Genomic DNA, 72,089 nt, shown 5'->3' on the forward strand with positions numbered 1-72,089 from the left:
ACTGCTAAAATAAGGTAGAACCAGGAAAGAAGGCTCAGGCGACTGTACAGTAACCCACACAGCCATACACGTACATGCACACACATGTGTACAAGAGTCATAAATTCACACACACACAAACTTGCACATCCCTACCCTAGCGTGGGTACCTCTATTCCTCCCTCCCCCTCTCCTCCTTCTCCTACGCCTCCCCCTCCTCCTATACATCCTCCTCCATCTCCTCCTCCTCTAATCTTCCCCTCCTCTTCCTTCCCCTGCTCTCCCACCTTCTCCTCTTCCTTGTCCTCCTCACTCTCCTTCTCCGATGCAGAGCCTACTAGGCCTACAAACATTGTAAAGGCTGATCCTATCCATCTCACACTCTCACACACCCTCACGCACTCTCACACTCACACTCTCTCACACACTCACACTCTCTCACACACACTCACACTCTCACACTTTCTCTCATACTCTCTCTCTCTCTCACACACACACACACACACTCACTCATACTCCCTCTTTCACACTCTTACACTTACACTTTCTCACTCACACCCACACTCTCTCACTCACACTCTCTCACTCACTCCCACTCACACTCTCCCACACCCTCTCATCCACACTGTCTCACTCACGCTCACACACTCTCACTCACACACTCTCCTCTCTCTCTTTCTATCTCTTCTACTCCACTCTCTCTCCTCTTCATCTTCCTTCTCCTCTTCCCTACTACTCCTACTCCCTACTGCAGGGTACGTAATAAGGCAAATAAATTATTGGGATTTATATCAAGAAGTGTAAGCAACAGAAGTCCAGAGATTATATTGCAGCTTTATACATCATTAGTAACACCTCACCTAGATTATGCAGCTCCGTTCTGGTCTCCATATTACAGAATGGACATAAATTCGTTAGAAAACATTCAGCGTAGAATGACTAAATTCATACATAGCATTAGAAATCTTCCTTATGAAGAAAGATTGAAAACTCTTTTATTTATTTATTTATTTATTTATTTAGAAATTTAGCATACATACAGAGGTACAAAAAAATACAGGTAAGAGCAGCATGCCAAAGCCACTTATATGCATAGCATTACGGGCTGGCTTACAATTAACTTAAGATTAACTAAGCAATGATGAAATCAGTGATAAGACATTATTGTAAACAGATAACTATAAAATACAAATGAGTATTACAAAGACAGGTCATATGGTTGCATGCATTGCTGTTCATTCAGTAGAATGGAGTATTCTGTTAGGTAGTGTATTTAAAAAAATAACAAAGTTAGGTTTAACATTTGTGTGATATAATTGTGAGTAACATTTAGGATATACAATTTATATGGTTCAGTTATTCAGTATTTATTTGGTTTTGAGTGAGTAAGTGAACTTTGAGAAGAGACTTGAATTTATAAACAGGTAGTGTTTCTTTTATATTTACAGGTAATGAATTCCAGATTTTAGGGCCTTTTATGTGCATTGAGTTTTTGCATAGCGTGAGATGGACACGAGGAACATCAAAGAGTGATCTGTGCCCTGTATTATGGTCATGTGTTCTGTTGAGGTTGGCAAGGAGATGTTTGAGGGGAGGGTTAATATCAGAGTTAAGTGTTCTATGTATGTAATAAGTCCAATAATAAGTATGGATGTTTTGTATGGTGAGTAGGTTGAGTGTTTTGAATATTGGTGGAGTGTGCTGCCTGTATTGAGAATTTGTTATCATTCTAACTGCATTCACTTGTTAGACGAAGAATGAGGGGAGACATGATCGAAGTGTATAAGTGGAAGATGGGTATTAATAAAGGGGACATTAATAAGGTCTTAAGGATATTTCTCCAAGAGAGAACCCGCAGTAATGGATTTAAGTTGGGCAAGTTTAGATTTAGAAAGGACATAGGAAAGTATTGGTTTGGAAATAGGGTAGTTGATGAGTGGAACAGTCTACCTAGTTGGGTTATTGAGGCTAAAACCTTGGGTAGTTTCAAATTTAGGTTGGATAAATGCATGAGTGAGGGGTTGGATTTGAGTGGGACTTGCATATGGGTGGATAGAGTTATCAGAGATTATTTCTTGGGTAGTTTTGAAAATTTGGTTGGGTAAATGTTTTGCTAATGGGATGGATTGTAAAGAACCTGCCTAGTATGGGCCAACAGGCCTGTTGCAGTGTTCCTTCTTTCTTATGTTAACTGCTAAGCACAAGGACACTAGATAGGGAAGAGGCAGTAGGAAGAAACGCATCAATGGCATGAACTAATTCGTCTTAGAGGATGCTCAGGGAAGTACAGTGGGAGGATGAATGGGAGAGGGCAATTTTTGTCTATGGGCTCCAAGAAGTAGAAGGGGAAACTTACGAAGCAAGAAAACAGAATGAAAAAAAAAAGATTGGAAGCATCATGAAAGCAATAGGAGAGGACGACATGACCCAGCTGACAAATTTTCAGAGAATTGGGTGGTTTGTTAGAGGAAAAAAGCATCCACTTCATGTGATTTTCAAGGCATAGTCAACTCAAAACTGGATCCTGCAGGAGAAAGTGTGTCTAAGGGACAAACCGTAGTACTGGAGCTTGTACCTCGACTGAGAACACAAGAAGAAAGGATGATACTGAAAGAGAGGGTGCAACATCGCAAGGAGGAATGGGAGGCAAGGAAGGAGGAAAGCAAGAGAAACCAGACCCAGATGGAAGAACAAACACAACCTCCTCCAGTATCACCCACAGAAGGAACCCAACCATGGCAACCCCAATGCAATCAAACAACTTAATTCAAAACCCCACACACTGTATCCTCTTCCCCATCCCCCTCACCACAAACCCCACCCCCACAGTAAACCACAGTAACCCACACACACTGTACCCTCTGCCCCCATCCCCCTCACCACAAACCCACACACTGTACCCTCTGCCCCCATCCCCCTCACCACAAACCCCGCCCCCACAGTAACCCACACACTGTACCCTCTACCCCATCCCCTTAACCACAGCCCCCAATGTAACCTCCACTGTAACCTCTCATAGGCCCTCTGCCCCCATCCCACTCAGCATAACCCCCACCCCCACGGTAACCTCCCCATAGGCCCTCTGCCCCATCCCAAAACCAAACACCCCACCACCACAGAAACCCCCTATAGGCCCCTGCCAGGGCACCTGACATCATAGCAGTCATAGAAAGAAAACTCACTAGGACAGTAACAGAAGCAATCTTCTCACTCGGATATCAGATCTTGAGGAAGGATAGAACGAGTAGAGGGGGAGGAGGGGTTGCACTGCTCATTAAAACTGATGGGGATATTAGGAAATGGAAGGAATGGACGAGATTGGAGAAAGGGATTACATAGGTGCAGTTCAGTCAGGGGAACATAAGGTTGTCGTTGCAGTGAAGTATAACCCACCACAGAACTGCAGGAGGCCAAGAGAGGAATATGATGAGTGCAACAGAGCAATGGTGGACACTACCTGAGGTGGCAAGAAGAACTCACTCGAGTAGAGCAAAGTTACTGGATATGGGGAACTTTAACCACAGGGAGATTGACTGGGAAAACCTGGAGCCACATGGGGGTCCCAATATGTGGAGAGCCAAGATGATGGGTGTGGTACTGGAAAACCTCATGCACCAACATGTTAGGGGCACTGCCAGAGATAGAGCGGCGAGTATGAACCAGCAAGACTGGACCTTGTGTTCACCCTGAGTAGCTTAGACATCGAGGACATCACATTTGAAAGGCCCCTTGGAGCTAGTAACCACGTGGTTCTGGACTTTGAATACATAGTAGAGCTACAAGTAGAGAGGGTAACAGGAGTAGAAAGGCAAAAGTCAAACTATAAAAGAGGGGACTATACAGGTATGAGGACTTTCCTGTAGGAGGTTCAGTGGGAAAGATAGTTGGCAGGAAAGTCAGTAAACGAAATGATGGACTACGTAACAAGAAAATGCAAGGAGGCAGAGGAAAGGTTTGTTCCCAATGGTAATAGAAATAATGGGAAGACCAGAATGAGGCCTTGTGTGAGGGAAAAGTTTAATATAGGAGCATGGAAATTATGAATGTATGGTGATTGTTGAAAATAAATGGTATAAAATACCGACACAATGGAAATATAAACACATATGCAGTTTAATGTGATCCTTTATTGACAATGTTTCGCTTGATAAAGCCCACTATGTGGGCGAAAAGTTGTCAATAAAGGATCACATTATACTGCATATGTGTTTATATTTCCATGGTGATGGTTGTTTGTTGGTAGCCTGCTTGTTAAGGCACATGGATTGTCTAGCTCCCCTTATCCTCCCCTCTTTTCATCTGCTGGGAGGTGTGGTGTAAATCTCCAACCAGTAGAGAAATCACTTGATTAGCTGCTTCCATCAAATCTAAGTATGTGTTCCACTCCTGTACAATATATCTTTTTCTTTGTTTGTCTTAAGAGCTTCACTCTTATTTAGGGTTGTAAACTTGTGTTCATTCCTGCCTTTTATGAATTTAACGTCACTTTTTAATCCTCACCATTTCTTTTAGATGCTGTATGCCTATCGTGTGAGTGATTAAAAGAGCAGGTTGTAACTGTATTCATTTCTTAATTGAAACCTTGATTTGTCGGCGTGGGTCATCTGACACGGGCGAAGTGAAGATAAGGACAGCAGGGATCTGGCAAAGATCTAGTGAGCTAGGTGCACATACCTATGATCCAACAGCCCCCTTCCACACTTATTCGATCGCCCTAGTCAGCTACACACCCAGCCTAACTACATGTCTTGTGATAAGAGTGGCTATCCAACATTTTCAGCACTGTGGTGATCAGAGGATAAGTTCACCTCGGCAGAATTGTATTGTGGAAACCGTCTTCTGTCACGAACAGCAGTGACGACATCCCCCCGGTGGCCCGGTGGCCCGGTGGCCTGGTGGCTAAAGCTCCCGCTTCACACACGGAGGGCCCGGGTTCGATTCCCGGCGGGTGGAAACATTCGACACGTTTCCTTACACCTGTTGTCCTGTTCACCTAGCAGCAAATAGGTACCTGGGTGTTAGTCGACTGGGGGACAAGTCCTGGGGGACAAGATTAAGGACCCCAATGGAAATAAGTTAGACAGTCCTCGATGACGCACTGACTTTCTTGGGTTATCCTGGGTGGCTAACCCTCCGGGATTAAAAATCCGAACGAAATCTTATCTTATCTTATCTTATCCCTCCGTTTCTCTACAACAACGGCTTCAGTGTTTCATTGTTTCGAATTCAAGTATAATTTTTTATATTTCATTTTTCATTTTTCTTTCAAATAGGATTAATTTTTATGTTTAAATGTTTTACCTTTATGCTTGAAATCATGTAATAAAATGTTCATCTTCTCATGTTATTATTATGTTTTCTATTATTTATTTACATAAGAAGGAGCCAGCATTTTCAATTCCTTACTTAGGAGCTGACAGAACTGAGTAAGCCTTCACGCCTTGGTTTACCCGAAGGTGTAGGGAGGCAAAACCTGATTGTGCTGTAGAATGGAAAAAGTACAGAAGGCAAAGAGATTAGTCGACGAACCAGAAACGAGTATGCACAGATAAGGAGGGAGGCCCAGCGGCAGTACGAAAACGACATAGCATCGAAAGTCAAGTCTGACCCGAAACTGCTTTACAGCTACATCAGGAAGAAGACAATAATCAAGGACCAGGTAATCAGGCTGAAGAAAGAAGGTGGGGAGCTCACAAGAAACGACCAAGAAGTATGTGAGGAGCTCAACACGAGATTTCAGGAAGTATTTACAGTGGAGGCAGAAGAGACACTGTGAAGGCAAATCAGAGGGGTACACCAACAAAGCATGTACCAACAAATATTGGATGAAATACACACAACCGAGAAAAGGTGAAGAAGCTCCTAATTGACCTTGATACCTCAAAGGCAGTGTGACCGGACATCTCTTAGAGAGGGAGCAGAGACACTGTGTGCCACTAACCACAGTCTTCAACACATCCCTTGAAACTGGGCAACTACATGAGGTATGGAAGACGGCAAATGTAGTCCCCATCTTTAAGAAAGGAGACAGAAACGAAGCACTAAACTATAGATCAGTGTCACTGACTTGTCTAATATGCAGAGTTATGGAGAAGGTTATCAGGAGGAGAGTGGTGGAGCACCTGGAATGGAACAAGGTTATAAACAACAGCCAGCACGGATTCATGGAAGGCAAATCCTGTGTCACAAACCTACTGGAGTTTTATGACAAGGTAACTGAAGACATAAGAGGGAGAGGTGGGTTGATTACATTTTCTTCGACACAGTTCCTCACAAGAGATTAGTGCAGAAGCTAGAGGATCAGGCACGTATAACAGGAAGGGCACTGCAATGGATCAGAGAATACCTGACAGAGAGGCATCAGCGAGTCATGGTACATGATGAGGTATCACAGTGGGCGCCTGTGATAAGCGGGGTCCCACAGGGGTCTTCTTGAGACCAGTGCTATTCTTGGTATATGTGAATGACAGACAGAAGTGTCCCTGTTTGCAGATTATGTGAACTTAATGAGGAGAATTAAATAAGATGCAGATCAGACAGGTCTGCAAAGAGACCTGGACAGGCTGAATGCGTGGTCCAGTAACTGGCTCCTAGAATTTAACCCTGCCAAATGCAAAGTCATGATGATTGGAGAAGGGCAAAGAAGACTGCAGAGTATAGGCTAGGCAGACAGACTGCAAACCTCACTCAAGGAGAAAGATCTAGGGGTGAGTATAATACCAAGCATGTTGCCGGAATCACACATTAACCAGATAACTGCTGTAGCATATGGGTGCCTGTCAAACCTGAGAATAGCATGCCGATACCTCAGTAAGGAATCGTTCAAGACTTTATACACTGTGTGTGTCAGGCCCATACTGGAATATGCAGCACCAGTTTGGAACCCACACCTTGTCAACCACATCAAGAAATTAGAGAAAGTGCAATGGTTTGCAACAAGTCTGGTTCCAGAGCTAAGGGGAATATCCTACGAAGAAAGGTTAAGGGAAATCGGTCTGACGACACTGGAGGACAGGAAGGTCAGGGGTGACATAACAACATACAAAATACTGCGTGGAATAGATAAGCTGGACAGAGGCAAGATGTTCCAGAGATGGAACACAGAAACCATTGGCCAGAAATGGAAGTTGAAGATTCAAATGAGTCAAAAAGATGTTAGGAAGTATTTCTTCAGCCACAGAGTTGTTAAGCAGTGGAATAGTCTGGCATGTGATGTAGTGGAGGCAAGAACCATACATAGTTTTAAGACGAGGTATGATAAAGCTCATGGAGCAGGCAGAGGGAGGACCCAGTAGCAGTCAGTGAAGAGGCAGGGCCAGTAGCTAAGTATCGACCCCTGCAACCACAATTAGGTGAGCACACACACACACTGGGAGTTACAAGTCGAAACTGCAGTAGCCAGGATCAGGGTCCTAGAAGATGAGGTAAAAAGGTTGAATCGAGTTACAAGGGTATTGACCAGAGAAGACACAGCATATGAAGCTGGAAAGCCCAACAGGAAGGAAGGAGACATAAATTACGCTAGGGCCACATCAGCCTACCAAGCAGGGCCAAGAAGTGAGGGAGGAGAGCAGCTGGCTGCAGGTGGAGAGGGACAGATCAAATGCAGTGGCACGAACATGCCACAGGAAAAAACAAGGGAGAAACTGGCCATCTACAGACAGGAACCAGAGTTGCAGAAAGAAAGGCAATGGGAGGAGGAGAGAGCTAAGTCAGTGTTTATTCATGGGCTTCAGGAGAGTGAGGGAAGGACACACACTGATAGGTGGCAGGCAGATTATTATTATTATTATTATTATAATAAAAAGAAGCACCAAGCCACAAGGGCTATACAGCGCTGCAGGGTAGGGAAGGAAGCGAGGGTATTGGGCGGCAGAAGGGGGAAGGGATGATCAGTAGGTTACAGAAAACAGCGGGGCAGGGGATAGTGCTGGGGTAGAGGGTAGCAAGAAATTGAGGTAGAAAGGGCTGAAGGCATCAGAGTTTGTGAAGTCAGTTGTTGTCAGAAAGTCAATGAGAGAGTCCGGATGAAAGGTGGGTCCATCAGCGAGAAAGGAAGGTAAAGAGAGAGCAGCGGAGCGAAGACGACGATGGAGGTAAATTCTGCGTGCTCGTTGATAAAGTGGGCAGTCCAACAGAATGTGGCTGACTGATAATGGAGCCTGACAATTCTCACAGAGAGGAGCAGGGCGCCTCTCCATGAGATATCCATGATTAAGACGAGTATGGCCATTGCGTAGACGGGAGAGAGTAGTCTCCCAACCTTGACACTGGTGACAAGAAGACGGCCAGTAACCTATACTCGGTTTAATAGACTGAAGTTTGTTACCGAGCCTAGTAGACCGACGTTGTTGCCAACTGGTGTGAAGATGGGTAGCTATTGCAGCAAAATAGTCCGTAAATGGAATACCTCTATATGAAACTGGAAGGTTATGTACTGCTGACTGCGCAGCAGTGTCTGCCTGTTCATTGCCCTGTACGTCAACATGACCAGGGACCCAACAAAAAACATCTTTATGCTTGGTAAAGATGCGGCGTAGCCAAAGTTGGATACGAAGGACTAAGGGATGAGGTGTATTAAATTTCTGATACACCTCACCTAATTGCTGCAAGAATGGCATACAATTCAGCAGTAAAAATACTAGCCGAAGATAGTAAATGCCCTCGTACTATGCTGTCCAGAAACATTGCTGCGAATCCTACGCCGTCAAAAGACTTAGAGCCATCTGTGTACACTGCAATGGCATGAGAATGAGAGTGGAAGTGGTCAAGAAAAAGAGAGCAGGAAGCGACCGTAGGCAGTTGGGCTTCCGAGCAAGGGAGAGAGAAAGAACAGACACGAACAGCTGGAACTTCTCAGGGGGGTAGGGAAAAGTGAGATGCTACATGAACATAGAAAGGTGGTAATTGAAGAGAAGACAAGAGCGAATGTAGGCGAAGAGAGAAGGGATGGAGTAAACAGGGGCGGCGAACAATTAAAGAATGTCTACTAATATCAGTGACCATTCTATAAATGGAAGGATTGCGGAGATCATAAGAGCGTACATATAAATGACCTCATAGGGGACAGAAGCCGTAGTGGGGAAACAAGTGTAGTCAAAGATAAGATAAAACCAATATTGCAAACTAGAAATACCACAGGAAATAGCAAACAAGAGGACTCCACTAGCAATAATGAGGATTTTTTTTTTATCACACCGGCCGATTCCCACCAAGGCAGGGTGGCCCGAAAAAGAAAAACTTTCACCATCATTCACTCCATCACTGTCTTGCCAGAAGGGTGTTTTACATTACAGTTTTTAAACTGCAACATTAACACCCCTCCTTCAGAGTGCAGGCACTGTACTTCCCATCTCCAGGACTCAAGTCCGGCCTGCCGGTTTCCCTCAACCCCTTCATAAATGTTACTTTGCTCACACTCCAACAGCACGTCAAGTATTAAAAACCATTTGTCTCCATTCACTCCTATCAAACACGCTCACGCATGCCTGCTGGAAGTCCAAGCCCCTCGCACACAAAACCTCCTTTACCCCCTCCCTCCAACCTTTCCTAGGCCGCCCCCTACCCCGCCTTCCTTCCACTACAGACTGATACACTCTTGAAGTTATTCTGTTTCGCTCCATTCTCTTCACATGTCCGAACCACCTCAACAACCCTTCCTCAGCCCTCTGGACAACAGTTTTGGTAATCCCGCATCTCCTCCTAACTTCCAAACTACGAATTCTCTGCATTATATTCACACCACACATTGCTCTCAGACATGACATCTCCACTGCCTCCAGCCTTCTCCTCACTGCAACATTCATCACCCATGCTTCACACCCATATAAGAGCGTTGGTAAAACTATACTCTCATACATTCCTCTCTTTGCCTCCAAGGACAAAGTTCTTTGTCTCCACAGACTCCTAAGTGCACCACTCACCCTTTTCCCCTCATCAATTCTATGATTCACCTCATCTTTCATAGACCCATCCGCTGACACGTCCACTCCCAGATATCTGAATACATTCACCTCCTCCATACTCTCTCCCTCCAATCTGATATCCAATCTTTCATCACCTAATGAGGATATGTTACCAAAAACAACTGGTGGGAGCTCCATCGTTGGTGCTAGGGAGGATAGGAAAGACAGAGGTAAACATGCACCAACAGGGAATACAGTCACAGAAACCCAAGGCAAACGGAAACCAAGCCTGTGCACATACTATGCACTTGGTATCTGCAGACATGGGAAATCTGGAAAAACAGACGGGACGTGCAACTATGACCACCCTAGAAAATGCCGTGCCCATATGACAACAGGAAAATGCAAACTCCCTTCCTGTAAGCTTTTTCACCCTGAAATGTGTACCTCTTCAGTACAGGCACACCATCTAAAGGGGACAAAAAGATACAAAACATCCAGGCCATGGGAAAACCTGGGTAGCCACAGCCACTCAAGAGGGAGAGGTTTTTTAGTGCCAGGAAGGAAAAAAAACTGGCAGGAAATGGCAGAAATCGTACACCAAATCCAGTCATTCCTGGAGTGGAACCACAGTCGATGGCCTCCACTCCAAACCAACAGATACAGATACTAATGCCGGAAAAAAAATCCCCCCCCCAGTTCCAACAATACCACCAGTCCGATGACATTCTTCTTTGCAAATATACATGGTCTAAAGCCAGCAACAAACAACAAAATACCTTTCATCCGTGGACTGCTTGCAGAGGCAAAGGCAATGTTTGCAGCTTTCACTGAGACCCACATAAAGGATCACTTGGACAACGAAATATGGATCCCAGGTTACAACCTATACAGATGTGACAGAGTGAACAGGCAAAAGGGTGGGGGGGGGTTGGCTTGTACATTGCAGAGTCACTTGTTTGCACAGAACTGCTTAATGCCTCAAATGATGTAGTGGAAGTTTTAGCAGTAAAGGTCGAGAACCAAAACCTAGTCATTGTGGTAGTCTACAAGCCTCCGGATGCAACATCCCAGCAATTCCAGGAACAGCTGTTAAAAATTGACCACTGTCTGGAAAATCTTCCAGCTCCTGCACCCAACATCTTGCTCCTGGGGGATTTCAACTTACGGCACCTAAAATGGAGGAATATAGCAAATAATATTGTTGCAGTAATAACACCAGGAGGCAGCTCTGATGAAAACTCACACTCACACGAGCTTTTAAATCTCTGCACAAAATTCAATTTAAACCAGCAAATAATAAAGCCTACTAGATTGGAGAATACACTAGACCTCATCTTCACTAACAATGATGATCTGATAAGAAATGTCACCATATCAAAAACAATATACTCAGATCACAACATAATTGAGGTTCAGACATGTATGCGTGGAGGCCCAGACCGACATAATGAGATCAGTCACGAGGGAGCATTCACCAAATTCAACTTCAATAACAAAAACAAAGTGGGACCAAGTAAACCAAATCCTAACCGATATAAGCTGGGAAGATATACTAAGCAACACAGACCCCAACTTACGCTTAGAACAGATTAACTTGGTGGCACTCGATGTATGCACAAGGCTTATTCCTCTAAGAAAAAGGAGGAGTAGATGTAAAATAGAAAGAGACAGGCGCTCCCTTTACAGGCGACGGAAAAGAATAACAGAGCGGCTAAAAGAGGTCAATATATCTGAAATGCGTAGGGAGACACTGGTCAGAGAAATAGCAAGCATCGAACTTAAGCTAAAGGAATCTTATAGGAGTCAGGAATCGCGGGAAGAACTAAAAGCCATAAATGAAATCGAAAGAAACCCAAAGTATTTCTTCTCCTATGCCAAATCAAAGTCGAGAACAACGTCCAGTATTGGGCCCCTACTTAAACAAGATGGGTCCTACACAGATGACAGCAAGGAAATGAGTGAGCTACTCAAGCCCCAATATGACTCAGTTTTTAGCAAGCCGCTAACCAGACTGAGAGTCGAAGATCAAAATGAATTTTTTATTAGAGAGCCACAGAATTTGGTTAACACAAGCCTATCCGATGTTATCCTGACGCCAAATGACTTCGAACAGGAGATAAATGACATGCCCATGCACTCTGCCCCAGGGCCAGACTCATGGAACTTCGTGTTCATCAAGAACTGCAAGAAGCCCCTATCACGAGCCTTTTCCATCCTATGGAGAGGGAGCATGGACACGGGGGTCGTCCCACAGTTACTAAAAACAACAGACATTGCCCCACTCCACAAAGGGGGCAGTAAAGCAACAGCAAAGAACTACAGACCGATAGCACTAACATCCCATATCATAAAAATCTTTGAAAGGGTCCTAAGAAGCAAGATCACCACTCATCTAGAAACCCATCAGTTACACAACCCAGGGCAACATGGGTTTAGAACAGGTCGCTCCTGTCTGTCTCAACTATTGGATCACTACGACAAGGTCCTAAATGCACTAGAAGACAAAAAAAAAATGCAGATGTAATATATACAGACTTTGCAAAAGCCTTCGAGAAGTGTGACCATGGCGTAATAGCGCTCAAAATGCGTGCTAAAGGAATAACAGGAAAAGTCGGTCGATGGATCTATAATTTCCTCACTAACAGAACACAGAGAGTAGTCGTCAACAGAGTAAAGTCCGAGGCAGCTACGGTGAAAAGCTCTGTTCCACAAGGCACAGTACTCGCTCCCATCTTGTTCCTCATCATCATATCCGACATAGACAAGGATGTCAGCCACAGCACCGTGTCTTCCATTGCAGATGACACCCGAATCTGCATGACAGTGTCTTCCATTGCAGACACTGCAAGGCTCCAGGCAGACATCAACCAAATCTTTCAGTGGGCTGCAGAAAACAATATGAAGTTCAACGATGAGAAATTTCAATTACTCAGATATGGTAAACACGAGGAAATTAAATCTTCATCAGAGTACAAAACAAATTCTGGCCACAAAATAGAGCGAAACACCAACATCAAAGACCTGGGAGTGATCATGTCGGAGGATCTCACCTTCAAGGACCATAACACTGTATCAATCGCATCTGCTAGAAAAATGACAGAATGGATAATGAGAACCTTCAAAACTAGGGAGGCCAAGCCCATGATGACACTCTTCAGGTCACTTGTTCTATCTAGGCTGGAATATTGCTGCACACTAACAGCACCTTTCAAGGCAGGTGAAATTGCTGACCTAGAAAATGTACAGAGAGCCTTCACGGCGCGCATAACGGAGATAAAACACCTCAATTACTGGGAGCGCTTGAGGTTCCTAAACCTGTATTCCCTGGAACGCAGGCGGGAGAGATACATGATTATATACACCTGGAAAATCCTAGAGGGACTAGTACCGAACTTGCACACGAAAATCACTCACTACGAAAGCAAAAGACTTGGCAGACGATGCAACATCCCCCAAATGAAAAGCATGGGTGTCACTAGCACGTTAAGAGACCATACAATAAGTGTCAGGGGCTCGAGACTGTTCAACTGCCTCCCAGCATACATAAGGGAGGTTACCAACAGACCCCTGGCAGTCTTCAAGCTGGCACTGGACAAGCACCTAAAGTCGGTTCCTGATCAGCCGGGCTGTGGCTCGTACGTTGGATTGCGTGCAGCCAGCAGTAACAACCTGGTTGATCAGGCTCTGATCCACCAGGAGGCCGCGGGGGCGTTGACCCCCGGAACTCTCTCCAGGTAAACTCCAGGTACATAGCGTAGGCAATGGGCATCACGGCGATCGGATAAGGATGGAACGTTCGCGTCTGCATAGAGGCTCTCAAGAGGGGAAGAGCGAAAAGCACCAAGGCATAAACGTAATCTTTGGTGATGAATGGGGTTAAGGTTAAAGAGAGTAGCAGGAGAAGCCGCTGAATAGATCTGGTCACCATAATCAAGTTTCAATAAAATGAGGGTGGAATGTAGGCGAAGGAGAGTTCGACGATCAGCTCCCCATGAAAGATAAGCAAGAGTTTTGAGAAGGTTCAGCCGGCTGTGACAAGTTGCCTTCAGAGAGGTAATGTGAGGTTTCCAGGATAACCTACGGTCAAAGAGGAGGCCCAGAAACCTGACTGTATCACGTTCAGGGATACGGGAGCCATAGAGGTACAAAGGATGATCGGAGATGACAGAGCGTCTAGTGAAAGTAATTTGGTGAGTTTTGGTGCTGGAAAATTTAAACCCATGTGTGGTGGTCCAATTGGAAACACGGTTGACCGCATGCTGGAGAGAAACTGTAATGAGGTGACAGTCAGCGCCTGCACAGGCAATAGCGAAGTCATCAACATAGAGTGATGACCAAATATTTGATGGAAGACTAGAGGCCAAATCATTTATAGCAAGGAGAAAAAGTGTTGTGCTCAGAACACATTCCTGGGGGACACCTTCATCTTGGATAAAGTCCGGGGAGAACACATTATTAACCCGAACACGGAAATGCCTGTCAGTTAAAAAGTTCTTAAGGAAGGATGGTAGCTTGCCTCGAAGGCCTAAGGAGTGGGCTTGGGCTAAAATATTATACCTCCAAGTTGTGTCATATGCCTTCTCAAGGTCAAAAAATATGGCAATAACTGAGTGGTTATTTGCAAAGGCATTACGAACATACGTATCCAAGCGTAGTAAGGGGTCCATGGTAGAGGCGGCAGGCAGAAAGAAAGGAGACTGAGAACATCACAAAAATAGGTGACAAGAACATATCCGAGTTTGTAAATTTTCAGAGAATTGGGGGGTATTTGAAGGAGAGAAAACGACCGATCAAGCTCATTTTCAGGACAGAAATAGTTCAGAACAGAATCCTCCAAGAGAAACCACGGTTAAAGGACTCGACAGAATACAAGAGAGTAACAAATAACAAAAAAAAGGCACAATACCGTGACTGGAACGATACACAAATAACCCGCACATAGAAGAGAGGAGCTTACAACGACGTTTTCGGTCCAAGTCGGACCGAAACGTAAGCTCCTCTGTTCTATGTGCGGGTTGTGTACAAGAGGGTGTTCCTAGACTGAGACAGAACGACAGCAGCTGAGGGAGAGGACACAAAAGCGAAAGGAGCTAGGAGGAAAGACAAGGACAGAATCAGCAGAGGACAACTAGAGCAGGGCAGAGCAACAAGAGCAAGCACACAGAACCATCCCCAGAACCCCGCAACAGCCAATCATGCTATCCCAACACAATCCACACCCACGGTTCCCAAACAACACTCAGCTATAGAATCCCGCAATACACTGCCAGGTCCCCCACCTTCACAGACCCCCAAAACACAGTGTTGGAGAAGAAACTAAAGGTATGGTACACCAACGCTGATGGAATAACATATAAGTGGGAGAAGTGGCACGAAAGAGTCAAAGAGGCATCATCTCAGAGAAACCAAGCTCACAGATATCAGATGCTGTCTTTCCAATGGGATATCTGATACTGAGGAAAGACAGAGGGAACAGAGGGGGCGAAGGAGTGGCACTGCTGGTCAAAAATCGATGGGATTCTCATGGAGATGCAAGGAATTACACAGTAGGAACCCGTCAGTCTGGGAAGTGGCACAGTTACTTTTTGCTGATGATACTGTGCTTATGGGAGATTCTAAAAAAAAAATGCAAAGGTTAGTGGTCGAATTTGGGAGTATGTGTAAAGGTAGAAAGTTTAAAGTGAACAGAAAAGAGTAAGGTGATGAGAGTATCAAATGATTTAGATAAAGAAAAATTGGATATCAAATTGGGGAGGAGGAGTATGGAAGAAGTGAATGTTTTCAGATATTTGGGAGTTGAGATGTTAGTGGATGGATTTATGAAGGATGAGGTTAATCATAGAACTGATGAAGGAAAAAAGGCGAGTGGTGCATTGAGGTATATGTGGAGGCAAAAACTGTTATCAATGGAATCAAAGAAGGGAATGTATGAAAGTATAGTACTACCAACATTCTTATGTGGGTGTGAAGCATGGGTTGTAAATGCTGCAGCGAGGAGGCGGTTGGAGGCAGTGGAGATGTCCTGTCTAAGGGCAATGTGTGGTGTAAATATTATGCAGAAAATTCGGGGGGTGGAAATTAGGAGGTGTGGAGTTAATAAAAGTATTAGTCAGAGGGAAGAAGAGGGGTTGTTGAGGTGGTTTGGTCATTTAGAGAGAATGGATCAAAGTAGAATGACATGGAGAGCGTATAAATCTGTAGGGGAAGGAAGGCAGGGTAGGGGTCGTCCTCGAAAAGATTGGAGGGAGGGGGTAAAGGAGGTGTTGTGGGTGAGGGGTTTGGACTTCCAGCAAGCGTGCGTAAGCGTGTTAGATAGGAGTGAATGGAAACAAATGGTATTTGGGACCTGACGAGCTGTTGGAGTGTGAGCTGGGTAATATTTAGAGAAGGGATTCAGGGAAACCGGTTATTTCATATAACCGGACTTGAGTCCTGGAAATGGGAAGTACAATGCCTGCACTCTAAAGGAGGGGTTTGAGATATTGGCAGTTTGGAGGGATATATTGTGTATTTTTATACGTATATACTTCTAAACTGTTGTATTCTGAGCACCTCTGTCGGGTTTGCAGCAGTGTTGTGCGAGGTTATTTAATAAACTCGGCTAGTATTTTCATAGCTGATGTGTGAGTGAGGTGAAAGAGTTGAATGATGAAAGTATTTTTTGGGGGGGATTTTTTCTTTCTTTTTGGGCCACCCTGCCTCGGTGGTAGACGGCCTTGTTGAATATATATATATATATATATATATATATATATATATATATATATATATATATATATTGTGAGGGAAAAGTTCAACAGATATGAGTATCGAGCAAGTACATGGTAACAATAGTTTGATTGCCGGCTACTTGTTAAGGTAAGGGAAGTCTAGCTCCCGCTATCCCCCCCTTTTTTCCCCCACCCTGAAAGTGATAGTTTGGATGCCGGCTGCTTGTTAAGGTAGGGTAAGTCTAGCTCCGGCTACCTCCCCCCTCCTCCCCCCACCCCGAAAGGTGACGTGTGGGGCTCCGGCCAAACAGTAATCACTCCTCTCACAACTCCCAGCACTACTGTAAGTACATGCCTGCTCATATTCTAGTGGACTTATTAAGACATTTAACATAAAGCAAGACTGAAAGGACTAAGTTTATTATTGGTCAAAAGTGAAGCTTTCAACCAATAAATCCACTAGAATATGAGCAGGCTTGTACTTACAGTAGTGCTGGGAGTTGTGAGTCGAGTGATTACTGTTTGACCGGAGCCCCACACGTCACCTTTCGGGGGGGGAAGGAGGGGGAATAGCGGGAGCTAGACTTATCCTACCTTAACAAGCAGCCGGCAATCAAACTATCACTTTTCGGGTGGGGGAAAAAGGGGGGGATAGCCGGAGCTAGACTTCCCCTACCTTAACAAGTAGCCGGCAATCAAACTATTGTTACCATGTACTTGCTCGATACCCCTATCTGTTGAACTTTTCCCTCACACCCCCCATACCAAGACGTATAGTCAAGGAGTATAAGAAGAATAGGCGAGGAAAAAGTTCTAACATGTGGAAGTCGTGTAAGGCAATAAATCTTCTACTGACTGTCACGACTTAACCAGTCAGAGAAATAATTGGACGAACCATTGATATACTCAATATGGAACTTAAAAGCTTGGAGAGCCAATGTCCACCTCAAGAGGCAACTGTTGGTTCCCTTAAAAGTTTCTAGGTATATCAAAGGTTTGTGATCCGTTTCTAAAATGAATTCTTTTCCCAGTAAATAAAATTTAAGCTTGGAGATTCCCCACACAAGGGCCAAACATTCCTTTTCTATGGTGGAGTATCTTGTTTCTGCTGGAAGGAGTTTCCGGCTTAGGAAGCATACAGGGAAGGGAGTACCATCATGGTATTGTAGTAACATCGCACTTAAGCCAGTATTGGAGGCATCAGTTCTTAAACAAAAAGTTTTAGAAATATCTGGAATCTTAAGTATAGGGTCTTTCGAGAAGATATTTTTAAACTCATTGAACTTTTCCCGAGCTACGTCGGAAAGTTCAAGAGGTTCTTTCACAGACTTTTTAAGGAAGTCGGATAAGATGCCTGTAAGATCAGTAAGGTTCAGGATAAACCGTGCAAAAAATTTACAGAACCAAGAAAGCTGTGCATGAGCTTCTTGATTTTGGGGAATTTAAATTCTAATGAAGCTTTGATCTTACTGGGGAGAGGCTGCAAAGAGTTATTAGAAAGTATCAGTCAAAGATATCTAATCTTGTTATACCCAAGGAAGCATTTTTTCGGCATGGCAGTGAGGCCATGTGAGCGTAACCTACGCAAAACTGATGTTAATGTTTGGATATGTTCGCCCCACGTGGATGTCATTACGTAAATGTTATCAAAATAAACTGAAACATTTGGCATATTACCCAAGACCTTTCTTATCAGTCTCACGTAGGTAGCACAGACAGTTACCAAACCGAAGGGCATAGTTCTATACTGCATCAGTCCTTGGTGTGTAGGAAAAGTGGTGTACTGCTTAGAAGAAGGATCTAACATTACTTGATGATATGCTTGCGCAATATCAATCTCTAAAAAGAAGGAAGCGTCACAAAATTTGTGTAAATCGCTATCAAGGGCATAGGCTCAGTATCCCACCGAGTTATAGCATTAAGGCCTAGGAAGTCAATAGCAAGTCTATATGAATTATTCTGTATAGTCCTTGTGGCTTAGCGCTTCTTTTTTGATTATAATAATAATATATGAATTATCCTCCTTCTTAACCATGACTACTGGTGAGCAATATGCAGATACTGAAGGTTCAATGATCTTTAGTTTTAATAATTTGTCTACCTCTCGGTCAAATGCATCCCTAAGGTGAACTGGAACTGGGTATAATTTCCGTTTGATAGGATTGTCCGTCACTAAGTCAGTCTTATGGACTACTGTGGAGGTAACACCTGGAATATCAGTAAAGACGTCTGCGAAGTTTCTCACACATTGAAGTAGTTCATGTCTCTTATGGTCATCCAAAGATTCATTAATATTAATGTTGGTTGCGCCCGAGTGGTCAAGAGTCACCAAGTCATGTAGTTCTCTGTCATAGTCTAAGTTAGAGGAGTCAATTACGCACACCTTACATTCTTCAGTTGTCTTATCAAGTTCGTGTGGAAAAACTAAGTCAAAGTTATTAAGGCAGTTAACCGAATTTCTTCGGTAATATTTCTTAAGGATGTTGATATGATAAAGCTTAGGTTTCCCCTTGACTTCTATGAGGTAATCAACCTTCCCACAAATTTTTAATACTTTATATGGACCTTTCCATGCTACTGATAATTTATTTGACTTGATAGGCAAGAGTACCAGAACTTCATCCCCTACTTTAAAACTTCTCCTCTGACTTTTGGAATCAAAATAAGTTTTGTATTGGTCCATTGACAAGCTAAAGTTCTTCGAAACTATGTCAGAGGTCTCCTCAAGTTTGGATCTAAGGTCAAGGAGAAACTGATAAGAAGACTGAAACTCAGCTTTTACGTCCTCATTAGTCCATAAGTCATGAAGGATGGACAATGGACCTCTGGCCTGTCTACCATAGAGAAGTTCAAAAGGTGAAAACCCCAAGGAGTCACTGGGAACTTCCCTCATGGCAAACAAAGCACAGGGTAGGTAACGATGCCTCTCCTAGGTTTAAGGGAGCAAAGTTTCCTTAAAATGGACTTGAGAATCGAATGCTGGCGCTCAATCCTCCCATTACAGCTGGGATGATAGGGTGTGGTGAAGAGAGGCTTCACTCCCAGAAGTTGGTAGAGATGTTGCATTAAGTCAGATGTGAATTGTGTCCCACGGTCAGACAAAATTTCTCTAGGAATGCCCACTCTGGAGAAGATGGACAAAAGTGCTTCAGCCACCTCTGTAGTAGTTATGATCTTTAAGGGTACGGCTTCAGGGAAACTCGAAACATAATCAACTAATGTTAATATATATCTATGTCCCCCAGATGAAAGTGGAGATAAAGGACCAACGATGTCAATAGCTACTCTTTCAAATGGTACCGTAAAGATTGGCATTTTGACCAAAGGTACTCGCCTGGTACCTCGGGAGGATGAGAGTTGGCAAACTTTACATGATCTACAATAGGTAGTGACATCTGAGGACATTTTGGGCCAAAAATAGGTTTCCCTAATTTTATTTAAGATTTTCCGATGCGAGAAATGACCGGCCACTGGCAGGTCATGAGCCATTTTAAGAACAGTCTCTCTGCATTGACTTGGAACAACTAAGATGGAATAGTCTATCTCGTCTGAATTTAATTTGAATACTGACTTATACAATTCTGAAGAGATGGGCAATTACGTTGTAAATTGACAAAAGAGTCCTTTGATATATCTAAAGGCTTGAAGTCAGGGAAAATCAAAGGATGGACAGTAGGAGAAGCCTGGGCTTTGGTCTGAGCCCTAGTCAAGACATTTATAGTATCGGAGGTGATATCTTCACTTTCATGTAACACGTGAACCGGTGATCCTACTACCTCGCTTTCGAGAGTAACATCACTGGTTTTTAATCCCACATGAATCTCACGAGAAATTGCCTCATCTGAATTTTCGAGGGGCTTCTCTGACTCTACAGGAAGAGGATCTGAAAAGCTTATGTCCATCTTTCGTGATGAAAGGTCAACCTCAGAAGGAAGAATGGCACCTTTTACATTACCTATTAGTACGGAGCAAGAAGTGATGGGAACTAGTACGGCTTCAGACCAACCTGTGAACAATTTAGACCTAATGTAACAACGGATAGTAGGAAAAGTGTCCATACGGCCCAAGTAGTCTGAAAGTATAGCAGAGGAATGAGTTTCTTTAAGGTTAGGGAACAGCTTATCAGAAATGACTATACATGTGCATCCAGTGTCTCGTAAAATGGTAGATACATTAAGTCCATTAACTGTTCCTGAACAGAAGGGTGCTTGGTCATTACAGTCTTTAAAATATCTTCCAGCTTTTTGGACCTTCTTAGAAGATCAATCTGGACGTTTATGTCCCTTAACACCACACAAATGACAAACAGGTACAAAAGAAGTCATTTTACTTTCCACTAGAGGCTTTGATTTCTTAAGATCTGATGAACCCTTGCCCTTAGGGTTCGATCCTTTTAGGTCTTTATAGGAATTGTGAGCCTCAGCATACAAGTCAGCAGCCTCAGCAACTTCATCAGCTTTAATCAGGTTACGTTCTCTAATGAATGTTCTTATCTGGTGGGGAAGAGCTGTCATGAACTGGTCAGCAACCATGAAGTCTCTAAGAGATTCATAACTGTGATCAATTCCTGAACTCTCTATCCAAAAGTCGAACAAACGAAAGAGTGTTACTTGTAACTGCTGAAAGTTTTGGCCATGCTGTAAGGTGGCATACCTGAAATCTTTCCTGTAAGAACTAGTGGTTTTTTGATATGCTTTAAGGATTGCCTTCTTCGGTAGGTTATAATTACATATGATATCGTGCGACAAAGTTGCATAGATATTCAAAGCTGTACCAGAAAATAACATTCCTAACCTGGTAGCCCAGGTGTCAGCAGGCCATTCACAGAGGGTAGCGGTATTTTCAAACCTGATAATGTATGAAGTAATGTCTTCACCCTCTGTGAAGGGAGGTAAATTAGGTGTTGGAATATGTGCCCTAGCTGCATGATGTTCAATTACTCCTTCATCTAATTGTTGTTGTGTAAGAGTTAACTTTTTATTCTCTAATTCAAGGCGAGCTTTCTCGAGCTCACGATCTTTTTCTCTCTCTCTCTTAATTCATGTTCTCTAGCTTTTTCCTCACGTTCTCTAGCTTTTTCCTCACGTTCAAGTCTATCACGAATCCTTTTTGTCTTCTCTCTCTCTTTCTAACTGTCTATCTTGGTTTTCTCTTTCAATTCTCTCTCTCTGCTTTTTCTCTTCTCTTTCGATTTTCTTTCTCTCCTTTTCTTCCTGTCTTTCCCTTTCTAACTGTCTCTCTTCTCTCTCAATTCTCTCTCTTTCAAGTCTTTCCTGGATCTTAGCACTAATGAAAGATTCTAAATTTTTCCCTGTTATTCCTAACTTACTTCTAGCATTCATCCAAAACTGGTATTCCTCCATACTTGCAAGAACTTAAACTACCAGGGGGAAATGAAACGGGTATCAAAGAAAACGGAGGGTTCAATTCCTGCTCCGCTCAAACTGTAAATAAACCAGAGGGCTCGATCCCTGCTTCAATTAAACAATATGTATTAATGAAAACGAAGGGTTCTATGCCGGCTCCGAGCAAACAGTAAGTAGAATGGGGTCCCTTGACCATCCAATCTTCTCACCAACAAATCAAGAGTGTCCTACGACAGTTTCCTTGATTTAATAAAGAGCTCAATGAAACAAATTGTCACTGGAAAATCTCGGGTCCCTAGAGTCTAATCCTCCAAAGTGTTTCAAGCTCGAAAAAACGTGGCAGAATTAACTATTATATCCTGCCTGACTTGACTTACAATAAATTGAGACTATAACAATCACCAAATCTTTTAAATACCTGTACCATAGTCTTACCATAGAGAATGATTACTCAGGGCTGGTGGTAGCCATCTGTTGTATGCCACGTTGAAGTTCCAATGGTAGATTTGAGATGGAGTTGAATCTTGATTCAGTCGAGTCGTATCCTGGCAAGGTCGCCACTTGCGAAGGCTTACTCAGCCCTGTAATAACTTCAGATAGTATTACCAAGGCTGGCTCCTCCTCAGGAAAATTAATGAATAGAAAAAGAAATAATTCATAAAGATAAACACTTTATTATTTATTAAAGCAAACATAAAACAGTGAAACATGAAAGGTATATCCTATTTGAAAGAAAAATGAAATGAAAAAAATAACATTTGAACTCAACGCTAATATATATAGTGATACTTGGGTGTCTCGTGTTGGTGATACTGCGTGTTGTTGAAATCGTAGCCGTTGCTGATGATGTGGGGGGGGTCGCAGGTGTTGGTGACAACCCACCGGCTCGTTCTTCACAGTCTATAGCTGTGAATAATTAGTCCAGATGACAGGAAAGCAGGTTCATTACCACTGCTATGATGAGGGGTTATGTCCTGCGTCTATACATAACAGGTAGATAGATCCAACATGGGACGTCTCAGGACTTTAGTCTGTCTCCATCAATTCTTCTCATTGGTTGGCAGGTGACCCAATCTGTCATTCCAAGCTGTAAAGAGAGACAGGTTACCCACTGCTTAAGAAATCACTCTCCATGATAAGTACAATACCTAAAAGACGTGGTGATTATTAAGACATCATTAATTATTAATCCCCTGCCCCACACACATCGAACGCCCAGGCACTCCATATTGACCCTCGTCCAAAACGCTGGCAAGAACACCTTTCAACCTATTTCCCAACACTTTAGCAAAGATCTTGTAATTGCCACACATTAAGGTGATTGAACGGTAGTCATGCACACATTCACAAGACTTTTTTTTAGGGACCATGGCCACTACACCCGTTCTCTGCTGTTTCCCCAACCTACCCCTGGTTTTCATGGCATTAAATAACTTCACTAAAAACTCACGCAAACACTCCCAGTTTTCCCTATAAAAATCACAAGGGATGCCATCAATACCAGGCGATTTACCCATGCTCATCCCGTCCACTGCCACCCTAATCTCCTCCTCACTTATAGGCCCACCCAAACTCAATCGATCCTTATGCACTAGATTACAGTTTACCCATTCGCCCATTGTGCCTAATGCCTCACAATTTACCCCCCACACTTTTACCATTCTTCTCGTACCATGCATCCACATAACCCATACCCTCTGTAGACGAAAGCACCTGCCCCTGACGATATCCCGCCAATTGCTCCTGTACCCGCAAACTCATCACCTCTGTTGCCCTACGACGTGTCCCCTGCTCCCGCAAGACATACGCCGACGGACGGTTCCCCCATAAGACCTCATCAAGGCCCCCTGCAACCCTTGCAGCATCAAAATTGCGATTTTGAATATCCCTAAACCGTTGTTTCAAACCCTCAATCTCACCCATCGGATATGCACCCCCCCTCCCATATAGCATTCTTGTAGTTGACCCTCAAGGTAATTTAAAATCCCATATTGAAACTGCTTCTCTTCCTTTCCCCTCTTCTGATAAAAATCCCTCACCTTTCCCTTACCGACCGAGTCCCACCACCCAATGGCATCAACCCCCCCCCCTCCATCAGCCCTCCACCTTTTCCAAGCACACACAAAAGATTCCCTCCCCTCCCCTGTTTTCAATAACCCAACATTCATCTTCCAGAAACCTCTGAAACACTTTGGCAAACCCTCCCAATTTAAAACCACCAGAACCCCACGATGATCAGAGAAGCTTACATTCAACGTGCACACACTGCTCACCCTCACCCCCCGAGATACATAAATACGATCAAGCCTCGCCACATAATCACACTTAATAAACGTATGCGTCACTCCGCTCACCTCCCCTCCAACATCCACTACATTCACACCTCTCAACAGATCCCCTAAAAACCCCCCAAAAAAAACCTCCTCCTAGGCTCTACATCCTTACGTCAGACAACACAGTTCCAATCACCCCCTATAACTGTAATACCTGGCAGCCATCTGAAATGGTAGACAAGGACATCCCTAAAAAATCTATTTTTAACACCCATGTCCCCTTCTGCCGGCCCATACACCCCAATGAAACCCACCCGAACCCCTCCCCACATACCCTCGACCCTAACCACCCACCCCTCCTCCCCTACCTCACACCTATGCAAAAGAAATGGCTGGCTTCCTTAATTAATAGTGACACACCACCTTTCAGTCGTGTAGAGCAACCCATGTGCACGTCATATCCGGTAATTGACAATTCACCTAAATATTTATAATTATGCTCCTGCAAGAACACAAGGTCTGGCACATATCTCCTCAAATAACCCTCCAGAACTTTACATTTGCCCACTGCCTTCAACCGTAATGAGGGCTTTCCCTTAGACACCCTAACACACTTAGAACCCTGGCGAGAAACCCCACCCCGCCCCCCACACTTCCCATCACCTTCACCTTGCTCACGCTCTACATTCTTTAAACCACCTTTCTCTCTAGGCGTTGGATCATGCCAGGTTTTCTTCCCCATCCTTTGCCCAGGTGTCAAAACATCCTCACTATCAGAAATGACAGCTGTCCTCTTGCGAGAGCCACGCTTCTCACGCTTCGCCTCCTCCTGGGCATCTTCCCTGTGGACCTCCACTGCCACACTCACAATCTTCTCATTGAGGCCACCCACCTCAGCCTCTACACTCACATCATCCAAGCCAGCATTGACCGAAACATCCAGTAAGCCGTCCAGGGCCTCCTGAATTGTAGCTTCCAAAACATGGTGTACAATTGCAGACTCCTCACCACTCTTCGCCGACACCAAGCCTACGTCCTCGTCAAGTCCAGTGAGTGTTACACACTCAGGCGACGACGCCTCCTCCCTCTCCACCTCCACACTCCACCCCTCCCGTGGCAAAGGCTTACGTTGCGTTACCGTTGCATAAGTCAGTTGGTCCGTAGTACCATTAGATCCCGCCTCAGCTTCAGGTTTCCCACGTCTCGTTGGACTAGTTGGCGCTATGTGGTCGTATGCCCCCCACACACGGCACGTACGCCTCTGACCTGAGTATGTTACATACACCTGAGTCCGGAAGTCCTCCATTCCCACATATGATGGAATAGTATGCATTAGGGACATTTTCAGGGAAAACTTCCCTTCAGGGAAGCCAACTAGTGGCCCATCTCGCCAACGTCCCAATGTCGCCATGTGGATCGTCCCATATCATCCAAACACCTGGCGTAAATCACTTTCATCTGCCTTGAAAGGTACATTACGCACCTTGACCCAGGTGTAGAATCTTGATACATCATGAAGACGGACACTAACGCCAGGGGTAACAGTCTTAACCACGTCCTGATACTTGGCCACCATGTTGTCATATGTACTGCTCAGCCGGAACTTGACGAAAATGCGTGCCACACCATTCAGTGAGACTCCATAAAGATCTTCATTAGCGATACCGTAGGTATCTTGCAATATCGCCGTCAGCAACATGTTGGTATTCTGGGCAGTAAGCACACCCCTCACTAATTCCAAACAGTGTTCACACGTCTGCAGCCACTCTCCGCCATGATGAAAAAACTATCACCTGCCACCAGGGGCCAGAGCGCAGTTCGAAGTACGTCCTCTCTACTCAAGAGTTGAGAGACGAATATGAAAACTGCGCAGAAAGCCAGATGATTCGGGAGCTACTGCTCAGCCTGTCCGCACAGCCCGAGAGCGATGTGGACAATGAAATCACTCTCCATGATAAGTACAGTACCTAAAAGACGTGGTGATTATTAAGACATTTAACATAAAGCAAGACTGAAAGGACTAAGTTTATTATTGGTAAAAAGTGAAGCTTTCAACCAATAAGTCCACTAGAATATGAGCAGGCCTGTACTTACAGTAGTGCTGGGAGTTGTGAGTCGAGTGATTACTGCTTGACCGGAGCCCCACACGTCACCTTTTTTTTGGGGGGGGGGGGGGGGGGGGGCGGCGGGGGATAGCGGGAGCTAGACTTACCCTACCTTAACAAGTAGCCGGCAATCAAACTATTGTTACCATGTACTTGCTCGATACTCCTATCTGTTGAACTTTTCCCTCACACACAAACACACACACACACACACACATATATATATATATATATATATATATATATATATATATATATATATATATATATATATATATATATATATATATATATATATATATATATATTTTTTTTTTTTTTTTCAATAAGTCGGCCGTCTCCCACCGAGGCAGGGTGACCCAAAAAAGAAAGAAAATCCCCAAAAAGAAAACACTTTCATCATCATTCAACACTTTCACCTCACTCACACATAATCACTGTTTTTGCAGAGGTGCTCAGAATGCAACAGTTTAGAAGCATATACGTATAAAGATACACAACATATCCCTCCAAACTGCCAATATCCCAAACCCCTCCTTTAAAGTGCAGGCATTGTACTTCCCATTTCCAGGACTCAAGTCCGACTATATAAAATTAACCGGTTTCCCTGAATCCCTTCACTAAATATTACCCTGCTCACACTCCAACAGCTCGTCAGGTCCCAAATACCATTCGTCTCCATTCACTCCTATCTAACACGCTCATTAGTAAGGTAAACTTGAAATTAATAAGTATAAGAGAATAACTTAAAATTTTGTGTTGAATATCCGTCTAATACTTAAAATTTTTCATTTCCTTAATCAAATAACTGTAAATATTCAGAATTTTTTGAAGGAGAACATACCCAATGACTTGGCACTTAAATAGCCTACTCATAAAACAGTTTACTCATAAAATACTTTACTCACAAAATACTTTACTCATAAAATAGGTTACTCCTGAATTAACTCATAAAATGCCTTACTCAAAAAATTACCAAAAAATACGTTTATTTGGAAATAATTTTATTAATTAATTTAAGAACGAGGAAAGAACCCAAATAATTTATCCACTTTGTATTAAGAGTTAATTTGTGGTGGGAGACGGCCGATGTGTTAATAATATATAAAAAATAACTTCTAGTACTATTACTTATATTAATAATAATTATAATCATAGTCATAATTAAAATATATGTTGGTATAACATTACCTTCCGAAATCTTTTTTGTTCTCTTTTATTTCAAGTTTTCACATTCCTTCACAAAACACTGCAGATTTTAGCGACTACCCAAGTTAGCCTTACCTAAGCCAGTCTCCAACACATATAAGAGAAAATATAAGTCTAGTTAAAATTTATTGATTAAACACTGACATGCTACAAGTATGTTACATTTTATTTGGCGTAAGTTACACTCTCCTACAGGCTGCCTCCTGATCAACAAGGGCGCCCTTCGATCTATCAGTACCTTAGCTCATCGGCCAGTCACAGACAAGCCCGCAAAAGCTGCAAAATAATGTGGTCATTGTTCGCATCGCTGTTGGGCCGTGCGGTCGCACTGCGCAGTAGCTCCCACTACACCTGGTTTCTGCGCAGTTTTCACTGTTCAGACATGGCGGAGTACACCGGCAGGAGGATTAACACAGTCTGCATTGAGCTGTTGAGGGGTTCTCTGAGCCCTGCTACGATGAACGTCATTCTTCCTGCAATTATTAGGGATTTATATGGTATCCCTAACGAGGAACTGTATGGTGTGGCCCTTAATGGGATGAAACGAGTATTTGTGAAGTTCCTGAGGACTAGCTTCTACAGCAGTGTGGTGGAGGAGTACCAGGAACGCCGAATGTGCCTCAACTCGACGATGGATGTGTGCATGCATGACGTATCTACTTACTATACGTGGGTACGAGTGAGGAATGTACCCTTTGAGGCAACTAAGTTTGGTATAGAGGAAGTTTTTAGCAAGTATGGAGTCATTCATGAAGCCAGAGGTGGGGTATGGCGGGATGGACCATATGAGGGCCTCCCGGAAGGGTCATACAACATCAAGATGACCTTAAAGACGCCTATACCTTCGTATGTCATGTTGACAGGCACCAGAAATCAGGTATATGTGTCGTATGTGGGGCAAAGGAGAACGTGTCGTCTTTGCGGCTCTTATGACCATATAGCGGCGCAATGTGCACGTAGAGTTGCCCCGGGGGTGTCAGCCCCGGTGGAGGACGTCCAGCAAACGAGTGTGGTGGCGGCGGCGAAGACTGGGACTCCTCTATGGAGTGAGGAGGTGGAGAAGGAGGGAGAACAGATGGGGACGTGTGTCACACTCCCGGTGGAGGAGGGAGATCCTACTCCAACGCCTGTGGTGGTGGAGGAAGTGGTGGAGTCGACACAGGAGGTGTCCTTGGAGTCAGTGCTCCAGGAATTCTTAGAGGAGGCTTTGGTAGGAGAGGACATGGATGGACGGACCAGTGAAAAGCAGCAATTGCAAGGGCTGAGTGAGAAGACGGAAGTAGCAGGGAATACTGGAAAGGATACACTTGTAGTGGCAGAGGTACACAGGGAGGATGTACCTGAGGAAGAGATGGCTTTGGGAGGCAGCTCTAGGAAGCGGCCAGCGGGGTTGACTGAATTAGATGATGTTTTAACACCTGGGCAAAGACCAGGTAAGAAGGCATGGGCAGAGGTGGTCCGCAAATCCCCTGCAGGGGGGGGAGTACAGGAAAAATCGGGGGAGAGACAAGGGGGGTAGGGGGTCTTATTAAAAAGAGTAATAAGGAAAGTGTGAGCAGCTTGAAGGGAAGTGTGAGCAAGCCACAGCGGCACAGAGGTAAGCCGCCTTTCCTTGACCATTCAGGTGTGTAACGATAAATGCTAATGGCCTAAAGACTGAAGTAAAAAGGGTGTCGTTGGAGTGGTTCCTCAAAAGGTATGACGTTGATGTTTGTTTCCTACAGGAACATAACTATAAGTCAGGTAGTGAGTTGAGATTGAGAGGATATAAGTTGTTTGTAAGCATGGCAACGCTTTTAAAGGGTGGAGTGGCTGTTTTAGTAAAGGAGACCAGTCCATTGCGAGTCATGGGGTGGGAGGAGGGGGGTGGGGGGAGGGTTGTTCGGGTGGATGGGTGGTGGGGGGAGAGTAGGGTATGTTTTGTGGGAGTTTATATGCCTGCGATTGGTAACGTGAGGATAAAATCAGATTTTGTTCGGGACGTTTTGTTATACTATCTCAGGGGTTTACCTGCCATAGCGATAATTGGAGGTGATTGGAATTGTGTGATTAGGCATGTAGACGTAGTACCTAGGGGGGCGGGGTGCGTGTTGGGTGTCTTAAGGGATGCATTGTGTGATGTCGGGGTGGTAGATGTGGTCGGCAGGGGGGGGGGGTATCAGGTTGAGCATACCTATGTACAGGGGAGTTATGAGGCAAGGTTGGATAGGATTTATGTGAGGCAGGGGATAGGAGTGGAGAGAGTTAGAACGGTAGACGTAGGTTTATCTGACCACAGAGCAGTGTTCGGGTGGATGGGTGGTGGGGGGAGAGTAGGGTATGTTTTGTGGGAGTTTATATGCCTGCGATTGGTAACGTGAGGATAAAATCAGATTTTGTTCGGGACGTTTTGTTATACTATCTCAGGGGTTTACCTGCCATAGCGATAATTGGAGGTGATTGGAATTGTGTGATTAGGCATGTAGACGTAGTACCTAGGGGGGCGGGGTGCGTGTTGGGTGTCTTAAGGGATGCATTGTGTGATGTCGGGGTGGTAGATGTGGTCGGCAGGGGGGGGTATCAGGTTGAGCATACCTATGTACAGGGGAGTTATGAGGCAAGGTTGGATAGGATTTATGTGAGGCAGGGGATAGGAGTGGAGAGAGTTAGAACAGTAGACGTGGGTTTATCTGACCACAGAGCAGTGTTGGCTGACCTTAGGGTGGATGGTATTCCGAGAATATATCAGAGCTATTGGAAATTAAATGTGAGGCTTTTACAGGAGGAAGATCAAGGTCGGTCTTTTCAGTCATGGTGGAAAGGGTTTTGGGAGGCTAGGGATGAGGAGGTGGATTTGCTAGATTGGTGGGAGTTGCAGGCAAAGGTGAAAATTGTAGAATTTTTTAGGAAGAGGGGCAGGGAACGGGCACGCTGGAGGTTTGGATTGCAGAATTATTTAGAGGGTCAGTTGAATGATTGTTATGCGGGGGGGGGGTAGGGAGGGAGTGGAAGGAGTTATGGGGGAACTTAGGAGTCGTTTAGTGGAGATGCATAATGAACGTTTTGATGCACTCAGGGTCAGGGCAGGATTGGAGGACGTACTAAAAGGTGATAAGCCAACCGGGTATGTACTCCGAAAATTCAAGGACAGACAGTTGAGGAATACCGTGGCACATATTGTTGTGGAGGGTGGGGAGGGTTATGTGAAGGGACAGGGCCTCTCTGACACAGATTCTATCAGTAGGTATGCTGATTATTGGTTTACGGAGAAATGGAAGAGAAGGGGAGGGGTGGGTGGGTTAGAAACATTTAGAGCGATAAGGGTTCCGCAGGGTATGGGGCAGGGGGATCGGGAGTTGTTGGAGGGAGGCATTACGGGGGCAGAGGTGGGGGAAGTGGTGAATGGGTTGAGTCAGGGGAAGGCACCGGGAATAGATGGGTTATCTAATGATTTTTACAAAGCACATTGGGAGGTTCTGAGGGAGTGCCTAGTGGCGGTTCTGAATTATATGTTGAAATGGGGCAGAATGGCGCAAACACAGAGAACTGGGGTCGTTGTCTTGGTGCCAAAGAAGGGAGGGGAGGAGAAGGGTTTGGGAGATTATCGTCCGTTGTCGTTAATGTGTACGGATTACAAAATTTTTGCGAAGGTATTGGGGAACAGGTTAAAGAAGGTAATTGGGAGTAGAGTACATGAGGGACAGTATGGGATTCCGGGACGGACTATGAAGAATGGGCACAGTGGGATAAGGGATTTTATAGAGAACTGTCAGGGAGGGGGCGTCCTTGGCTTGGATTGGGCTCAGGCATATGACTGCGTGAAGAGGGACTTTTTGTGGGGCTGTTTGGAGAAATTGGGTTTTGGAGGGGGGGTAGTGAGGTGGGTGCGCACTCTGTATGAGGGGGCTGTCATGAGGGTGCAGGTTAATGGTAAGCTGGGGGGGGCGGTGATGATGGAACAGGGATTAAGGCAGGGTTGCCCGTTGTCACAGTTGCTCTTTGCATGCGTGCAACATCCTTTCTTTGAGGCTGTGGACGAGGAAGTGCGGGGGGCAGGGGGGGGGAAGTAGGGGGGGCATAGTAGGTTATGTGGATGATACAACTGTGTTAGTTACGAGTGGGGAGGCTTTAAGAAGGGTGGGAGAGGTCATAAGGAGTTTTGGGAATATTTCAGGAATGGTAGTTAATTTAGCAAAGTCTAGGTTATTGGAAGTAGGAACATGGGTTGGGGGGAGATTGGGGGAGGAGATGGGATGGACGGTTTGTGATAGAATTTTTTTTTTTTTTATTTTATTTAAAAAACACAATACACATCATACATTTGTGCTATATTTAGGTTACATAAACAAAGAAACATAATCCATTAAATAATAAAAACAAACAACTTCACATTCCTTATCCCAGCACTAAACTTATACATAAGAAAAACACGTTCAACTGTAAATGCTTAATTCCCCCTCCAAAGTGCCCAACCAGCACACACAACATACATGTAACTAAAAACAGCCCACACCTGAACATACAGGTGGGTTTATTATATCCATAAAATACAGCCAGTATCTTATAACACAAAAGGTAATATTATCCTAAGAATGTCACACTTATTTACATTATATATGAAACTTTATATACAAAGACATTCTCATATAATCCAATTCGTTGCACACTCATTAGTATTGTATATTAAACTTTATACACAAAGACATAATACTAAACAGCTCAAAAATTACAATATAATAAAGGTGACAAAATAGCCATTTCCACACCTTACCACAGAGAAACTAAACACACTATTAAAATAACAAAGATACACACTCATGTTACATAGCACATTATTATTAGTGTGTTAACAATGCTTTGAGTGTTCCTTCTTGTAGTTGTCTCACTGACAAAGATCATTTACCTTATTAAAACTATGATCATCAATGACCTCTTGTCTTTCAACACATGGTTAAACTAAAACATTCACACACAAGAAAACTCTCCAATTACACCACATCTGACATGTCATCCCTCCCATACAACTCTCATGACAATCCTACCACATTTACATATCCTTCATTATGGTCATAACTCGCTCTAGAAAAGGAAAATGGTCCCTTAGTACTTAAGTAGCCAAATTACTGAGTCCCCTTACCGTTATATTTCTATATGCCTCCGGGAACGCAGTTGCCCACCTGTTACCATAAATGAGTTTATTTCTGCATACCGTGCGATAAATTCCTGCCGCAATAGCCCTTACCCTAATCCCCCCGCCTTTTTCCTTCAAGCCCCAGGAATAAAACAAGAAATCTGTCACAATGTACAGAATGGCTCTCTTTACAACCTCAGACACCCCCCTTACCTCTAAAGTTAGGGCACGCAGGATCTCTACATTGCCCCCACCCATTAACTTGAAGACTCTAGCCAGCCACACCCGTACTTGCCCCAACTCCCTACAAAAATATACGGCATGAAAAGCTGTTTCCGATTCCTCACAATGTTCGCATTTCGCTTCCTTTACCAAACCCATCACACACAAAGCCTGCTTTGACGCTAAAATCCCCATTACAAACCTATAAACTAACTCCCTTACCCTAGGCATTAATCTAAGTTTCTGGAAATCATGCCAAATCGTACCCCAATCATACAAAGGGTATACCGCCACCCCTTGCATCACTTCTGGTTTCCTACTCATCTCTACTAACCTTCCCACCTTGAGCTTTTTTACCTCACCTATTACTAACATAACCCTTAGCATATTCTCACATTCCATCAAGTCCTTTCCTCCCCACCAACGTCGCACATCCCTCATACCCTCCCAACCCTCACCCCTTTTACCCCCCCCTCCCTTACGTACTTTTGTTTAACATACATGGCCTTTACCCTCGGCCCTAGCATCAAAAGCCCTACTCCCCCTCGGCGCACATTCGTCATAACCACCTCTTTACTTAGCCATGCTCGTCCAAAACCCCATATATAACGAAGCACCCTTCTCTGTATCTCCTTTATCTCCTGTTCCCGTAAAGGATACACCACTGCCACGTTCCACACTTTACTATAAACCAATGAATTTATTATTATTGCCCTTTGCATTAGAGTAACATCCTTCGCTCTTAGGTTCCTAATCCGTTGTACAACTTTCTCTCCCACCAATTCTGAATTCCTCCGTCTAGCCTCTTGCTCATCTGCCATATAGATAATCCCACAAATTTTCAGCTGTTCAGTCACATCCCATCCAAACTCCACCCCCATTCTACCCCCCACCCAATCTCCTATCTCTAATAATTTCGATTTAGCCCTGTTGACACGCATGCCTGACGCCTCTCCAAAAAACCTCATTACTCTCTCCACCTTTCGCAAACCTTCGACATCATTGATCAGTATTGTTGTGTCATCTACATAACCAACTACCTCTGTGAACCCCGACCCCTCCTCCTGTAACGTTGTTGCTTCCTCAACCATTCCATAAAACGGGTGTTGCATACATGCAAACAGAATTTGAGACATAGGACACCCTTGTCTCAAACCTTTCTCCATTTTCAACACGCTACCCAACCTACCATTAATTTGCACCTGAATCGTAGCTTCTGCATACAAGGTCTTCACCCATTTTACTATTCCCTCCCCAAAACCCATAAGCCTTAAAGTGTCAACCATGTACTCTCTATTCACACCGTCATAAGCATTCTCCCAATCAATGCCCAAAATTCCACCTCCCTTACAACCCTGCAAAAATTCCCTAATACGACTATGTCCATCCCTCATACTACGACCCGGAATTCCCAACTGACCCTTGTGCACCATACCACCTATTACCTTCTTCATCCTGTTCCCTAAAATCTTCGCAAAAATCTTATAATCCGTACACATTAAAGATATGGCCCTGTACGTGCTCAGTGTTCTCCCCTCGCTTTTTTTCTTTACAAGCACGACCACACCCGTCCTCTGTGACGTTCCCAATTTCCCTTCCTTCAGCATACAATTCAATACCTGAACCAAACAAACATTTATGGTTTCCCAATGCACTCTGTAAAAATCATTGGAAAGCCCATCAATTCCCGGTGCTTTCCCCTTACTTAAATTGAACACTGCCTCTTTCACTTCTTCCATACTTATTATTCCCTCCAATCCCCCTCTGTCCTCCCCACCTTTCCCCAAGACCTTCACCCCTCCTCTTTCTTTATTAACTATCCCCAAATTACCTTTTTCCCATTTCCTTTTAAACCAATAGTCCGCATAATTACTTATCCCCTCAGTTGTCACCAACATTTGCCCCTTAGTATAACCTTCCAAATCGTCACTAACCTCTAAAAGTATTATAGTGGACTCCTGTTGTCTAATGCGAAAACTTCTTAACACACTACCCGACGGTTTATCTCCCCATAGCACGGCATCCATACCTGCCCTTACCCTTAATTCATCAAATCTTTCATTATGTATGTCCCTTAGTCTCCCTCTTAGCCCTGATATTTCTTCAAAAGACTTCCCCTCATCTCTTGCGTAACACTCATTGAGCTGCTGTTCCAAATAATTCTGTAAACCGTACCTCCACCTCGCCTCCTCCCTTCCTTTATATTTATAAAACCCCGCGATACCAGGTTTAGCCCTATTTTCCCACCAATCCAAAATACTCCCTACCCCATCCCTTGCCCTCCACAATTGTCCCCACCAGTCTCTAAACTCTGCGTTCACCACCTCACTCCTCACCAACCTCGCATTTAACTTCCAGAAACTTGAATATACCTTTACCACTCCCTCCCAATCCAGTTCTACCAAAACTGCCCTATGATCCGAAAACCCTACGTCCACTGTTTTTACCCCTCCTACCCTAACTGCCTCCGTTATATAAATCCTATCTAACCTCGCTGAATAATTTCTCCTAACAAAAGTGTAATCCACTCTCCAAGCCCCACTCCCCTCCACGTCCCTCACCCCTGCATCCTGTAAAACATTGCGTAACGACCGTAATACACAACCCGCCCCCCTTGGCTCCACGTCCCCCCCCCTTATAACACAGTTCCAGTCCCCCCCAATTACAGTTACTAGAGGTAAACCCCTTAAAAAATACACTAAAACGTCTCTCACAAAATCCTCTTTTACTTTGATTATATTCTCTGCTGGCATATAAACCCCAATGAAACATACTCTAGATGCTCCCCACTCACCATCCACCCTCACTACCCTCCCCCCCCCTTCTTCCCACTTTATAATACGTAAGGGACTATTTTCCTTCACAGCCACTGCCACTCCCCCTTTTAACCTAACAGACCCACTTACATACAATTTATAACCCTTTAATGCCAAAGCACAGCCTATCTTATAATTATGTTCTTGTATAAAGCATACATCCACATTATATCTCCTCAAAAACCATTCCATCCATACTCGTTTCACTTCATTCTTCAATCCATTTACATTTACAGTTACTATCGTGAATTATTTTAAAAGTGGTGGTTTACCCTTTCTTCTTGGCACACACCCTCCTATACCGTCCTGCTGTATGGCATCTTTCTTGACAGCTTGCTTATTCACCCCCCCCTATCCCTTCATTATCCCTAGAACCATTAAACCCTACATTACCCCTTCCCTCTTTCCCCTTATGACATACATCCTTTCTCCAAGATTTTACTCCTGTTCTTTGTCCTGGAGTAAGAACATCGTCCATCTCAGACGTTCCTGCAGTTCTCTTACGAGAACTCCCCTCCCCACACACCTCGTCACCTGTCTTTTCTGCCCTATGGACCTCTGCCACAACGTTGTGCACATTAACATTAGTGCACACAGTATTCCTAACCTCCTGATCTTGCTGCACAGTTGCCTGCACCAGGTTACACCCTTCATCCACCTGTCCCTCTTCAACGTCATGCAAAAAGGAACTAAGTACTTCCTCCAGCAAGCCATCCTGTTGGCCCGTACCCTCCTCATCAGACGTCGATGTCGTCTGTCCCTTATCAACTGATAGTGTTACACTTTCTTCCATAGTCGCCTCAGCCCTGTCCACTTCGTCACTCCATCGGCAAGGAATCTTGTTTGGCCTTACTCCTTCCTCCGACACCTCCAGAGCATTCCTCTGATGTAAGATCACTGGTTCCTGTTCCCTCCGTCCAGCTTTTTTATAGCATTGGGCCGCCATATGTTCAAAAGAACCACATAATCTGCAAGTCTTCCGCTGCCCTGAGTAGTACACGTAGACCTGCGTTCGGAAGACCTCCATAAATACGTATGATGGAATTGACTGCCTCAACGTCATTTTCAGCGTAAATGATCCTTCAGGTAGCCCCTCATAAGGTCCATTTTGCCACACCCCCATCACTGCTGAGTGGATTTTCCCATAGCTGCTAAACACCGCCGTCACATCATGCTCCGTCGCCTCAAAAGGCACGTTTCGTACTTTCACCCACGTCACATAGCTGGACACATCATGTAAGCAGACTTCCACCATAGTGTTCACTGCCAGCCTCTTCTCTTGATATTTGTTGACTATGCTTGTGTAGAATCCTGCGTCTTTAAACTTGATGAAAATTCTCGACACACCATTGACTGCTACTCCATATAATTCTTCGGTCGGTATTCCATATACCTCACTGATGATGGCATGCAGTAACACGTGCATGGTTGTTCCTGTAAGCGTGCCACGCACCAATTCCACGCAAACAGTGCTCACCCGGCGTCCAATGCGATCCGCCATGTTGTATGCACAAAACAGGAAAACTGCGCAGTAAACCAGTTGTATCAGGAGCCACTGCGCAGCCTGTCCGCACGGCACAATAGCGATGCGAACAATCAATGTGACAGAATTAGGGTGTGTGGGATATGGTATATGAAGCAGTTGCAGGAATGTAGGCGGATTAACTCAGAAGCAGTCACGAGTAGGGTTATAGGCAAGTTAAAAGGTTCGAGGGTCAGTGAAGTGGCGTTACAGCAGAGGGCGTTGGTAATTAACTCGGTGGTGTATAGTAAGGTCTGGGGTGTAGCGGAGGTGTTCCCTTTGAGGGTGCAGGATATACAGGAAATACAGAGGAGGGTGTTGAGGTTTGTGTGGGGGTTTGGGAGGGCCTGGTTGTCCAAAGATGTGGTCATGACGGAGGTGAAAAGGGGGGGACTAGGTTTGTTGGCCTTAGGGCCTAGGGTAATGGCATTTTATATTAAGCAGAGGTATCTAAGGGTGGGGGGGGAGAGGGGTGTTAGGGTGGATAGGGTGATGAGGGATGCTAGAAACTGGTGGAGTGGTAGGGATTTGAGAAAGTGTGAAGATGTAATAAGATTCATGTTGACAGTGGGGCAGGTAAAAAGGTTGAAGGTAAACACAGTGGTGGGTGTGGTGTGGGGAAGGGGTGTATTGCAGGGGGTCGCAGTATACCCCATGTATAACTGGAGGGTCATATGGAGGGAGTTCAGGACGCTGAGGATACCAGCAAGGGTTAGGGAGTTGGTGTACCGTTTTCTAATGGGTGTGGTGGCATCTAAGCACATGTTGCATAAGATGGGGTTGGTAAGAGAGGCAACATGTTTATTCTGTGGGGAGGAGGAAACTGCATATCATGTGGTATATTTTTGTTCATCTTTGGGAGTGGTGAGAGTCTGGATGGCGGGGGTTATTAGGATGTTGGGGGGGGGGAGTTGGTCTTTTCTTAGATCTTTGTCGATGGATGTTAGTGGGGTAGCAAGCGAAGTGGGCAGGGCTTTGATGTATGTTATGGCAGATTATTTGCATGTTTCTTGGGGTATGAGGCAGATTTCAGGGCAGTTGAGGATAAAAGCGTTAGCAGCGAGGTTTTTTAGGACAAGGTGTAGGAATAGGTTAATATATGGGGGAAGATGGGAATCAAGTTTTTCGATAGGTTATCGTAATTTTACTGTAGCACAGCTTCTAAGGGAACAGGGGGGGGGGCAAGGGAAGGGTCTCCTTTATTGTGAGAGGGGGGGGTGTAAGGTTAGGCTAGCAGTGTGGAAGGTGATGAGAGGGTGAGCTAGTGAGAGCATATATTTATGAAATGGTTATGTTCCTGCAGAGATATTTGATATTGGCGATCAGTACCTTGGATACATACAGTCACACCTGGAATGCCTTGCATTTACATATTTTGGTTGGGTATATTATTGCACTCACTATCGAGGATAGGTGGCTTCAGCGGCTGTTATGGCTTTTTAGGTCAAGCAGTACTGAACATGTGCAAAAATGATACTGCCAGGGAATACTAGTAATCCTTTTTAATGACATTGAGAAGGGTTTTAAAATAAAAAATAAGCAAAGAAACACTGTAGTCAAGAGTACGTTAGTATAGGATGATGTTTGTATTTTGTAGTTTCAAACATGTAGTTGCAAGTACTTTCCTTATAGCCCTTGTGGCTTAGCTTTTCTTGAGATATAAATAATAAACAAGTGATTTCCTTTATAACGGTACTTCTCTATAGAAGGATTGTAATACTTTTGCACACGTTAATGTGACGAGTATGACTATGTCAAGGATGTTTAATTTGTGTTTCAGATAGGGAGATTAGGATTTTGTGTCCAGTCTTTAACAAGTTTGATCTTAAGCTAGGATTTAGTTAGTGGTAGGGGTGTACCTGTTTGGTATTCAATGAGGGGGTTTCCTTTTTTGCCCCGTCCTTGTGTGGGGAGAACCCATTTGATATGTTTCAATATGATAATTCTAGTCTTGGTTTATATTAAATATTTACATAGGTTGTTTTAAAGTCGAGGTAGCATGTAGTGTATTCTCTAATTTTTACGTGTAAAATCCATGTTATACAATGATGTTCTGATAGTTTGAATTTCTTGGTTGATGTTTCATTATTATTGAGATTAAATATTGTGGGTGTATATTCTTCCATTTATACAGGTGTGTGTGTATAGTAATATAATGTACATATCTGTGTTCCTATGAACTTTTATATTTTTGTTTTGTTGTTTATGCATCACCAACTTCTGGTAAATTCTCATTAAAGTTTTAATGAGGTTAGGGCATACCCTGAATGTTAGGTTACTTAAGGTTTTTTCTCAAAACGGTGCATGTAAATATTTTTTGGTCTGCACTGGCTTTATTAATTATTGTTAAAAGGGGGATTTGGTGGTCATGTTGTTGGATGTGTAACTGGTGGTAATATACCATCGGATATAGTGTTATTTAAGTACTGGGATTGTGTGGTAGAGGAATTTTTGTTAATATCCAGTATAGTTCTTATTTTATTAATCACTTATACATCCTTGTATTTGTTGTAAGAAAATGAGGGGGCAGGGAACTGGATTATATGAGTATGACTTTGTATATAAACTTTCATGTACAATGTAAATACGTGTGATATTCTTTGGATTATATAGCCTTTTGTGTGTAAGAAACTGGTTGTATTTATGAATTTATTAAACCCACCTGTATGTTCAGGTATGGGTTGTCCTTCGTGTAGTCACATGTATGTTTGAATTTTTGGGGAATGCAGCAATTTTAAGTTGAACGAGTGTTTCTTAAGTATAAGTTAGTGCTGGGATAGGGAACGTGGATTTGTTGTTTCATATTTAATGGATAACATGTCTTAGTTTATGTAACGTATGTATAGCATACATGTATAATGTGTATTGTGCTTTTTTAATAAAATATAAAAAAAAAAAATAATGTGGTTAATTGGTGAAGCGAGCATTGATAGGCTTGTCTGGGCTGCTGGCCTTTCACGGTGTACTCTCTGGCTCCTGCATTTTAGTTCCTTTTTCACCTTGCTGTACACTTACTCTTACATTACTGTACGTATTGTAAATACCATCTTATTTATTTAGTGAAGGAAAGGCAAGTCATATACTACTGTTGAGTTTTGCTTGCCTCACTATTTATTCAGTTACGGCAATGTGTGCAGACCATTATACACCTGTGTTCGTAATACACACTTTCTTATGAACTAGGAATCACACAGACATGGTCATGAACAATGACCTGTCTCACTCACTACATCGATCTTAATCTTTTAAATGTTCAGGGAAGTACAAGACACAGAGATAACTCTGAGTCGTGGTCACCAGTATATGTACCACAAGTCTCTGAAAAGGTTTGAATGCGACCTTGTGAACCCATTACATAGATAAAAAAAATAATGAATAATTACTTCATCAATAAGTATATTATGACAAAATATTTGAGGGAAAACAGTAATACATAATAGGGTGTAAATATTGGTTGTAAAGTGATGCAAAGACAGTGACAACACAATAAATAGTTAATAAAAAAGAGCTTAATTTAAATATACAACAAATTCCAAAATTAAATATATTTTTGTTAAATATTAATAATTATCATACATTTTTTTTTTTTTTTTTTTTTTTTTATTTTATTTAAAACATTGCACAATTACAAGGAGGTATAAAAATATAATAAAATGAACCTGATACTGATTATGAACAATAAAACCAAAGTATCACAGCCCCAATACAGAAAATAAACACCATACATAATGCAGTTTTTTTTATATTTTATTTAAAAAACTGCATATACATAATACATTTTTTTTTTTTATATTTTTATTAAAAGGACACAGTACAAGATATAAATAAATAAAAGAACACAATAATTAACCGTTTGCAAATCCAATGACCTACCATCAACCCCATAGCATACCACAAGTGTTACATTCATATTGTATTAAAGGATATACCATCACCGAACAATGAAACGAACAGGATAACACCTGCACAGAAAAAACATCAACAAACTCTAAACCTACAAATCCTGCCTGTTATACAGTACAGTAAGACCTCCTTGCACAAAGTACACAGATGATATGATGCAGCATACGAAGGATAAAATTATACATTACAATAATTAAACAAAGGCTAACCCTACAATAAAATTGCAAAGACATACCACATAATACTTCCCGCAAATAGCAGGAAACTCTTAACATAATAAAGAGCGAGAGAGCTCCAGCACCGAACAAAAAAAAAATTAGCAAAACCAAAAACTCAAAATTTTATGTCTGTGTCCACATAAATCCCCCACAACTCTGTACAATTAGACCCCTTGCACAAAGTGCACAGTAAATATTATTTAACATACAAAAATTAAAATTATACAGAACATTAATTTAAACATTAGGCAAACCAAAGCCTACAATAAACATTACATTGGTACATATCACAATGAAACTCCCCACATAAACACTGGGCAGGAAACACCCTCGAGTAAAAGACATAACATTATATACGCAAGTACAACCCATACAACTAACAAAATCCTAACATAAGGTATCAAAACTGTCTAGTTACAGGACATAAAAACCTTATCTCCCTATTTGAAACACTAGTACATCATTGCTTATTTTTTTTTTTTTTTTTTTTTTTTTTATATAAACAGTCTAAAAGATAATATATAAACAAAAAATTAGCATATAATTATAATTCTCATTGCCTAAAGACTCGCCGCACTTACTTCGTGCCGGCACATACTACCCCCCCCCCCTTTTCCCTATTATCAATGTTATTATACTGAGCGTTATCATGGGAATAAAAATTCCTCATGCACATACAGTAGTCATAATTAAAAATATTGACATACAAGTTCGTACATGTTCCATCCTTGTTTTTTCCCCAATAACACCATTGAACAAAACCAATTAACAATCTCACAGAAACCCCATTAAGGGCATCGCACAATAAAATTGTCCACTCCTAACCTAATACCTCACTATTCATTATAATTCATATATCATTACATAACATGATTAGGTACATAGAAAAAGGTGTCATTATATGTGATTACAAAATTGACTAAACCAAAGATCATGATTTCATATACATAGCAGAAAATTTTTCCCACAAAGCAACTGTGCTGGGTCACAGCACTTCACAAACATAAGTTATACAACGATCAAGTTAACTTGTGTGCTTATCTTAACATCATTCTGCTCTAAACCCGAGATCCCAAGGTTTAGTCATCATGGTTTTTAAGGTTATCCTGTATGCAGTGAACATAACCATAGATTCCAAATCCTCATTCATCTCCCTTCCACTCCATTCATAACCCTCCCACCATCCACACTACAAAGAAGCCTAAACCAACCCACCCTCATGTATCCCCCGGTAGGAGACCAACCCTTTGCCCGCCCCCTGGGTTCATGAGGAGAAGGCCCCCCACAGTGAGATTCCGGTAACCCTCCGAAAAGCTAACTACCCACCTCCCACCATAGACTTGCCTATTCCTACACATAGTTCTATAAAATCTCGCTGCTAACGCTTTTATCCTCAACTCTCCCCTAACCTCCCTCATCCCCCAAGATAAATGTAAATAATCCGTCATAACATACATTAAGGCTCTACCCACATCACCCGTCACCCCAGTTACATCCAACATTAAGGCCCGTAGGAATGGCCATTGCCCCCCCCCCCAAAAGTCTGATAACTCTCACCATCCATAACCTCACCCCCTCCAAAGAGGGACAAAAATATACCGCATGAAAAGCCGTTTCGATGTCCCCACAATGCAAGCATGAGTCCTCTCTCACAAGACCCATTTTATATAACACATCCCTAGAGGCCAATATTCCCATCAGAAAACGATATACTAACTCTTGTACCCTCGCTGTTATTCTAAGCAAGCCAAACTTCCTCCATATGCTTATCCAGTCATATGTTGGATATACAGCAAGTCCCTGTAAGACACCCTTGCCTACCACAGCACCCACTATTCGTTTGACCTTTAACGTGGACACCTGTTTAACATGTAATAAAACCCTCAACATATCCTCACAATACCGCAAATCCCTTCCACACCACCATCTTCGTGCATCCTCCATTACCCTACCTACCCTGACTCCTCTGTTCCCCCCAGTCCGGATATATCTTTGTTTAATATATAAAGCCATTACTCTATGACCCAATGACATCAGGCCAAGACCCCCACGTCTCCCCTCCATCATCACCACGTCCTTGCTCAACCATGCCCTCCCAAACCCCCACACATACCTTAGAACCTTCCTCTGGATTTCTGCAATATCCTCTGCTCTTAAAGGGAACACCTCAGCCACTCCCCACACCTTACTGTAAACCAGAGAGTTGACCACTAAAACTCTCTGCTGTAATGTTACGTCCCTAGCCCTTAAGCCACCTAACCTACCCAAAACCCTGCTCGTAACTAATTCCGAATTTATCTTCCTACTCTCCTGGACTTCCGCCATGTACCATATTCCACAAACCTTAATTCTGTCCACTACTGACCATCCCAAACCCTCCCCCAAGCCCCCTCCCACCCAATCCCCCACCTCTAATAGTCTCGACTTCATTAAATTAACTCTCATACCTGTGGCGTCCCCAAAAATCTGAATGATTCCACCAACTTTCCTTAGATCTTCCTCATGCCTTACCAGCACAGTAGTATCATCTACGTACCCCACAATCCCCCCCCGCCCACCCCCCCTAATCCCATGTTCATTCATCACCTCATCCACCAGCCCATAAAATGGATTCTGTACGCAGGCAAACAATAACTGAGAGAGTGGACAGCCCTGCGTCAAACCTCTCTCCATCAGTACTGGGTCACCCAACTTACCATTAACCTGTACCCTAATAACTGCTCCCTCATACAAGGTTTGCACCCATCTCACCACCTTCTCCCCCAAACCCAACTGTTCCAAACAAACTTTTAAGAAATCCCTATTCACACAATCATACGCATTAGCCCAATCTAATCCAAGTATTCCCCCTCCGGTGCAGTCCTCAATAAAATCCCTTATGTGACTATGCCCGTCCCTCATACTTCTTCCCGGAATGCCAAACTGTCCCCCATGTACCACTGATCCTAGAACCTTCTTCAGTCTATTGCCCAGAATTTTAGCATAAATTTTATAATCTGCACACATTAAGGATATTGCTCTATAATCATTCAATACTTTCCCATCCTTCTTCTTTGGCACCAACACAACGATCCCTGTTTTCTGGGTCTTCCCCATCCTCCCACTGCTCCACATATGATTCAAGACTTCCACTAACCCATACCTAATGCATTCCCAATAAACTCTATAAAAATCATTCGGTATTCCATCAATGCCCGGCGTCTTACCCTGACTCATCCCGTAAACCGCCTCCCCCACCTCCTCCTCACTAATACTACCCTCCAGCATTTCCCGTTCCTCTTGTCCCAATACAATAGTATTCTGCATAACCCCAAATACCTCCTCACTGACAACTTCCTTGTTCCTCCTCCATTTCTCCCTAAACCAATAATCAGCATAACCACTAATATCATCTGTATCAGTAAGACCTTGACCCACCACATATCCTCCCCCCCCCATCAGCGACCACTAGATGCGCTATGGTAGTCACCATCTGCCTTTCCCTAAATTTTCTCAGGACATAACCTGATGGTCGATCACCCTTTAACACATCCTCTAATCCTGCCCTAACTCTAATTGCGTTAAACCTTTCATTATGCAATCCTTCAATCCTACTCCTTAAGCCATCCACCTCACCTCGCACATCTTCCCTTCCCCCCCCGTCGTAAACAGCATTCAGCTGTCCCTCCAGATAGTTTTGCAAACCATATCTCCACCTTGCCTGTTCCTTTCCACGTATCCTAAAAAACTCTGCTATTGCTGTCTTTGCCCGCATCTCCCACCAGTCAAGCAAATCCATCCCACCATCCCTACCCTCCCAGCAATGTCTCCACCATTCCTCAAAGGATGAGCCTTCATCCCCCTCCTGCAGAAGCCTCACATTCAATTTCCAATACCCAGCATATATGCGAACTATACCATCCACCCGCAGATCAGCTATCACCGCCCTGTGATCCGAAAAACCGACATCAAAAGCCCTCACTCTCTCCACACCAATCCCCTGCATCACATATATCCTATCTAACCTCGCCCCATAATTCCCACGAATGAACGTGTGCTCCACCCCATACTCCCCCCTACCCACCACATCTACAACTCCTACATCCCTTAACACATCCCTTAGCGCACCTAAAACACATCCTGCCCCCCTCGGCGACACATCACCATACCTAATCACACAGTTCCAGTCACCTCCAAGTACAGTTATAGAAGGTAAACCTCGCAAATAATACATCAAAACATCACGTACAAAATCAACTTTGACTCTAACATTGTTACATGCCGGCATATATACACCAATGAAACATACTCTCCCCACCCCCCAGTGCCCATCTACCCTTACAACCCTCCCCCCTCCCCCCTCCTCCCAACCCATGACACGCAATGGGCTGGTCTCCTTTACAGCTACTGCCACCCCTCCTTTTAATTGCAAAGCATTACTGACAAACATTTTATAACCCCTCAAACTCAATTCACTCCCTAACCTATGGTTATGCTCCTGCAAAAAAACACACATCCACATCAAACCTTCGTAAAAACCACTCTAACCAAACCCTTTTTACCTCTGATTTAAGCCCATTGACATTTATTGTGACACACTTGAATTTGCCAGAAGAGGGGGCTTACCCCTATGCCTCTGTATCTTACTCACTTCACCTTTCTCAGTACCTGTACCATTTTTATCCTTTTTTCTAACCTGTCCACCAGCCCCTCCTTGCCCCCCCCCCCACTGATCTTCCCCGGTACACCCCCTCCCCTGCTTGCCTTTTCCCCTACAACTACCCATGACTTCTTCCCGGGTCTCTGCCCAGGTGTTAAAACCTCATCGAGGTCAAAAGCACCCGCAGTTCTTTTTCGTGAGCTCTCACTCACACACAAATCTACGTCCTGCACGTCCTCCTGATGGACTTCCACTACCACTTCCATGTCCTCTCTGTCATTCCTCGGACCCTTCACCTGTCCCTGCTGCTCAACCATCAGCTGTATCTCACTTGACTTCTCAGGACCATCCTCCCCGGCCACCTTCTCGTCGAAAAACTCCTGCAGAACCGCTTCCAGCAACTTCTCCTGGGTAGACTCTTCCACGTCCACCCGTCCCTCAGGCGATGGGGGCCCCTCCCCTGTCACCTCCGGGAGGGTAACACAGGTACCGACCGTCGATACTTCCCGTTCTACTTCTTCACTCCATCTACCACTCGTCACTGCTTCCTCCTCTACCAACTCAGGCATCAACTCACATGGTCTCTGCTCCACTGCCAACGTACCAGGAGCCCTGGTAGGCTGCCTTCTAGGACACTGTGCTGCCATATGTTCATATGAGCTACATAGTCGACAGGTCTTTCTCTGGCCTGCATAGTGTACAAAGACTTGCGTCCTGGACTCCACCAGCATGACATAGGACGGTATAGGCCTAGCCAACGTCATTTTTAGGGTATAAGAGCCCTCAGGTCTTCCCTTATATGGCCCCTCTGTCCATACTCCCATCGTTGCCGAATGGACTTTTCCGTAGTTATGAAATACCTCCTGTATACTATACGCCGTCGCCTCGAAAGGGACATTTCTCACCTTCACCCACGTATAGTACCTGGATACATCATGCAGAACAACCTCCACTGCTGAGTTCACTGTCACCTTCCTCTCCTGATACTCTTCAACAAGTCTGTCGTAGACGCCGGTATGATTCAGTTTCAGGAATACTCTGGTCATCCCATTTAACGCAACACCATAAACTTCCTCGTTGGGGACACCATAGGCGTCCCTGATGATAGCAGGCAGCAATGTATGCATCGTTGTTCCAGTAAGTGTGCCACGTATCAGCTGTATACAAACAGTGTTAATTCGCTGTCCCACTCGGTACGCCATTTTGTCTTCTAGTTGCTAAAGGTCACCACCAGAGGGCAGGTGTAGCTACTAGGCGTGCGTCCTCTCTCCCCGGAGGTCGAGAGACGAATAATACATTGTATTACTTACAAAACAAACCACGGTGAAAAATAAAATAAATGGTACATACAGTGAACTTCATACCTCTCCGAACATAAAATTAAACACCAACATTACAAACTAGTCAATAAAACCAACCACATCCACTGTAACTTTATAGAAGTACTTAGTATTGATGACAATACATACATACACATACATATATACTCACATATATACATATATATATATATATATATATATATATATATATATATATATATATATATATATATATATATATATATATATATATATATATATATATATATATATATATATATACATATACACATACATATATATACACATATACACACACACACATACATATATATATAAATTAAATTAATATACAACTCAGATCGGTATACAGAAAAAATACATATAGTTTACTTGTATGTCACAAGTACTTGGCTAAACAGGAGCACCATACCTAACACATACACCACAATATTGAAAACCCAACCTTCCACATCCTTACAATACAGAATTTTATAAACAGAGCAAATACAATAATGATTATAGTATAAAATTAAAAACCATACTAGATATTACAAACCTCTAGTACACAATCCCGGTACATTTTAAGAACACCATAGATCAAGGCCATATTACAACCATATACATAACTCCACAACCATATACATAACCTATAAACCCTCCTTTTATAATAATCATTATTGCCAGTGCAGACACAGCTGACACTTCTACCCCCCCCCCTCCCCGTATGTACAGTCCCCGTTCTAAATAACATACACCATTCGTCTCTCGACCTCCGGGGAGAGAGGACGCACGCCTAGTAGCTACACCTGCCCTCTGGTGGTGACCTTTAGCAACTAGAAGACAAAATGGCGTACCGAGTGGGACAGAGGATTAACACTGTTTGTATACAGCTGATACGTGGCACACTTACTGGAACTACGATGCATACATTGCTGACTGCTATCATCAGGGACGCCTATGGTGTCCCCAACGAAGAAGTTTATGGTGTTGCCTTAAATGGGATGAACAGAGTTTTCCTGAAACTGAATCATACCGGCGTCTACGACAGACTTGTTGACGAGTACCAGGAGAGGAAGGTGACAGTGAACTCGGCAGTGGAGGTTGTTCTGCATGACGTATCCAGGTACTACACATGGGTGAAGGTGAGAAATGTCCCATTCGAGGCGACGGCGTATAGTATACAGGAGGTATTCCATAACTACGGAAAAGTCCATTCGGCAACGATGGGAGTATGGACAGAGGGGCCATATAAGGGAAGACCTGAGGGGTCTTATACCCTCAAAATGACGTTGGCTAGGCCTATACCGTCCTATGTCATGCTGGTGGAGTCCAGGACGCAAGTCTTTGTACACTATGCCGGCCAGAGAAAGACCTGTCGACTCTGTAGCTCATATGAACATATGGCAGCACAGTGTCCTAGAAAGCAGCCTACCAGGGCTCCTGGTACGTTGGCAGTGGAGCAGAGACCATGTGAGTTGATGCCTGAGTTGCGAGAGGAGGAAGCAGTGACGAGTGGTAGATGGAGCGAAGAAGTAGAACGGGAAGTATCGACGGTCGGTACCTGTGTTACCCTCCCGGAGGTGACAGGGGAGGGGCCCCCATCGCCTGAGGGACGGGTGGACGTGGAAGAGTCTACCCAGGAGAAGCTGCTGGAAGCGGTTCTGCAGGAGTTTTTCGAAGAGAAGGTGGCCGGGGAGGATGGTCCTGAGAAGTCAAGTGAGATGCAGCTGATGGTTGAGCAGCAGGGACAGGTGAAGGGTCCGAGGAATGACAGAGAGGACATGGAAGTGGTAGTGGAAGTCCATCAGGAGGACGTGCAGGACGTAGATTTGTGTGTGAGTGAGAGCTCACGAAAAAGAACTGCGGGTGCTTTTGACCTAGATGAGGTTTTAACACCTGGGCAGAGACCCGGGAAGAAGTCATGGGTAGTGGTAGGGGAAAAGGCAAGCAGGGGAGGGGGTGTACCGGGGAAGATCAGTGGGGGGGGGCAAGGAGGGGCTGGTGGACAGGTTAGAAAAAAGGATAAAAATGGTACAGGTACTGAGAAAGGTGAAGTGAGTAAGATACAGCGGCATAGGGGTAAACCCCCTCTTCTGGCAAATTCAAGTGTGTCACAATAAATGTCAATGGGCTTAAATCTGAGGTAAAAAGGGTTTGGTTAGAGTGGTTTTTACGAAGGTTTGATGTGGATGTATGTTTTTTGCAGGAGCATAACCATAGGTTAGGGAGTGAATTGAGTTTGAGGGGTTATAAAATGTTTGTCAGTAATGCTTTGCAATTAAAAGGAGGGGTAGCAGTAGCTGTAAAGGAGACCAGCCCATTGCGTGTCATGGGTTGGGAGGAGGGGGGAGGGGGGAGGGTTGTAAGGGTAGATGGGCACTGGGGGGTGGGGAGAGTATGTTTCATTGGTGTATATATGCCGGCATGTAACAATGTTAGAGTCAAAGTTGATTTTGTACGTGATGTTTTGATGTATTATTTGCGAGGTTTACCTTCTATAACTGTACTTGGAGGTGACTGGAACTGTGTGATTAGGTATGGTGATGTGACGCCGAGGGGGGCAGGATGTGTTTTAGGTGCGCTAAGGGATGTGTTAAGGGATGTGGGAGTTGTAGATGTGGTGGGTAGGGGGGAGTATTGGGTGGAGCACACGTTCATTCGTGGGAATTATGGGGCGAGGTTAGATATGATATATGTGATGCAGGGGATTGGTGTGGAGAGAGTGAGGGCTTTTGATGTCGGTTTTTCGGATCACAGGGCGGTGATAGCTGATCTGCGAGTGGATGGTATAGTACGCATATATGCTGGGTATTGGAAATTGAATGTGAGGCTTCTGCAGGAGAGGGATGAAGGCTCATCCTTTGAGGAATGGTGGAGACATTGCTGGGAGGGTAGGGATGGTGGGATGGATTTGCTTGACTGGTGGGAGATGCGGGCAAAGACAGCAATTGCAGAGTTTTTTAGGATACGTGGAAAGGAACAGGCAAGGTGGAGATATGGTTTGCAAAACTACCTGGAGGGACAGCTAAATGCTGTTTACGAGGGGGGGGGAAGGGAAGATGTGCGAGGTGAGGTGGATGGTTTAAGGAGTAGGATTGAAGGATTGCATAATGAAAGGTTTAATGCGATTAGAGTTAGGGCAGGATTAGAGGAGGTGTTAAAGGGTGATCGACCATCAGGTTATGTCCTGAGAAAATTTAGGGAAAGGCAGATGGTGACTACCATAGCGCATCTAGTGGTCGCTGATGGGGGGGGAGGATATGTGGTGGGTCAAGGTCTTACTGATACAGATGATATTAGTGGTTATGCTGATTATTGGTTTAGGGAGAAATAGAGGAGGAACAAGGAAGTTGTCAGTGAGGAGGTATTTGGGGTTATGCAGAATACTATTGTATTGGGACAAGAGGAATGGGAAATGCTGGAGGGTAGTATTAGTGAGGAGGAGGTGGGGGAGGCGGTTTACGGGATGAGTCAGGGTAAGACGCCGGGCATTGATGGAATACCGAATGATTTTTATAGAGTTTATTGGGAATGCATTAGGTATGGGTTAGTGGAAGTCTTGAATCATATGTGGAGCAGTGGGAGGATGGGGAAGACCCAGAAAACAGGGATCGTTGTGTTGGTGCCGAAGAAGAAGGATGGGGAAGTATTGAATGATTATAGAGCAATATCCTTAATGTGTGCAGATTATAAAATTTATGCTAAAATTCTGGGCAATAGACTGAAGAAGGTTTTAGGATCAGTGGTACATGGGGGACAGTTTGGCATTCCGGGAAGAAGTATGAGGGACGGGCATAGTCACATAAGGGATTTTATTGAGGACTGCACCGGAGGGGGAATACTTGGATTAGATTGGGCTAATGCGTATGATTGTGTGAATAGGGATTTCTTAAAAGTTTGTTTGGAACAGTTGGGTTTGGGGGAGAAAGTGGTGAGATGGGTGCAAACCTTGTATGAGGGAGCAGTTATTAGGGTACAGGTTAATGGTAAGTTGGGGGACCCAGTACTGATGGAGAGAGGTTTGAGGCAGGGCTGTCCACTCTCTCAGTTATTGTTTGCCTGCGTACAGAATCCATTTTATGGGCTGGTGGATGAGGTGATGAATGAACATGGGATTAGGGGGGTGGGCGGGGGGGAAGATTGTGGGGTACGTAGATGATACTACTGTGTTGGTAAGGCATGAGGAAGATCTAAGGAAAGTTGGTGGAATCATTCAGATTTTTGGGGACGCCACGGGTATGAGAGTTAATTTAATGAAGTCGAGACTATTAGAGGTGGGGGATTGGGTGGGAGGGGGCTTGGGGGAGGGTTTGGGATGGTCAGTAGTGGACAGAATTAAGGTTTGTGGAATATGGTACATGGAGGAAGTGCAGGAGAGTAGGAAGATAAATTCGGAATTAGTTACGAGCAGGGTTTTGGGTAGGCTAGGTGGCTTAAGGGCTAGGGACGTAACATTACAGCAGAGAGTTTTAGTGGTCAACTCTCTGGTTTACAGTAAGGTGTGGGGAGTGGCTGAGGTGTTCCCTTTAAGAGCAGAGGATATTGCAGAAATCCAGAGGAAGGTTCTAAGGTATGTGTGGGGGTTTGGGAGGGCATGGTTGAGCAAGGACGTGGTGATGACGGAGGGGAGACGTGGGGGTCTTGGCCTGATGTCATTGGGTCATAGAGTAATGGCTTTATATATTAAACAAAGATATATCCGGACTGGGGGGAACAGGGGAGTCAGGGTAGGTAGGGTAATGGAGGATGCACGAAGATGGTGGTGTGGAAGGGATTTGCGGTATTGTGAGGATATGTTGAGGGTTTTATTACATGTTAAACAGGTGTCCACGTTAAAGGTCAAACGAATGGTGGGTGCCGTGGTAGGCAAGGGTGTCTTACAGGGACTTGCTGTATATCCAACATATGACTGGATAAGCATATGGAGGAAGTTTGGCTTGCTTAGAATAACAGCGAGGGTACGAGAGTTAGTATATCGTTTTCTGATGGGAATATTGGCCTCTAGGGATGTGTTATATAAAATGGGTCTTGTGAGAGAGGACTCATGCTTGCATTGTGGGGACATCGAAACGGCTTTTCATGCGGTATATTTTTGTCCCTCTTTGGAGGGGGGGAGGTTATGGATGTTGAGAGTTATCAGACTTTTGGGGGGGGGGCAATGGCCATTCCTACGGGCCTTAATGTTGGATGTAACTGGGGTGCCGGGTGATGTGGGTAGAGCCTTAATGTATGTTATGACGGATTATTTACATGTATCTTGGGGGATGAGGGAGGTTAGGGGAGAGTTGAGGATAAAAGCGTTAGCAGCGAGATTTTATAGAACTATGTGTAGGAATAGGCAAGTCTATGGTGGGAGGTGGGTAGTTAGTTTTTCGGAGGGTTACCGGAATCTTACTGTGGGGGGCCTTCTCCTCATGAACCCAGGGGGCGGGCAAAGGGTTGGTCTCCTACCGGGGGACACATGAGGGTGGGTTGGTTTAGGCTTCTTTGTAGTGTGGATGGTGGGAGGGTTATGAATAGAGTGGAAGGGAGATGAATGAGGATTTGGAATCTATGGTTATGTTCACTGCATACAGGATAACCTTAAAAACCATGATGACTAAACCTTGGGATCTCGGGTTTAGAGCAGAATGATGTTAAGATAAGCACACAAGTTAACTTGATCGTTGTATAACTTATGTTTGCGAAGTGCTGTGAACCTGCACAGTTGCTTTGTGGGAAAAATTTTCTGCTATGTTTATATATGAAATCATGATCTTTGGCTTAGTCAATTTTATAATCATATATAATGACACCTTTTTCTATGTACCTAATCATGTTATGTAATGATATATGAATTATAATGAATAGTGAGGTATTAGGTTAGGAGTGGACAATTTTATTGTGAGATGCCCTTAATGGGGTTTCTGTGAGATTGTAAACTGGTTTTGTTCAATGGTGTTATTGGGGAAAAAATAAGGATGGAACATGTACGAACTTGTATGTCAATATTTTTAATTATGACTACTGTATGTGCATGAGGAATTTTTATTCCCATGATAACGCCCAGTATAATAACATTGATAATAAGGAAAAGGGGGGGGGGGGGTAGTAGGCGCCGGCACGAAGTAAGTGCGGCGAGTCTTTAGGCAATGAGAATTATAATTATATGCTAATTATTTGTTTATATATTATCTTTTAGACTGTTTATATAAAAAAAAAAAAAAAAAAAAAAAAAAAAAAAAAAAAAAAAAAATCAGCAATGATGTACTAGTGTTTCAAATAGGGAGATAAGGTTTTTATGTCCTGTAACTAGACAGTTTTGATACCTTATGTTAGGATTTTGTTAGTTGTATGGGTTGATACTTGCGTATATAATGTTATGTCTTTTACTTGAGGGTGTTTCCTGCCCAGTGTTTATGTGGGGAGTTTCATTGTGATATGTACCAATGTAATGTTTATTGTCGGCTTTGGTTTGCCTAATGTTTAAATTAATGTTCTTATAATTTTAATTTTTGTATGTTAAATAATATTTATTGTGCACTTTGTGCAAGGGGTCTAATTGTACAGAGTTGTGGGGGATTTATGTGGACACAGACATAAAATTTTGAGTTTTTGGTTTTTGCTAATTTTTTGTTCGGTGCTGGAGCTCTCTCGCTCTTTATTATGTTAAGAGTTTCCTGCTATTTGCGGGAAGTATTATGTGGTATGTTTTTGTAATTTTATTGTAGGGTTGGGTTAGCCTTTGTTTAATTATTGTAATGTATAATTTTATCCTTCGTATGCTGCATCATATCATCTGTGTACTTTGTGCAAGGAGGTCTTACTGTACTGTATAATAGGCATGATTTGTAGGTTTAGAATTTGTTGATGTTTTTTCTGAGCAGGTGTTATCCTGTTCGTTTCATTGTTCGGTGATGGTATATTCTTTAATACAATATGAATGTAACACTTGTGGTATGCTATGGGGTTGATGGTAGGTCATTGTATTTTCAAACGGTTAATAATTGTGTTCTTTTATTTATTTATATCTTGTACTGTGTCCTTTTAAATAAAAATATAAAAAAAAAAAAATAACATACATTGAATTATCCTAATGAAAGGTCATACCCTGACCTCATCAAAACCTAAAAGTTGGTAGTGCATGAACAAGACAAAAACACAAAATTTACAGACTCAAACAGATATGAAACATTACATTCATATACACCTACACTGTAATAAGTAGAAGAATATACACCACCAATATGATATCAAATATTAATGTTAACCATGAATTACAAACATTCAAAACATTGCATATAGTGAAGTTCACACTCAAAATGCAAGATAATACACCACTTGCCACATTAGCGGTACAATACTAGGCTATGTAAATTATTTAAAGAACCCGAGACTAAAATAAACCTAGAGTAGTTATAAGAATAAGGCTGCTGTAATGTGCCAGTCCCAAAAGAACTGACTCGTATCTCAGAAAAATTTTGTGTTGATACCAACGTGCCAATCTAATTACTTAAAAACGAGATCCTAAGGGCTCGGTATCCTGGCTTTCAAGGAAATTTTAAAACCAATGAACATAACCATCAGGCTTAGAAATGTAACCCTGGAAACCACACTTATGGAAACCACACTATGACAAACATTCTCGTGAAACATGGCTTACCATCCATACCTAATTCTCCCTACCTTCCTCTTACACACTACATCAGTTCCAGATAAACCAAACCCCCCCCCCCCTTTACATCCCCCCATAAGGAGACCACTCCTTTGTCCATCCTCAGGGACCCAGCCTAAGGGAACCCACAGTGAGATTCCTATAACCTTCCGGGAAACTTTTTTCCCAAGACGCCCCATAAACCAACTTATTCCTAGACTTCATCCTATAGAATCTGGCCGCCAACGCTTTTATCCTCATATTACCCCTTAATCCCCTCATTCCCCATGAAATGTCCAGATAATCCACTATGATATACATTATAGCCCTTCCAACATCCCTAGGAACTCCCCTTACATCCAGCAGTAAAGCCCTTAAAAGCGGCAAACGACCCCCCCCCAACAGTCTGATAACCCCACCCATCCATGATCTCACCCCCTCCAAGGAGGTACAAAAAAAGACCACATGAAACGCCGTTTCAACATCACCACAAAACTGACAAAAAGCCTCTTCCACAAACCCCATACTACGTAACACCTCCTTGGAAGCCAGAATCCCCATGATAAACCTATATACTAATTCTCTTACTCTAGCCGGTATCCGAAGCTTACTAAAATCTTTCCAAATAACCCCCCAATCATACGTTGGATACACGGCTACCCCTTGCATAATTCCTTGACCTTTCACTACCCTCACCAACCGTTTCACTTTGATTTTATCCACCTGTTGCACTGTCAATAAAAATCTCAACATATCTTCACAAACCCTCAATTCCTTCCCACTCCACCATTTACGTGCCTCCTCCATAACTCTTCCTACTTTAGCGCCCCTCACACCCCCTTCCCTCATATACCTCCACTTGATATATACAGCCATTACTCTCAGTCCTAAAGGCAACAAACCTAAACCCCCTCTCCGAACATCCGTCATAACTACCTCCTTACTTAACCATGCCCTCCCAAATCCCCACACAAACTTCAGCACCCTCCTCTGCATTTCCACAATATCTCGTACCTCTAAGGGAAAAACCTCTGCCACCCCCCATACCTTGCTATAGACAAGTGAATTTACCACCACTACCCTCTGATGTAAAGCTAAGTCCCTCGCACTTAAACCTCCTAGTCTACTTAAAACCTTACCCGTGACAGACTCCGAATTTACCCTTCTGCATGCCTGCACTTCCGCCAAATACCATATCCCACATACCTTGATTCTGTCAACCACTGTCCATCCTAACCCTATCCCCAAGCCTTCCCCTATCCAATTACCGACCTCTAGTAACCTTGATTTCACCGTATTAACTCTCATTCCGGTATTCATACCAAACATCTGAATCACAATACCCACCCTCCTTAACTCCTCCTTACCCCTTAGCAAAACAGTAGTATCATCCACATACCCAACGATGCCCCCTTTGCACCCCCCTTCCATCTCCTGATTGTTCATTACCCTCTCAACAGACTCATAAAAAGGATTCTGCACACACGCAAAGAGCAGCTGTGACATCGGACAGCCCTGTCTCAAACCTCTCTCCATTGGTACACTTTCACCCAACCTCCCATTGACCTGTACCCTCACCTCTGCCCCATCATACAGGGTGTTCACCCACCTCACTACCCCCTCCCGAAACCCCAACCTCTCTAAGCAAACCCCTAAGAAACCTCTGTCCATGCAATCATAAGCATTCACCCAATCTAAACCTAGTATTCCCCCTCCCGTACATCTCTCTAGAAAATCCCTAATCAAACCATGTCCATCCCTCATCCTTCTTCCCGGAATTCCCAACTGTCCCCTATGTAACACTAAACCCAACACTTTCCTCATTCTGTTGCCCAAAACCTTAGCAAAAATCTTGTAATCCGAGCACATTAACGTAATCGCACGGTAATCATTCAAAACTCGGCATTCCTTCTTTTTGGGCACTAAAACCGTGACACCCGTTCTTTGTGATTTCCCCATCCTCCCACTCCTTAACATACAATTCAAAACCCCCACCAGACAATGCCGTACACTCCCCCAATGATACCTATAAAAATCGTTTGGTATTCCGTCTATGCCTGGGGTTTTACCCTGGCACATCCCAAAAACTGCCTCCTCCACCTCCTCTACATTAATACTACCCTCGATTCTGTCACTGTCCTGCTCACTTAATACTCTATTAAACCCTTCATCCCCAAACTGTCCCTCACCCACTCCCCTGCCAACCCTCCTCCACTTCTCCCTAAACCAAAAATCTGCATACAAACTAATATTTTCCGTGGTGGATAGGCCTTGACCCTCCTCAAAGCCACCCCCCCCTGTACCTGCCTCAATATACGCCAAGGTGGTCTTCGCCTGCCGTTCCTTAAACCTCCTTAATACAAAACCCGATGGCCTATCTCCCCTTAAGACATCCTCCAACCCTGCCCTAACTCGAATTGCCTCAAATTTTTCATTGTGAATTTCAGCCAACCTATTTCGCAAACGTTCCATGTCCTCACTCCGCCCCACCCGTTCCTCTGCATAACAGTCATTTAACTGACCCTCAAGATAATTTTGTAGGCCATAGCTCCACCTAGCCATCTCCTTACCCCGTACTTTAAAAAATTTCCCAATTTCAACTTTAGCCCTCATTTCCCACCAATCCAGCAAATCCATTTCCATATTCCTAGTCTCCCAAAAGGATTTCCACCAATCTTCAAACCCCGTAGGGTCACCCTCTTCCCTAAGTAGCCTCACATTTAATTTCCAATATCCTGCATAAACCCTCACTATGCCATCTACCCTCAAATCTGCTATAACAGCACGATGATCAGAAAAACCCACATCGATAGTCCTCACCCTCTCCACACCTATGCCCTGCCTAACATAAATCCTATCTAACCGTGCCTCATATCCCCTACGAATAAAGGTGTGCTCCACTCCACATCCCCTACTTCCCACCACATCTACCGCTCCAACATCTCGCAAAACATCCCGCAGAACCCCCAAAACACAACCCGCCCCCCTCGGAACCACATCACCCTTCCTAATGACACAATTCCAATCCCCACCAATCACCGTAAAAGCAGGTAAACCTCTCAAGTGATATACCAGAACCTCGCGTACAAAATCCACCTTCACTCTAGTGTTACTAGTTGCTGGCATGTACACACCTACAAAACTAACCCTCCTGGCCCCCCAAAACCCATCCACCCTGACAACCCTCCCACCCCCCCCCTCCTCCCAACCCAGGATACGCAAAGGACTGGTCTCCTTTACCGCCACAGCCACACCTCCTTTCAACCTCAAAGCATCACATGTAAACAACCTATAACCTTTCAACAACAACTCACATCCTAACCTATGGTTATGTTCCTGCAAAAAACAGACATCAATACTAAATCTCCTCAAAACCCACTCTAACCATACCCTCTTGACCTCGTTTTTAAGACCGTTTACATTGAAAGTTACACACCTGAATTTTACAAGAATGGCGGCTTACCCCTGTGCCGCTGAGGCTTACTTGGTCCTCCTTTCATAGGTCTCGGTTCTTCTCTATCAATCCCTCGTTCCTGCCCTCCAACCCCTCCCTGTCCCTTCCCACCTAGCTTCCCATTGCCCCCCCCTCCTCCCTGACTTGCCTTTGCAACCACAGCTGCCCACATCTTCTTCCCAGGCCTCTGCGCTGGTGTGAGGACCTCGTCCATGTCTGATGCCCCCGCTGATCTCTTGCGGGAGCTACCCTCTACATACATTTCTTCTGCTACCACATCTTCTTGATGGACCTCCACCACCACATTGCTCTCCTTGCGAACCTCACTCAAGTCTTCCTTACCCTGCTTCTGTTCACCCATCACCTTGTCATCACCTGACCTCACATCACTTTCCACACCATGCTCCGACTCTTCCAAAAAATCCTTCAGCACAGCCTCCAAAATCCCGTCCTGAGCTGACTCTGCATTATCTAACGGCCTGTCTGACGGCGATGTTCCCTCCCCCCCCGTTTCCACTGGTAGTGTAACACACGTCTCCAAAACCACCTCTGCCCTGTCGACCTCCTCACTCCATAGGCCTGTACCCCGGCTTTCCACTTCACCCGTCATAACATCCGTGGCTTCTAATGGCGTATCCACAGAAGCTGTCTCCTGACGCCTAGGCCCCTGTCTCCTGGGGCATTGTGCCACCATGTGCTCATAAGAGTCACATAAACGGCACGTCTTCCTCTGCCCCGCATAGTGTACAAAAACCTGTGTTCTATGATTATGCAATGTAACATATGATGGTATCGGTCTCCTCAGGGTCATTTTCAGTGTGAAGGATCCTTCCGGCATCCCCTCATAAGGGCCGTCCCTCCACATTCCCATGCTCGTCGAGTGTACAGTTCCATAACCACTGAACACATCTTGTAGGCTGTATGCTGTTGCCTCAAAAGGTACATTCCTTACCTTCACCCAAGTAAAATACTTAGACACATCATGCAAGCATACTTCCACTGCCGAATTGATACTCATCCGTCGTTCTTGAAATTCATCTACGATGGTAGAGTAGAAGTCAGCCCTCATGAACTTCACGAAGACCCTTGACATTCCATTCAGTGCCACACCATACAGCTCTTCATTGGGGATGCCATAACAGTCCCTGATAATGCTTGGCAGGAGAACGTTCATCGTGTCGTTGCTTAAAGATCCTCTAACCAGCTGAATACAGACAGTATTTATACGCCGGTACAGTCGGTCCGCCATCTTGGTGCTAATACTATGTTTTCCTCACCAGGTGGCGTGCAAGAGAACCAGTAGAAGCGTCCTCTCTCCCCGCAGGTCGAGAGACGAATGACAGTAATACATAATAGGGTGTAAATATTGGTTGTAAAGTGATGCAAAGACAGTGACAACACAATAAATAGTTAATAAAAAAGAGCTTAATTTAAATATACAACAAATTCCAAAATTAAATATATTTTTGTTAAATATTAATAATTATCATACATTTGTTATGCAGGCATAAGTTGCCACTCAGGGTCTGCTTAAATTCACAGAATCTTTTCAAGGTATCATTGTCACACATCCACATAACCTCATGGCACTCTCTTTCATGTGCGGGTTATTTGTGTATGTGTAATTTATAATTATATTAGACTGTGACTGTAGAAGACACAGTTGAAGACGGGAGGTATAGTGAATGTAGGGATGCAATACGTAGGCAGCGATACACAGCAAGACCGGATACCCATACTGTAGATATCGAGGCACAATATACGAAGAGAGGCACATAATAGGAAGGTACAGTACAGAGGGTAATAAAAGTCTGTGCTTATAATCCTTTTTTATGCTTTTGTTAAGAATGTCGAAACGCCCTCTCCTTCAAAAAAGAGAAAAAAGAATATCATGCACTCAGTGTGAAGTGATCTTATGATTACTTTTTAATTAGTGGCTGCTTTACGATGAAAGTGCATCTGTTTTTAATGAGTGCAATGGTGAAAGACTCTTTGAATCACTTCACGTGAACTACTCAATGTTTCAAGGAGAACTGCAAACACATTAGATCAGTTCAATCAAATGATTTAACTTAAAGTCTTAAAACGTCTTTAAAGGTATAATTGTGATAATGTTCGTGAAATGCAAGTTGTCCGTCGCTTAGCTAAATATACTGCCGAGGGAAGCGGACCATTCAGTGATGGGTAGTCAGTGAAGAACTGCATTGATTACATGAGAGACGACCTGTTTAATACGGTGTTTGACAAAGCAACACATTTTAATTCGGTAATCTCTCAGTGACTCAGGAAATCGTAGTAACACGATTGTAACAATCCATGGAATGGATGGGGTTTTACGACTCACTCGCTATGGGTTCAAATCCCACCCATTCCGTGGTTTCTTTTAGTGGCATTTGATAAGAACAATGACTTTCTAACTTGCATAAGAAGCACAGATTCAAATCCTGAAATTACAGAGAGCTTATGAGTACTCCATAAAGTTAAATATACTGCAACTGCAGAAAACGTATTCATAATAGTGAGTAAATCCGTAAGCAAGCTTAGCCAGAGTTAAGGCAAAGTGCAACGTGTGACAACCACCTGACGTTGAAGTCAGGTGGTTGAGCAGAAATAAGGTCTTCAAACATTATTTTGGTCCATATCATATATCTCGCTAAGATATGACAGAGAAAGAAGCATTATTTGACACATTATTTGAGATTTAGCTGTCTTTAGTGTCTTCAATAACTTGATTCTTAGGAATGTAAGGAAAACAATATCTGGTGTCTGACATGTTCGCTGCGGTGAAAGTTTTTGAAAAGATAAATATGTTTGTTGGACAGGTCAACGATAATCAGTTTCAACAACTTGTCCTGCTGTAACGAATGTTTCTTGTAAGACAAGGAAAGGAAGTCATAGTTCACACTAGAAAAGATACATTAAGATCGGATATGTTGATATACAAAAGTAAGGACAGGAAATAAAATTTCATAATCCATTTGAAGTTTCACCAGATGACTCAGGTGAAAAATTTCAGAATGAACTCATTATTTTTCTACGAGTTTGCTGCAAGAATGTTCGAAGTGCTTGGCAGGAAATGCATTTGTGAACAAACTTTTTCAACAATGAAAATTGAGTCAAAAGTTTGGTCAAGACTTATTAATGAATATTGGCACTAAAATGTGTATTTGCACTAAGAATGTGTTTCACAAAAATCGAACTTAGTGTTTGTACTCTCTCTGTCTCTCTCTGTCTCTGTCTGTCTGTCCGTCTGTCTGTCTCTCTCTCTCTCTCTCTCTCTCTCTCTCTCTCTCTCTCTCTTTCTGCAACCTTAAACATCACGTTAGAATTAAATAGGTAAACTTTATGCGTGCGATACTTATTCACAACATTAATTTGCATGAGAACAAACATTAATTAGCTGTTATATTCACGTTACTTTGTTATAATTGTGTTAGCTTCCTTTCAAATATGATGTAGCTTTATATACTAGATTTCATTATTCTCCGAGAATAATACAATAAGAGTGGAAAGGTAAACTGTATTTCACTTGTGTCTTAATCAGATAATAGTGAGAAATAATGATTATTTTGTTTATAAAATTATAGTTTTGTGGTAGATGTGTTCTGATCTTGAAACGAACTTTGGGTTGATAAGGTTAAAACTTATTAATGTTATTGTGTTCGTTTTATTTGTTACTACATAAAATCTCTTGTGTTTCTAGGTGCCGCTTTCATCACACATTTGACCGTCTAATGTGGCACATTTATGTAGAAAGGTTGGAGACCACTGCATTAAAATATAATATTTATGTTATTTATTACGAATTTGCTTCTGCAATGAAAACTGAAGTCACTGCTAAATCACTTTAGTTGGTGTTGTTTCCGAATACAGACATGTTTCCTGTAGAAACTGGGCCCACCTGTAGTAGTATCACCAGGTACGTCACAACCTGACTCACACACTGTGAAAATAAATGATTGCAGTGTTAATAAGAATATGTATAGTACGACCAGCAATATTTTGATTTGTTAATGAAGTGAATTAAATAAAATTAATTATTTTCCCCCATTATACAGGGAGGTACGACCTAAACTGCTGACAAAGAGACTCACAGTCTTAAAGAAGGAAAAAGTTAAGAGGTTTCTCCCGGGAGCTGTTTAAGAGTGTTCTTTCCCTACCATCCCAATATATGCATATGAATATTTTATCTTTTTATTAAAGATGTACCAAGAAATATATTGTTAAACTCGTTTATTAAGGAATAAACATATATTTATAAATCTATTATACACATGTATAAATATTTATATACTTATTGGTACAGATTTGTTGACAAATTTACATGCATTCATAATTACAAAGTGTATGGAAAATTAATTTATGTTGAGGATTTCCTGGAACTCTTCAGATGACAGGACCCGAAGAAGCAGCAACCATTGTACGGTCACGCTGAGGCGCTGGAAGAGAAATACAGCAGCACCAACATTCTCCACTATTTCTTTCGTCTGGAGCCCAGCTTTGTGAAGCTCTGTGATTTGAGCTATAGTTTCAGGTGTTAAAGTCTTCCTTTTACACATAATCAAAGACGTATAATCCCAAAACCAAAGGGAGCACTTCACAAAAGATGGGACGGATGGGAGACAAAAGTGTAATACTTCCTTTCACCATGACAGCCACGTGAGCAATGAGAAGTCACTGTGAAGTGTGGAGGAAGGCCGTGATATCATGCTAACGGCTGCTACCCAGCAAAATGCACTCACGAGAAAAGACCCCTTCCTTGTATGGTAGGTCTTTGATTTTCATCACGGCACTATGCCAGCAGGGATAATGATGGTAGGGTGCTTGATGGGGCACCTTGGCATCATGAAAGGGTGTTCCAACCGTGGCCCTGGTGGTGAACCTGTCATCATGACAGTGTGCTCCAACCGTGACCTTGGTGGTGGACCTGCCATCATGACAGTGTGCTCCAACCGTGACCTTGGTGGTGGACCTGCCATCATGACAGCAGGGGCTGCAACCATGGCCCTGGTGGTGGACCTGCTATCATGACAGGGGGGACTGCAACCATGGCCCTGGTGGTGGACCTGTCATCATGACAGAGAAGACTCCGGCAGTGTGTCTGTCATGTACTTTACACTCTACGGAAATTTAAAAAAAGTGAATCATCGTTTTAAAAATTATATTAATATTTGATAATAGAAGCACCGGTCCATGAACACAGAACCATAAGTGTGGGAAAAAGACACTTGTGTATAGTTCAGGCTTCTTCAGTCTTAATCTCGGTATTAATATTAAAAAAGCCACACGTAGTGATAAGTTTCCTTTAATAAATGTACTGAGCTGTGTTTTTTTTCCACATCTTGTTGGTATCATCATACTGTTGTTCAGACAACATTTTTGTGACATAGAATTTTAAACATCACTCTGGCCTTTATGAGATAAAAGAACAATATCAATGGAAGTTAAGACTCACTGAGAGAAAAGAGTTGGAGCCGAGGGTATACCAGCCACACATGTCGAACACCTGCAGAGGTTTCAGGCTAGTAATCACTAGGTGCAGCTGTTGACAAATACATACGATACATTTGGTACTACTCAATTCAATTCAGTTCAGTTCAATTAAATTCAAGTTCATTCTCTATAAGGGTTACAATGTGGGGTTTACAGGTTTTGGGTATTGTGTGGTTTACATGTTATAAAATACTAATTACAAAGAGGGCCACTAGGACACCTAGCATGGCTAGGCATTTCGAGCAGACTTAGATTAATTCTTAACATTAAATACTTACAGATTATGGTATTAAGGCTAAGTGACTACATCATAATTTGTGAGTTTAGCTGAGATTACCAGGTTCTCTTGTCACCCCAGTATATCATGAACAAATATTATGTTCGTCAAAATACTCTTCAACTTCATTTCAGTCGCCTTGCACAAAACTCGCGTTTCATCTTTTCTTCACCTAGCTGGTAGTAATAAGTTATCACAAGTTATATACACTGATGGATCTAAACAGGAGTCTTCTGGTAGGGATGCATCTGCTCTTGTTGCCACCTCCCTAGTTAAGAACGATAATAAATTTCTTGAGTTAGGCATAAGAATTAACAACTGGGCGTCTACACTGCAAACTGAATTGTTTGCAATCCTAATGGCGCTAAAGCTAACCTATGACACTGAGCTTGACTCTGTCATCATTACTGATTCTATGTCATCATTGAAGGCTCTTGACTCATATAATGACTCCAACAACATGCTCATTGGGGAAGCCAGGTATAGATATTCAAAAATTAGGGACAAAGGAATTAATGTACAATTGCTATGGATCCCATCACACATTGGATTACACCTTCATGATAAAGTTGATATGTTAGCCAAGAAGAGTACCCAGAAGGAGAATGTAGAATATAACTTTGGTATAACTGTGTCTAGCATTAGGAATAATATTAGGAGAGAAGTAAATAATGAAAATGATTGTTATAGGAATGCAGTTAGAAGCCTGAGTAGATCTATAACCCACTATGATAACATGAACGTAGATAAGTATGTTCATGGAGCAACTTGCAATGTGAACAGACTGACTGATGTTGTAGTGGCCAGGCTTAGGCTTGGTTACAAGTACTTCTGGCAGTTTGGGAGACACACAGATGATGATCAAACTAAATGTAAATTATGTGATCAGGCATATGGTCACTCTCTTGAACACTATGTGCTTAATTGTCCACTCATTGAGGAATACAGAGACAGACAGTATAATAACCTATGTGACATGTCAAGATATCTTATTAATGAAAATAAGATACCAGATATACTAAGCAAATTTCCTAAATTTGCTTGTAACAGATAAGTGAACTATAGATATGTAGATATAAATCCATATGTATTCCTGTTAACCCTTTGGGGCCTAGTTCCTAGGCCTTTTGTGTATCCATATGCTCTCGCGCTACCGTCCACAGGATGGATATGGGGTGCACAATAAACTAGCCACTTCGGTGGCAAAATCTAATTTCTTTTTGACATTCCACGTCTGATACAAGCAATATAATTTCTTATCGATGCTGTTTGCTGCATCAACTGTGACCCGTTTCCCCTACTTTCTGCTGATGGCCTTTCTTTAACACCACCTCTCTCTCTCTCTCTCTCTCTCTCTCTCTCTCTCTCTCTCTTTGTCTCTTTGTCTCTTTGTCCCTCTCTCTCTCTCTCTCTCTTTGTCCCCCTCTCTCTCTTTGTCCCTCTCTCTCTCTTTGTCCCTCTCTCTCTCTTTGTCCCTCTCTCTCTCTCTCTTTGTCCCTCTCTCTCTCTTTGTCCCTCTCTCTCTCTTTGTCCCTCTCTCTCTCTTTGTCCCTCTCTCTCCCTGTCTCTCTCTCTGTCCCTCTCTCTCTCTCTCTCTGTCCCCCCTCTCTCTCTCTCTGTCCCTCTCTCTCTCTCTCTCTCTCTCTCTCTCTCTCTCTCTCTCTCTCTCTCTCTCTCTCTCTCTCTCTCTCTCTCTCTCTCTCTCTCTCTCTCTCTCTCTCTCTCTCTCTCTCTCTCTCTCTCTCTCTCTCTCTCTCTCTCTCTCTCTCTCTCTCTCTCTCTCTCTCTCTCTCTCTCTCTCTCTCTCTCTCTCTCTCTCTCTCTCTCTCTCTCTCTCTCTCTCTCTCTCTCTCTCTCTCTCTCTCTCTCTCTCTCTCTCTCTCTCTCTCTCTCCCATTTCTTTTACCTCTGCCCTGCAGTGCTGAGGGAATGTTTTTAATTTGTATATATGATATCTCACGCACACACGTTCCCTTCCTTGAATATATTAAACGGCTTCAATATTTATATGGTTTTCTTCTATAATATTACGTCTCTTTCATTAAGCCTACATTTTCCCCAAAATTAGGAAATCCACTTGTTAAATTTCTTCACTATTCATAAAAGCGATGTTATTCAATTTTCACCTTCAGCTAATTAAACCATCCCAAGACTAACTTGCAACTCATTAAATTAATATAAATTACTTGCAACATCACACTTCAACTGACTACACAGTTTCATATTAACTATTCAATGGACAACTCACCTAAAACTTAACAATTCCACGTATATTTTACATGAAGCTTTATAAACCAATCTACAACTTACTTGCAGCTTCAGATCCTGGTCTTTGATCAGGCAACTCATATCCTTCAACATTTCAACAGCCTTGTTTACCTGAAAATTTATGATAAATTCAGGTAAATTAACATATTAGTAACACAAGTAATGGAGCTATTATTAACAGTTTTTCCGAGGATTCAGAGGCATCGCAGGGATGATTCTCAGGAAAATACTATGCTGGCACATCAGTGTATTTTAAATTCATCGAGGAATTGGTAAATTAAATGCTCTCCTTGCCAAACTTACTGACAGACGGTAGCATGTGACTGTCACTGACACTTCCTCACTTATCCAGATTATAAACATAGGGGCGCCACAGTTTAGGGTCCTTGGCCCACTATCATATCTTCTCTTTAAATTCCTGGGAGACCACTTGTCTTCCAGGAATTTAAACAAGTCCTGTTTTTAGAAGTCACAACATTTGTCACATCTAATCCTGATCCAGTTCTCCTCAATAATAGTCAACTATGAGCTCGTGATGATTTCTACCATGATGGCCTCCAACAAACTTACTCTCAGTTTGATAGGATTTTACACATTTTATTTGGAAATACAGCTCAAAAAATACTTAGTTTAGAGTAAAAATAAATAATTCCCTCATAGTAAGTTTAGACGAGCGAAAATTCTTGTGTATACATCTTGACTACAGCCTTGAATTCAAGACTCACATCCAACACATATCTAAGAAAATTTCCAGAACTGTGGCCATTCTGACAAAAATATTCTGTTCCTCGAGCAACATTACTTACTTTGACCTACTCACTAGTCAATCCCTACCTTACTTATGGTATCTGTGCTTCGGAATCTACAAAAGCAAACCACCTACAGCTCATCAGAAATAAGCTATTAAAACAATCACACAATTAGGCTGCAGATAACATGCTTAGCTTCATTATTCAATAATCTTAATTTACAAAAGCGTTTACATCCACTACTGGTCTCTCTCTTTCACCACCGAAATTCTGTCTAGACTAATTATGTTAAAACCCAATATTTTAACATCATTCCTGTTTATCTAATTCATATTATCAGTCATATTGCTGTTCTTATTATCAGTAGTTTGTCTACATAAGTCAAAATCACTGCAAACATTTAAACAAATTGACTTAAAAAGTCCATAAAAAACTTTTCATGATCATAAACCAAGTTCTTATATTTAATATCAGAGATAAACTTTAGCAGATAAACTTATTCGTATAAATGTCTCTTATGAATCTCTTTATACTTATACGTCAGGACAACGTCCCGGCGTATAAGTATACAGAGGGTCTTAATATTCCGACGACCCTCTGCACAGATTAGATTAAGTAAGATTCATCAGGATACAGGGCAAGTCTTAATCATTCAATGACCCTCCAATCGACATTTTAGTCATCTGTCTGAGGCCTTCCCCTGGCCTACCGGTCCACCTCTTCTAAAATTAAATAAGCATAACCAGGGGCTTTTTATAAAGTATGCCAAAATGTTTACATATTTATGAATGAATTATATTTTTCAGTAATAAAGTATTATTATTATGATTATTATTATTATGAATATTTTTAATATTTATATATTATTACGCTGATGTAATTAAATGACGTTTCTCAGAAAATTATAAAATCATTGAATAACTCACCTCATTGACAAAATTCTGTCCGACACGATTAATCTGCCAGAGAACAAAATAACTGAAGGAGAGCAGAACCAGTGTTCCCCCGTTCGCCAGGAGACCCCTGAACACAGCATAGGAAGAAACTGTGGTCATGACCAGGGACACCAGAAGCAACACGCTAATCCCGTGGAAAAAATAAGCAGTAATTTCCTTTTGCAGGGCCTCGACCTGTTGATATAATCGCTATATAAGTATTATAGCAGTGTGAGTTAAATTATTTTTCTTAATATTTGGACAACGTGTTTCAGTCTCTAAGGCTAAGAATCCCAACCTAATTTAAATGTATATTAATTTTGTAAGTGTATGTCTGTAATACTGTAGTAATCAATATAATGCTAATATTACGTGAATCAAACAGCCTAATGAAGAAAACGCGATGACCCCGCCTCCTCCTGCTTTGCCTCACCTGACTACAGTATGTAAGCCACTTCTACAGCCCTGTGCTGTACTTTCTACAAGATTGATGGACTGAACACATCGACTCCAGACTGAGGGACTGATTACCTCAAACTCCTCCTCTCCTTACACCTTTTTGCTTTGTATTGGATTGATGAAGCCACTGTGCGCCGAAACGTTTCTTCAGTAAAGCTTCCCATATGTTGCATAAGTGTCTCAATCTTAAACTTGTCGGTTTTAAACCATTTATCACACAACAATAACTCTACCATACACTTTACCATTTATACTCAACAGACTTATCCCCCCATAATTTTTGCACTCTCTTTTGTCCCCTTTGCCTTTATACAAAGGAACTATGCATGCTCTCTGTTAATCCCTAGGTACCTTTCCCTCTTCCATACATTTATAAAATAATAGCACCAACCACTCCAAAACTATATCCCCACCTGCTTTTAACATTTCTATATTTATCACATCAATCCCAGCTGCCCTGCACCCCTTTCATTCTACCCAATGCCCCCCGCGCACTTCTCTCACACTTACAGCTGGTTTTACCTCACTCCTACAAGATGTTATTCCTCCTTGCCCTATACATGAAATCACAACTTCCCTATCTTCATCAACATTTAACACTTCAATATATTCCCTCCACCTCTAACTCTCCATTTAATAACTCTCCTTCCCTAGGCTTCCCCAACTTATTAATCTCACTCCTAAACTTTTTTCTTATTTTCAACAAAATTTGTTGGTAACATGTCACCCATTCTCTCATTTGCTCTCTTTTTGCATTGTTTCACCACTCTCTTAACCTCTCTTTTTCTCTTCATATACTTTTTCCTCCTTGCATCACTTCTACTTTGTATAAACCTATCATATACTAACACTTTCTCCCTAACTACATCATTCCCTAATTACATCATTCCACCAATCGTTCTTCTTCCCTCCCGCACCCACTTTCCTGTAACCACATACTTCTCCTGAACACTAACACTACGTGTTGAAACCTACCCCATACGACTTCGACCCCATTTCCTAAACTCTCGCTAGCCCATCTATCCTCCGATACTTGTTTATATATTACCTTAATTGCCTCTTTTAGTTTATAAAACTTGACGTCTCTTTTAGTTGCTGCTTCTATTTTCCTTGTATCCCATCTACGTTTTACTCTCACTGCAGCTACAACTAAAAAGTGATCTAATATATCTGTGACTCCTCTATAAACATATACATCCTAAAGTCTACTTAACAGTCATTTATCTACCAATGCGTAGTGCAACAAACTACTGTCATTACGCTCTACATCATAACTTGTATACTTATCCTCTTTTTCTTACAATATGTATTACCTATAACTAAACCCTTTTCTACACAAAGTTCAATTTAAGGACTCCATTTATCAATTACACCTGGCACCCCAAACTTACCTACCACACCCTCGCTAAATGTTTCTCCGACTTTAGCATTTAGGTTCTCTACCACAATTACTCTCTCATTTGTTTCAAAAGTTCCTATATATTCGCTTAACATCTTCCAAAATCTCTTTCTCTCTTGTACATTCCTCTCTTCTCCTGGTGCATACACGCTTATTATGACCCACTTTTCGCGTCCTACCCCTTATTTTAATCCACATATTCCTAGAATTTATATATTTATATTACCTCATCTCCGACCATAACTGAACCTTCAACATTATTGCTTCCCCTTCCTGAGCTCAAACTCTCTCAGATACTCCTGACTTAATCCCATTTATTTTTCCCCACTGAAACTCACCTACCCCCTTCAACTTTGTTTGGCTTAGGGCCAGGACAGCCATCTTCTTTTCATTCATAACATCAGCAATCATCTCTTTCTTATCATCCGCACTACATCCACGCACATTCAAGCATCCCAGTTTTATAAAGTTTTTCTTCTTCTCTTTTATAGTAATGTATACAGAAGAAGAGGTTACTAGCCCATTGCTCCCGGCATTTCAGTCGCCTCATACGACACGCACGGTTTACGGAGGAAAGATTCTTTTCCACTTCCCCCTGGAGAATAGAGGAAATAAAGAAGAACAAGAGGTATTAAGAAAAATAAGAAAATCCCAGATGTGTGTATGTATATATATGCATGTGCATGCCAGTGTAGTGTGACCTAAGTGTAAGTAGAAGTAGCAAGATATACCTGTTATCCAGCGTGTTTATGAGACAGAAAAAACGAAACACTAGGAATCCTACAATTATGTAAAACAGTTACGGGTTTCTGTTTCACACTCACTAGGCAGAACGGTACTACTTCCCTGGGTGGTGGTTGCTATCTACCAACCTACTACCTACCTACATACAATATTATATACATGTATATGTCGTGCCGAATATGTAAAACTGGTCAATTAGCAAGAACTCATTTAAAATTAAGTCCGTTCAAAAATTTTCTCTTATACGTTTAAAGATATATTTTTTTCATTAATGTTAATGTAAAAAATTTTAATACTAAAAGAATCTTAGAAAACTTACCTAACCTTATTATAACAAGAACAATTTATTTTAGCCTAACCCAACTAAATATATATAGTAATTTAATACTAAACAAACACATATATATATATGATTTTGGCGAAATTATTGCATACACAAATTTTATATATATATATTTATCGGCACGACATATATATATATATATATATATATATATATATATATATATATATATATATGTATATATATATATATATATATATATATATATATATATATATATATATATATATATATATATATATATATATATATATATATATATATATATATATATATATATATATATATATATATATATATATATATATATATATATATATATATGTATATATATATATATATATATATATATATATATATGGCTCACCTTACGAATCATGAGTTCCAAATAATTTAAGGCAGTGAAGATTTTCATTTTGTCATCACAAATAATAAAAACTGACGTTGCTGACGTTGGATAGTACCGAAGAATGAAATCTTTCAAATTTTTCTCTACATTAAAAAGTAGATACCTTGTATTCAGCTTTGATGTCAACATGTAAATTTCTAGTGGTACTGTGCAGCTCAAAGTAAGTAACACAGCAGAGAATGAAAAATAAGCAACCTCAAAAATTGTGGCCATACCGAGTGCTATTCTGTGCCATAAGAATATGGGTACAAATATTATGAGACTAAGTATCGGAAGTAGAGGTTTTTTTCATGTCGCTCACAGCTTCTCAGAATGGCAGAAATATTCTGCAAAATATTTGCTAATTTCCTGCTGTTTGCCCACAGAAATAACAAGAAAACACTAATGAATATAAAATATGAAGCAGCAGCAGCAGAGTATATTTCAATTCCGATGTCGAAAGTAACTTGTCTTAGCATTCGCATTTTTATGTGTAAACTACACTGTAAGAAGATCAAGGTTTGAGCGAAGACGCTCCAGAGGCAGATCTTGAGGCTGAATTTGTAGCAACAGCGAGTCTCTGACTCAGACAAGGTGTATGGAAATATGCCAAGAACCTGACAAGCAGTCACCAGCATATGC

The sequence above is a fragment of the Cherax quadricarinatus genome, chromosome 46 (assembly GCF_038502225.1).
Source record: "Cherax quadricarinatus isolate ZL_2023a chromosome 46, ASM3850222v1, whole genome shotgun sequence".
In the NCBI taxonomy this organism is placed as follows: Eukaryota; Metazoa; Arthropoda; class Malacostraca; order Decapoda; family Parastacidae; genus Cherax; species Cherax quadricarinatus.